Genomic DNA, 72,089 nt, shown 5'->3' on the forward strand with positions numbered 1-72,089 from the left:
GGTTTTCATTTGCCATCAGCTTAATATTCTAAGATTAACAGTATTTAACAAACACAACTTTCCACGTAAAAAAGAAAAAAAAACGGATTAAGAGGACAGAAAAGAACAGAAGCACTCAAAAAGAAGTATAAAGTAATATACTGAGGCAAATAGTTTGTCAAAACCATTGTACAATGAAGTGAAGCGATTGGGGGGAGGGGGGCCATAAAATCTGTACAAACAACATTTTACTGAGAGTAACAAGCTGTCATATTCAATAAATTAGAATAATATGGCTTAGTTCATTATTTAATTTACTCAGTTCACTAAGGGAAACACATTACATAGATTAGCATGCTTTAAAGTCTTTATTTCTGTCAATTGTGATTTTTTTGAGCACCCCCAGCTACAACATTTAAAATTAGAACATTGACCAATAAAAATTACCTTTTCATGCAGAAATAGTGGTTCAATGAAAAGTATGTTTACTACTGGCTTTAAGGTTGTTTTTCAAAATGTACTTTCAATCTGACAAATAATCCTATACAGACAAATTTTATAGAATTTGACTATATTTACCGCTTTCTACAGTCTTTGTGAACTGAGGGAAATGCTCCCTGATTTAAGCCGCATGATCCTTTAAAGATGTATGTAAATGTTACTGAAAACGACATGTATCACACACCCTCAACAGCAGCCAGAGAAGTATCTGTTGTAGTAGTCTGTACAAGCAGGCTGGAAATGCAGCCTCCTTTTAGCTACTTTCTTACACCTTTAACTTCTTCCTGCAGTAACAACTTCCGCACAGAAGAGTGTTGTGGTTTTCTTAACATGCATCTGCATGGGATGGGTTCGCTGATCACAAAAGATTGGATGTTTGAACTTCAAACCAGCCAGTCACCTCTCAGGGCCCTTTAGGCTAAAAACTGGACCCTTCTGTTCACCTGCCACTTTTTTGTTGCATCTGTAATTTTCAGAAACTGGTGCACAAGGAGTTTAAACAAATATTGATATATTTTGCTTTGCTACAATGTTTGCAATTACCCGAATTTGATCAAATAAGCAGTGGCATTTTAAGGCAAAAATCAATCAATTAATCAGTATATCTATCTATCTATCTATCTATCTATCTATCTATCTATCTATCTATCTATCTATCTATCTATCTATCTATCTATCTATCTATCTATATCTATAGATCTAGATCTAGATCTAGATCTATAGATATAGATATAGATATAGATAGATAGATATAGATAGAAGTATATACAGTATAAGTATATATAAAATCTGGAAGAATACATTCAGATTAGCGCCACCTGGACCACACAAAACAATAACTGTGCATAGCATTCCCGTCTAAACAGATGTGTTTCTAGCTGTGATCTTAAAACTCATAGCTCAGTAATGGATCACAATTGGCAAGGAGTTCCAGAGCTTAGCAACTGCAAGGGAACAATCTGCCTATTTTTAAAATATATTTTTCTCGGGACTTTGTCAGACCATATAACCAAGGTTATATGGTCTGATGAGCCCTGACATGGTGGTGAGCAGTTAAAAGCTTAGTCAAGCAGGTTGGAGACAGGCTGTTGATGGTCTTGAAAACAAACAGCAGAACATTAAACATCTATTCTAAATTCAATGGTGGTATTGGAAAAGAAAAAAAAATACGACAATGTGGGGTCTGTGATTTTGCGTAATTATATTTAGTTAATTCTTGCATTCTGAATAATTTTTGGCTTTTAGAAATATCCTGTTGAAATCCCATTTTCATGTTGTCTGCTGAAGCTCCTGAACTCCGCACACCCAGACAAAATCATGTGAAGGAACCTAGTGTGAGCGTCATTGGTTTGAAAGGATCTCTTTCAAAAGTGGAAGAACGGGCCTTTCACAGTGCAGACGGTTTATTTGGAACATTGACTTTTCTCCAAACTCAGTAACTGTGCCCACAAGGTTCTGCTGAAGTTTCTTAGAAAAAAATGTATTGAGAAGTTAGAAGTTGCTACAAAGAAAATAAAAACAAACACAGTCAACTAATTTGTAAAATCACTCTTAATTTCATTGATTTATGTTTTTTTTATCCAATGACGTTGTGCAAATAAATATTTTAATTGTTAAAAGATGGGCTTTGTGCATAACTATATTAAATAAATACTAAAAAAAGGCTATTATGGCATTTTTCTTACTAAATTTGATTACATTTTTATTTTTGCCAATAAGGGCTATTTTTATTTTAATATCCTCTGTTACGATTGATGGTAGTGTCCACAAATTGAGCCATTATTTAGACTTCAGTCATAGGTTTCACATTAGTGGCAATTTTTTTTTGATCTATTACTTTTCCAAGAAAATAATACAGTAGATTTACTTTCTTCCTAGAATTTGCTTCAGCGATGGAACCAGCGTCAGAGTTACAATAAACCTCTGCAGAGAGTGATTCATCGCAATATCAGTGTGAACAATACTGGCAACCTGAAGCTCTGTTTGAAATGCACAATTTATTGGATAATGTAAAACAGCTGCCTTAAGTTTATGCTTTGCAACCAAATTTACTATTTAATTTACCGGATGTACCGTAATAAATTAGTACACCAGTCATGGAATAGAGGGCCCAAGAAGTTAAACTGAGTGTTACAAGCACACATTTGAAAGAGAAGAATGCGGAAAAAATATGGATTTATCACAGCTGATAAATGTCATCCTGTCGGCGGTTACTGATAATGTTGCTACTGCATGATTTTCTGATGTTTTGAAGTCCTCTTTAATACTTTAATCTTTGCAAGGTTGTGGCACATCCAGATTTTGGCAGGTGGAGCTTTTGGTTTTGCTCCTTGAAGATGTTTCTTTATTCAGGCTGTACCTCAGAGCTTTCTGTGATTTTAAACCTTCTGTTGGTGACCTGATAAAATACCTGCAAGTCCACACTGCTTATTTAAGACTGAACAGACTTTTGAGAAGAAGTCCTAACAACCAAAAATGTGCAAAAGTCAGCACTTGCACCTTCGCAAGTGCTGACTGGTAGATTTGGTCTTGTGGAACAGAGCAGGTTTGTATTTTTATACCAAAGTCTAATGAAAGCTGGGAAAACATGTTGTATTGCAATGATTAAAAGTCTAAAGAAAAATATGCAATCATTGTTTATTATTTTAACTTCTAAGAAATACAAGTACTATCTATCATAGTTTCTGTTTTGTTTACTAGAATAACTATTTCAAGCTGAGACTTTCAGGTTAAACTCTATCCAGATCATTCTGGTTCTGTTGTTTATTGGTTAAAATATCATTATCTTTACTTAGACTGATAACTGATAAGTAAAGTACTTTTTAGGATGATTAGACAGCACTCCCATTCACTAACTTCAAAGCCTTTTGTAAATGAGGCAGCCTGAGAGTAAATTGGTCTTCTGTAATGTCCTTTGGCTGAATTTATGACTGGAAACTTCTGTGTTTCCTGCAGAGGGACATTGTCAATGATGGCATTTCCAGAAATGCAAATGTTCATGTCAAACTGCATCCTAGAGAGCATGATGTGCTTGGAGAAAATCAACAGATAAACTGGCAAAATTTCAGCTTTTGAAAAGCTTGAAAAGCTTGAAGGAAGTGGGCAAACTTGTCAAGACATGCTGCATCTGGGGATCTCTGGGGGGTTAATGGACCTGGAGGAGCTCTAAGTGCACCTTTGTTTGATACTTATTTATGCGGCATCAAAGATAGAAACACTGAGTTGATCATAACAATTGTTCAGAGGGAGATGGTTCCATGAAAATAGCTTTTGAAAATGTTCCTTTAATTATGTGCTCAGCCAGTGCACGCCGTGCTTTATTCTTGTTCCAGTTTTCCTGCAGTGTAACGATGTATATTGTTTCAGATTTTGTTATTTATTGATGGAACTTCCGTTATAATATTCCTTCAATTTGTTAATCAATTTTTCAGTACATTTTTCTTTTGATTGGTTCTTTTTCACTTTTGATATGATCTTCATTTCAAATCCTAATATTATTCCTTTTATTTTGCATTTTATCGTTAACTAAATGAAACGTTGGGTTTTTTGTTACAGTTGGGGTTTTAGAGTTTCAATGTTTTAACCATGTTTCAATCTGTCTCTGGTGTTCGGTTCTAAAGTTTGAAATTTCTGGAAAAAAATCACCTTATAATAACTACTGTTTTGTTTTATTTTTGTCAGGCTGTTTGTTAGTGAGACGCTTTGTTCAGGCAACACTTAAGAAAGGTTTAAACGGGCTATTGACACAAAGAAGAGTTAAACGTCCCTCCAGGTTTGGGAACCTGTTCCAGGACGGCACTGAGGAGGTGAGGTAGGTGGTTATTGGGATCAAAGTGTTCTGGATATTTCCGTAATGAGGGCGGAGACGAAGCTGGTGTCTTACTGCTATCAGAGATTGAGTTTTCCAAGAGGGTGATGAGTTTATCCACAGAAACTGAGGTCGACATATTGTGGTGTGTCGTGAATTGTCGCACGCATACACACACAAATCTGCACACAATCCCGTGGATGTGACAGCGTTGGGGTGTATGACGACTGCTCTATACTGTAAATAAAACTGATAGATTGAGAAAATCAAATGTATTCCTAAAAATTCTTAAACAAGCCACTGTAAAGCTTCAACAATCACGATGACCCTCGTGTAAAAAAAACCTGCGACTTTGAAGTTTAAGCTAAAAATAAATCCTGTTATAACAGGTCTGGGAACTACAATCAGCCGTTCTTGTGACGGACACACAATTAGAAAATTAACTTTGTCCGAAACACGTGAGACTTGAAAAAAAGTTTCTGTTTAAAGGTCTATAGAAAAAAATGACACTACCTTCAACGACCCCTATCCATGTGAAATGGTGGGCTAAAGGAAATGCACTAAGTCTAATTTTACAAGTATACATCTGATGAATAAGTAAAAGGGTGAAAAAAGTCAATATTTTCATGCAACTTTACTTCGCGTATAGTCTGGACATGCTTGACACATTACATATTTGCAAAACATATTTCAAATGGTAAAGTTTTTGTTACGGAGCAGAGCTACAGCTCTACTGTTGTCATGCTTTAAATAAAGATCCTTAGTAAAGCGATTAGTTTTTGCACAAACCACTGTGACATCAATGAGAGTAGTTTTAGCATTCTGGAAATCGGCTTTTGATCTTGGTCTCCCTCTGACAGGATGTTAGCTGAAAACATAACCTTTTTCCCTTCAAAGTGATCACACAAAGATAGTTACATACTTCTGGTAGTATATTGACCGCTCGTAACTTCCTAACAGGAGCCTCACTTCAGTAAATCTGCACTCTCTCTTTAAGAATTGCACTTAAAATAACTAGCATACACTGTTTGATTTTGTTTAATTTTTCTAACAAAATAAGTTGTATGTAGTGTTATGAAAGTTTTGATTTGGTTTTGTTCTAATATCTATATAGTAGTTTTTGTTGCATTATCTTTTTGAAATATGAAGTTTAGATGAACGGCCTGGTTGATACCTGTGCCATCTTGACCAGAGGTGCCTGGGACAGGACATGTTCCTTCTGAATTAGATAAATAAAAGCAAAAACCAAAGGCATGAGCCGTAATATCAGGCAAAAATCATGGTCACAGTTACGGTTATCATCTCTCCTAAACAGCTCATTACTTAACAGTCAACTAAATGCCTGCTATGTAGTTTTAAGCTATATGCTTATAAATAAAGTAGTAACTTAAGAGTGTGTTAATTCTTAAAGATATATTTCTGAATCAGATAAATACATCATATCCATGTGGATCGTATGCGCACCTTTTCATCATGCGCATAATCTACATTTCACGAGATTCACATTTCACCAGGGGGGGGGTCCAGAAGGCAGAGAATAGCGGGCATAGCACAGGAGCCGCTGGTTCATCGCATACATCATCACCTCCAGTCAGGTGGACTTAAGGACAGGCGCCTTTCTGCCAAGATAAACATCCAGCTTCATCAGTGCTGTAACTATAACTGAGCTTCGCTGAAGGCCTCTCAGCAAGTAGTCCCTCAGTGGGGCCGCAGTGTGCACCTGGTGAGAATACGACGGCTGTGGATCTAAAACGGAGGACCTCCCAGTTATAGCAGCAGCAGCAGCAGATATGGTGCTGAAATGAGTTCCTCGGCCTTGACGATTTAGTCGAGCTCACCTTAAGGCTTGAGAAAGCCGAGCCATTCCAATAACCGCTCGTTTTTTTCAGTGCAGCTTTGCCGACACTGTTTACCGCTGACGGTCTTACGCAATGGTGCCTAATGAGGTTTCTGGTAAACTCAATTAAACTCGGCCACCGAATGGAAAGATGCTAACTTTGAGTCTGGTCGACGCGGCGCTCAGCTCTTTCCAATTACCAGTCAGCTGTCTGAAGGCTGGTTTCATGGGAAATGTGTCACTTCAGCTGGCCAGCACGTGCATGTAGTTATCCTGCTGAGCTGACCCTGGGGGGTGAAAAAACAATGATAGCAGTAATTAAAAGAAGGAGTTTAAAGCTTGTTTGTAAAACACACACAGTTTGGCTAGTTATTCCACATCCAGGCACCATGGTAACAACCTGGTGAGGGCTGGTATGGGCGAGACACACTGAGACCTGTCTGCTGGGACGCTCTGCCCCCTTGTGATAGAAAAAAACACCAGGAACCAAGTGACAGTAATGCCAATAATGCGGCAGTTTTTTCTCACAGTAAAGCAAGGCCAGACGAGTTTATTTATATAACAATAGCCATGCGCAAAGCAATCTGTGGTGCGAACAGGACCTTTTAGAACTAGCTTTAAAGACAGCTTCATTTGTTTAATCAATCAAAGGGTCGCACAGAAGAAACGCATTAAGAAAATACCGATTTAAAAGACAAGATGATATCCAAATTGAAATTGAAATGTACTACTTGAATTCTAAACTTAAATCCAAATCCTATCTTCTATCTGACGCTTCAAACAGGAGAGCAGTTTATTAGTCTGAGTCTTTTCTCATTAGCTGCTGGAAACAACGACGTTTTCGGTCCTGATATAAAGGAGCCAACAGTTCCTGCACGTCTCAGGTTTTCAGTGAGTTTGTTCCAGAGCTGCAACTAAATTAATTCAAGAAATCTGTTCATTGTTTCTATGCTGCTGGATATAACTTTAGATCAGCCCTGCCCATGAAAGTAAGTGGGAGGGGCCTAATGTGGCTCTGGTCGTTGTGATTGGTCTGGAGTGGAGCGTTTGTGCAGCTTAACCAATCAAAGGTATGTCTACAGGTATGTTTATAGCACTATAATGGATAAAATTATCGATGGTGCCATTAAATGCAGGAGCAATGGTTTGAAGAAAAAAATGAATAGTGTTTTATTTATACATGCCACAGTGGCCCCTTCGGCCCCATGGAGAACAGTACTTTTGGAGAGACTGCAGATGCAAACTATCATCTCACTCTGACATTAACCCAGATTAGTACCACCATGTAGTAAATACTTTGGAATTTGAAGAAGCTTTAAAGAGTATATTAAATCAATATAAATTCCTTGTTCTTGCATTGAGCTATGCTTTTTAAAGTGTGTGTAAATATCTGTTGTTAACTAAAACTGTGTTGTCAATTGTGAAGAAAATGGGGCACTTAAAATAAGCAAGACTGTGAAAACATTTGACAGGTTAGCGTATCTGTAAATCTTTGTTCCTATGCACTGTTAGTTCAATATGTCAGGACAACATACAGACAATTAAAGTCATTAAGAGAAATGAGGTTTTATCTCGCTTTTTCCGTCATAGTTTAAATGTTAAGCAGTATCTGTGTTCGGAGCTGCAGGAGTTTTCATACTGGGCTGGTTTGGAGCATTCAATACAGGTTTGGGTAATAGCTCCTGTTGCTAGCCCTCAATCACAAAGCCATTTCCAAACAACTCGAAGTCCAGCATTCATCGACAATCGCGGAAGCTTTGTCATAAGTGGAAAGCATTTGAAAACAATTTCCTGTCTTCCCAAGAGAGGACATCCCAGAATATGCACCCTCACGTCGGCTCGGAGAACTTACAGTAAGCCCAAGAGCAACATCTCAAAGTCAACAGACCTCGTTCGGAATGCTAAATGCTACATTTTAGGAAAAAAATACATAGTGGCTTGCAAAAGTATTCATCCCCCTTGAACTGTTCTACATTTCCTCACATCATAACCTCAAAAATAAATTTAATTCATTGGAATCTGGTGTGAAAGGCCAACACAGGGGTATACAATTGTGAAGTAGAAAGAAAATTATACATGATTTACAACATTTTTAACAAATAAAAAACTGAAAACTGCGGTGTGCAAAAGTATTCAGCCCCCTTTTCTCTGAGCGCAACCAGCTGTATTGAGAAGTTGCCTGATGATTGCTAAGGACTGAATAGAGCCCACTGTGTGTAATCTAGTCTCAGTACAAGTACAGCTGCTCTGTGACGGCCTCAGAAGTTGGTTAGGAGAATATTGGGACGCAAACAGAATCATGAAATCCAAGGAACACACCAAGACAGGTCAGGGATAAAGTTGTGGATAAGTTTAAAGCATGCTTGAGCTGTACAAAAGATTTCCCAAGCTGTGAACATCTAGCAGAGCGCTGTTCAATCCATCATCCAGAAAAGGAAAGAGTATGGCACAACTGTAAACCAGTTAATCCAGAGGCCCGTGGTGACTCTGGATGAACTGCAGAGATCCACAACTCAGGTGGGGGAATCTGTCCACAGGACAACTATTAGTCGTGCACTGCATAAATGTGTTTTTCTGGAAGAATGGCAAGAAGAAAGCCATTGTTGAAAGAAAACCATAAGAGGTCCCATTTGCAGTTTGCCAGAAGCCATATTGGGGACCATGTGAACATGTGGAAGAAGGTGCTTTGGTCAGACAAGACCAAAAGTGAACTTTTTGGCCACAACACTATGTGTGGTGGAGAACTAGCACTGCACATCACTCTGAACAAACCACCCCCACTGTCAAGTATGGTGATGGCAGCATCATGCTCTTGGGGTGCTTCTCTTCAGCAGAGACAAGGAAGACGGTTGTAGCCAAATACAGGGCAATCTTGGAAGAAAACCTGTTGGAGTCTGCAAAAGACTTGAAACTTGCAGTAGAACATAAAGCCAGGGCTACAATTGAACAGATTAAAATGAAACATATTTATGTGTTAAAATGGCTCAGTCAAAGTCTAGACCTAAACCCAATTGAGAATCTGTGGCAAGATCTGAAAACTGCTGTTCACAAACGCTCTCCATCTAATCTGACTGAGCTTGAGCTGTTTTGCAAAGAAGAATGGGCAAAGATTTCAGTCATTAGATTTGCAAAGCTGGTAGAAACATACCCTAAAACAGGGGTTCCCAAACTTATCAGCCTGCGACCTCCAAATTAACAGAGCCAGAGGCTGGCTACCCTCCCCTTTTTTTTTTTTTTTTTTTTTTTTTTGGAAATTGAGCGAACAAAGAAGTCATTTTATGAGAACTCCATAAACCGCTGTCTTGCCCCTGTCTTCAAATGAGGAATGTTGAGCATCTTGTGAAGTCATACTTTGGTATCAGTTTCACAAATAAGGAAATCAGCATCAAAATAATATTAGTATGACAACTTGGAAATGATTGTGCAAAAATTCTCGTAATTTACACAAAAAAATAGTTTTACGGCCATTGTTGAATAAAGAAAATAAAGAAATGGCCACAGAGGAATACATTTTCACTAAAGAAATGTAAAAATTATATTAATTTACCATACTTGCGAGAAAATAGTGTGATGTTTTCTGATGAATGGATGTAGAATTTGCACACAAATAATCTACGATTAAAGGCATACATTTGCTACATTAAAACAAGCATATATGACATTGTAAAGTCAGTAATTTGGATCATCATTTGGATCATGTTGCAAGCCCGACTTTGGAAGCCCCTGCCCTAAAAAACTTGCAGCTGTAACTGCAGCAAAAGGTGTCTCCACAAATTATTGACTCAGGAGGGCTGAATACTTTTGCACACGCCATTTCAGATTTTTATTTGTAAAAAATAAATAACTAAAAACTCATGTATATTTTCTTCTACTTCACACTTTTATATCACTTTGTGTTGGTCTTCCACATAAAATTCCAATAAAATATATTGTTTATGGTTCTAATGTGACAATATGTGGAACAGTTCAAGGGGTGTGAAAACTTTTGAAAGCCACTGTATGTCAACTGAACAAAGTGGGTAAATGTTGCCAGGAGAAAAGAAATTACTTTTAAAAAAGAACATAGCAGCACAACTTGAAGAACAGGTAGAGTCCGGCAACAATGACAGCTGGTCGAACGAGATCAATGTCGAGATGTCGGGTCGTCATATCTGGCGAAGCTCAAACGTGGCGTGTCATCACAAACATGTCATGCCCACTGTAACTGTTGCTGTTCTGTCAACTTGTTTTGAAATATGTGCCTTTCTTCTGACATGATAAAACCAGAAGTGATTCTAGTTAGCTCCGTTACCTTGATAACACAGATGAAGAACACCAAGCACCCACAGCACATAATAGTACTGGTTTTTTGTTGTTGTTGTCACTAAATATGCTTGCATGGCTATTTGAATGAGTTCATGTTTAATAATATGGACCGTGAAGATCGCCTCTCAAGAGTAAATGATACCTCTGCCGTTGTATGAGAGTGATAGGCTCGTTTTCTTCAGCTGCTAACCTTAGCTTCAGTGCTAAATGTTGCCATTTTCCTTATTAATGCACACACTGGTGTTTTTGTCTTTGTGCACTTTAGTTCTACAAACATCAGTCTTGCATCTAATCTATGAGAGGCATACTCACTGTCAAGTATGGTGGTGGAAGGGTGATGATTTGGGCCTATTTGACACAAGACCTGGGTAGTTGGCTGTAATTGAATTGACCACAAACCACTCCGTATGTAGACGTATTCCACAGCGAAATGACAGGCCATCGGTCTGACAACTAAAGTTTGTCCAAATCTGGGTAATGCAACTGGACAATAACCCTAGGCATAACAGCAATACAAAACAGGAGGGCCGGAAAAGAAAAGAATCAGCTTGCTGCAGTGGTCCAGTCAAAGTCCTGACCGTAACCTGAGTTTAAAATGCTGCTGTGGGCCCCTAAAAGGTCCCCTCCGTATACTGAAGTGACTTCATTTAAAAAGGCACAACATTCCTCCCTAATGACATTAAAGGCTGATAAAGTCAAACGGAAAACAACTCCTCAGAGCGTTTGTCACTAATGAGTGTACAGGCAATCATGGGACCTTTTGTAATCCACCTACAACTTCTTGAGATTTCTTTCTTGATTCAGTTAGAGTTAAAATAAATGATGTGTATTTTCACACACTCTATACTAAAGTCCACGTTACTTTTTAGCTGTTTGCTAAAGTTATTTCTTAAGCAGGTCAGAGTGTAAACACCGCCATAGTTTAAAGCAAGTATGAGCACATGGGTTTAGAATATGCTTCTTTCAACTAGAGAAGTAGTTTTTGTTCCTGCGTTTGTTGTCGTGACACTTGCAAGAAATAATTACATTTCCGCTGATGACATAAGACGTGTGGGGGGGAGTATTGCTTATAATAAACCCCCAACAGGAAACAGCAGTCCAAGTTTAGTGTCTGAGTAAATACATTTTATTACATGCATTATGACGTGCGCGCTTGTGGTTCGGCATGTCATCTTTATGTGAACTATTCATAAATTTGGTGGTCTTCAAGGCTTGATGTGGTCTTTTTGCAAACTGTCCACATCAATGAGGAATGAAGGGTTTGATGTGTGCGTTAGAAAAAAAAAAAAAAAAGAAAGAAAGAAAAGGGAGACATCGCCTCACTGTCATCGCCAAGGGGCGACATATTCCCCCACAATCTGTCCCTTCTCCTCCGGCGTTGTCCTGTACTAGTCCCGGCGTCAGTAACGTCACCAGTCGGACCCGCCGTAAAGCTGCGGGATAACGGCAAGGTCAAACCGGAAACTAAAGGTATTTCCTTCAGAATAAGAGCTCGTGAATGAACACGGTTAAAAAAATAAAAATAAAGGAGCCGGTAGACACGACGGAATAGGAAGGTATGTTAACAATGAGGGGATGAAAAAGAAAATAGTTCTGGCAGAAAGATTGTTTTGTTGAGATATAATTGAGTTGTCAATAGTCTAAAAGTTTTGCAAAGGAACAACTGACCACATCAGCAGTCCTGATCGATTGACACAGCCCTGCACTTAACTGGACAAATTTATTCAGGGCTGGATGAACAAAAACAACAAAAAATACAATAAACCAGATGTTTCTGAAACACTCAGATCAGCCCACCTGACACCAACAACCAAGCTAGCTCAAAGTCACTTAAATACACTTTCTTCCTCATTCTGATCCTAAGTTTGAACTTCAGCGAGCTGATTTCACGACATCTAGACGCATCAATGCATTGAGTCGCTGCCACCTGATTGCCTCATTTTCTATTTTTGTGGATCACAAGGAATTTAACAGATGTGGCCAGTTGCTGCTTCACCTACGTAGATTAAGCATAACTTTGTGACAATCTGCCTATTAAGGAGTCTCATGGGGTCCATGTGTTGACAGGTCAGGACTGTTTTGACATCAAAAGGGGAACCAACGCGAATCATGCATGTCCTGCTCTGCAGCTAGGCAGTCCCATACATGACAAACTGCAATACAGTGTGTTACGCACTAGCCTTATCTTTTCCAGATAGCTTGTCTTTTGGATTACACAGGTCAAATGTTGTTTCCCAGTTGAACCAATAAACCTTAGCAGGAACTTGTTGTCATTTCAATGACGTTCCTTGTTTGGACCCCTTTTCATAGATACCGATCCCTGCAAACCAGGATCACCTACAGTGGTCAAGCTTTAGATACCCTCTGGCCCAGCTGTCACGCCCCCACAATTTTGTATTTGTCAAACCTTCTCCAACCACGCATGCCCATTTTCTGCTTTAACATGAAAACTTTGAAGACAACGTTCAGTTGCAGCCTAACCCCACCTGTGCCAAAATGAAGAGGCACTCAGCTTTATTCAATGTACCTCTCATGGCTTACGATGTGACATCTGCTTGGTGGATCTCCTCTTATCCCAGCAAGTATGAAACATTATGATAGGTAAGACATACTCATCATTAACTTCCCTTGTTTAATTGCACTCATTTTCTTTGGATAACAAAATTCTATCTCCTGATAATAAAGTTGTGTTTGCATCAAACTCTGAAGATGATGGTTCATGTTTGGCTGCCAAACTGCTCATATGTCTTCTGCCTCAGCTCCATCCGAATACCTCTATTGGGTAAGGACTCTTTAGCTAATGTGGAAGTGCGAAATAGGAGTAATTGTTTAATTTTTATGGGGGGTAATGAAAGTTGCTTTGCCATGACAGTGGGATAATTATCTCTTTATATTCTGATTGTAAAAGTTGGTGTTGCGATGTACAATTTCCGTGAAATTGTACATTTTATCTTCAAGGAATTTAATTGGATTTCCTTGTTTACTGTAAAATCTTGTCGAACAAACGTAACTTTATCCTGGAACGGTCCTGCAAAGTTACTTTTTTACCCTGCAAAGTTACTTTACTATCATGCAAAGTTACTTTATTTCCTGCAAAGTTACTTTGTTTTCCTGCAAAATTACTTTTTTATCCTGCAAAGTTACTTTACTATCCTGCAAAGTTACTTTATATCCTGCAAAGTTACTTTACTATCCTGCAAAGTTACTTTATTTATCCTGCAAAGTTACTTCATTTATCCTGCAAAGTTATTTTATTATCCTGCAAAGTTACTTTATTTTCCTGCAAACTTTATTCTGAAATCCACTGCAATTCTCTGAAATTCTGAAGCTGTATGCAAACGCAATTTCGTTCTGTACGCACTCTGTGCATACAAAATGACAATAAAGTTTGTCTAAGTCTAAACTCTCCCTCCGTGTTTTATTGTGAAACGACCGGGCGGAAGTGCGAGCTGCTCACGCCGGCTGGCTTGAAAGAAGCGATCGAGGTGGAGGCAGCCAGTCATCCTCCTCCGACGGAAAAAACAAGCGAGGACAGGTCGGGCGCTGCATGCCCGGTCCGTGTTTTAAAAGAAGTGGGGGAAGAAAAAAAAAATCTGTGAAAGTCGAGGATATGCGGATGTGAGTGGGATTTTCTGTCACTTTCCGGCGGGCTCAGTTACTTATTGTGTGGCCGTGGGGCTGCGGCGTGTTGAGCGTGTCGCTGTTTGCCCATTTCTCATTGGACTGAACACTAAGGTAAGAGCCTACAAACCGCAGAAGGAGCTCTGTTAAGTTGGCACCGCGGAACCGGCGGCTACTTTCTTCGCCTGTGTGCCTTCGTGCTTCGGTTGGAGCTACCCCTCGCAGAGGAGGCGGAAAACTAGAGAAAGTTGGGACAAAGAGGGCAGTTCGCTGGTGTCACTTTCACGCTTTGACGCCTGCTCTTTGTCCACTCAGATGTGGCTTAACTACACATCGAGCTCCAGCCCCACATTCTTTTTCTTTTAATCTGTAGTTTATTTATTTATTTGTCTCTCCTGTTGTTAAAAACAAAAAAAAAATAATAAGAAAAAAATAACAAAAGGATTACGTTTATCTGAACAATTCCCCCCCATCTTTGTGTTCGGGGTCCACTTAATAAAGGCCTGCATGCGAGGGCTGCGATCCGCAAACAGGTCTTGAGAAATCTCTGTGCAGTGAGACATCTGCTCTTTATTGCCAGCGCTCCGCACATTAATTGTCCGTCTTTGGATCAGACTGACGTTTTCTCATTCATTCAATCCCCAATGCGTGCTGGAGCTCCCGTGGAAGAAAGCCGCACCAGCTTTACACAATGACCCACACAGTGGCCAAAACACTGGAGAGAGGCGACTGGTGCCACATGCTGCCTGGCTTTGCATTTGTCAGCCGGTCTAGCGGCTTTCGTTGGGAACTGCACCATGCAACCCCCTCTAATTAGTAATTACGCAGACGATGGCAGGAGTTGTACTTCAAAACGCACGAGTTGATCGAAACTGGCGATAAAATAACTTCCGATTGGTGTCAATATCGTGGGTATAGGGTTGAGAATGAATGCAGTGTGCATTGTGATGCAACATTACAGAATATATGCCCAATTTAATAGTAAAAAATGTATATTGCCTTGAAACCCTTTTTATTGGTTATAGAGTAAATGTTGGTTAATTTACTTGTCATGGCCCAAAAGGTCACGTTTTTTTTTACCATTAAAAACAGCCAAAGAGAAGGTGCCATTTTTTTTAGGCTCAGATTCTACATTATTTTTGAAATTAAGTAAAAAAAAAAAAAAAAAATCCAGTTTTCAATAGAAGTTGGTGAAAAAAAACAAGCAAGTGCTTACACTTCAAATCAGTTGATTGTGGAAATAACAGTAAAAGTAAAACAGCCCCAGAAGGGCCTCAAATTCCGCATCCAATAGTTTGTTGGAGCACATATAAAACAGTTGGACAGATTACCAGTTTCTCAGCCTTTATGACGGGTTGTATTGTTGAACCTGTGGCACTCAAAATCTATTTTTGAGCATGAACCTTTTTAAAACAAATGCTGGGATGCTTTATTAATTAACTACAGAAAAAGGTGCATTTAAAAGAATCTAATTAATTGCCTCTTTCTCGGTTTCCTCATTTCTGGCCATCAGTAAAAGCGATGCGTAAAACCGAAGCCCGGGTGGGGGGTGTTAATGTGCCCAAACGACGCTCAGGATGTAATGGAAGCAGCGTTGCTGTCACCTCTGTGCCAGACGTGTGTCCGCAAGCGTATGCTGACGCTAGAGACGATTGTCCTGGTTCAGGTTCAGGGCAAAAATAAGGAACTCTATGCCCGATTGGGACTGTTTTTAAGTTTGTTTGTCTGTTTATTGGTACAGCTGTCAACCCAAAATGTATCATAAATGAAAAAGATTGTTGTTGTGTGAAGTATTTGTATCAATTTCAAATCCTCTAGTTGATTTTTTTCCAAGTGCACCACGATGCTGGTTTGAACGCATCAAACAAAGAAACGCGAACATCTTGTTTTGGGACAGTTTGTCAATTTAAAGATCTTAACATGGGCGTGGCTTCAGCTCCCGGTTCCCGTTGAACACGGCATAAGAACGGCATGTTTCCAGCAGTAATGGTCAAAGCGAGAGATAAACGGTGACGTCAGAACCAGCCAATTCTCATTCTTTTGGATATTTCTGGGTCAGTTCACTTTCATCAGCAAGGATTTTTAGAACCGGCAACCCCAAGCGGGTCATAAATATTTAAGCGAACCCTGTCATCGTGTGAGCGGTCGATGCAAAAATGGCACCCGGAGACTTGCTGATGGCTAAATACCTGCTCTCTGTAGATTATAGGATGCATCGCCGTAATCGACATTGATTCATCAGCGTTTGTCTGAATCTGAAGTCATACCCCAGGTTTGCTGCGTTATTGCCTGGGTTACAGGTGCGAGAAAGCACAATGTTGCTATATTGAGTTACACTTCCATGGTACACCCGTTCTGTAGGCACACCCTCTGAGTGCACTGCGTTATTATTTAGAGACTAAGACAAGGTTCACTCAGCCGTGACGGGCATGGGAAAGGCACCAGCAGGCACTGGACTCCTAGACCTGAATTACAGAAACTGCTATTTCATCATGGCAAGCAAAGAGACTTTGATCTCGAATGCTTAACATTGTCATCATTTCAGAGAGCTGAGTAAAGGTGCAAAGGCTGCTCCTGACTAACGCAGGTCCACTAACAGGAAGAGTAACCTGTTTATGTACTTTGCCAGGCCTCTGAAAACATCCCTTCTTTTTAAACTAGCACTTCAGATTTTGAATTGGGGTGGGAAAAAAGAGATATAATAACAATAAGTGTATTAGAAATATTTTTCTTGCTTTCCCACCATGAACAGCCGTTACGCTGAAATCTTGCCTGTAACTTGCTAGTTGGAGTTGCTAGCTTGTTATGCTAATTTACTCCATTTAACCCTCCAAGTATGTTCCATGTTATTCAGCCTGTTGTAGATGCAATTGTGTAATTGAATAAGTTGCCTTACCAGATTAAATGTCAGTTTTTGGTCTTGAAGTTTGTGCAATAAATTTCTAAATAAATGCGTCATATAGTCTGTTATGAATGTTTTTTTTTTTCTCTTTATGATGCATCTTTTGACAGAATACTCCGGAGCAACTCCAGAGTTAAAAAAAAAAAACACGATGCTGTATTATTGTATAAGTAAACACATCATGAGCATTGTGCAATTCACATACCTGGCAAAAGCTGATTCAGATTCCGAATGTTTTTTTAAATGGCGGTATTTATTATGCCTGAATTTAAATGAGCTGTTTACCTTTTTGATGAATGCGTAATTGTTTTTCAATTGTCTGGTGATGTTGCACTAAGAAAAAAAAAAAACAAGGAGAGTGTAACCTGGCCATTATGTACACTAGAAATTAGGACTGGCCGATCAAATTTACAATTTATCAAGATTTAACTTCTGGAAAATCTGGGTTTAATTTTGTTAATGCACTCATTGGGATACTATGAAGAGAGCCGCATGCAATGCTGAATGCATGTTTAGCAAAATATATTGTCAAAATATTGCAATTTTTTTTTTTTTTTTTTTACCACAAGACAAGGCACTTTAATTTATTCATTCACTGTTTTACTGTTTAGTTTGAAGCTACACAAGTGAAGCCTGTTCTTAGCTCATTGCGTAATAGCACTAGCCAAAAACATTTAGGTATATTTTCATCGTTTACAACCGCAGGGCCGCCATCTTGTTTCACAAGCCTGTTTCACAGCTCGTATTTAGTTGCGCTTTGAATTATGGTCAGCTCCCGGATGAAATGCTTGAAATAAAATCAAGTTTTTAAAAGTAATTACTTCAATTGATTTTTTTGTGAAATGAGAACGAGGGGAAAAAAATCAATATAATCAGATTTGGTATAATCAAATTTTATTTTTAAGCCCTATCGCCCAACCCTGCTAGAAAGTAAGACTGGGTGATATGTCCCAAAATCAATATCACTATATATTGAGCAGTTCACCACGATAACCATAAATTGGCAATAATACTAACCCTTGCGTGTGCTCCTTCACAGCTAGTTAATATTGATGGTATAACGGTATAATTCACCTGGACAATCGCAGCTAAATTCTCTTCATAGATGCAAATCTACACGTATTTCCCTATAGGTTCTATATAGATTAAAGATTAAGTGCTAATAATAATAATAATAATAATAATAATAATAAAAAGTCACGTGACTACAGACTGTTCACGTAACGCAGCATCTTAAAGGGACATGGCCATAGCCTAACTTTGCATAAAGAAACAACTTTTCCTTTAGAAATACCGACATGGGCAAAATTATGTCAGCTATTGTCGTAAATTTCTGTGTCAGTACATTTTCCACTTTATCACCCAGGCCTACTAGAAAGGTTCTATTTTATTTGAATACAGTTGTGCTTTTTAATGTAAAATAAAATCCAGACTGCAATATTCAAGTGGAACTTGATGCACTCTCTTTTCACTGCAGGGGCAGCTAGAATTGTATTTTTAGCTGCTGATCTAGCCTTTATTTATTTGCATTTTTTCACGTAATTCTATTACTCATAAAATAAGCTTAAAGCCTCAGTAAAATTAACTTGAAGCCCCAGTGTGTAAGATTTACACAGTGGTTCCTATGCTCCACAAACGTGGAACAAACTTTCAGAAAACTGCAAATCAGCCGAAACTCTTGAGTTCCTTTAAAACAAGACCTGTTTAGAGTTGCTTTAGACGCCATACTAGCATGACCATTGACCCATATATTTGACGTGTATTGATGTTTTTATGTTTCCATTAAGTAAAGCCCTTTGAACCGCCTTTGCTGCCAGTGTTGCCAGATTAGGTGTTTTTTTTCTTTTCTTTTTTGTTTAGCAGGTATAATTTGCTTTGGGCGGGTGGACATAATTTGGGCTGATTTGGAGCCAGTTCAGTGGTTTTTGAGTTAACTTATTAACGTCATCATTTCACCATTAGTCATTGGTTCGTTTGACCCAACCATGTACCGGTCACAAATCACAATGGATTGTATAGTTCAGAGGAGTAAATTCAGTGTTCAGATGTTCAGCCTTTCAGCCAACAGTGGATTTTGCAGTAAAGGTAAGACATTATAACGACCAGAGTAAATTTAATTTCTTTAAATGTTGTGTAGAATTAAGCTTTGCATATTTATGTGTGCACATTTTGATCATAGATTGTGTCTTTCGAATGTGAAAGGAATGTTGTTTTCAAGCCTAATCTGTTCTGCAAACATGTTAGAGGGGAGGATGTGTCACGTTACGTTTCACTGGATCTGTTGCTGTGTCATGTGGTCTTTAGGAAAAGAACTCTGGCCGGGTTTTGTTGGATTGCAGCTTTTGAAAACGCATATTATTGATGTGCATTCAGGCGCACCCTTACAGTAAATATAACATTATTTGAATGGGTGTTTTTTTTGTGTGCATTGTGTCAGTTTTTAACAGATTTTTGGGCTGGAAAACCGTGACTCTATCTGGCAACACCGCTTCCTGCTAAAATGTGCTATACAAATAAACTTGACTAGTTGTGTGCTAAATTATAAGCGACTTTGGGCTTTTTTTTTTAAGTCGCTTGTAATCTCTGTATCGCATTTTCTTTTTGGCTTATTTCTGAAAGCAAAGTTGCTTATTTGAGCTCTAAAATAATCTACTATAAACATGTGTTACAGAGAGACCCGCTCGCGCTGCTGACCAGCTGAAATATCACTCTGTCCCTCTGCGTACACACATACTCCCTGAGAGTGAGAGGGAAACGAATAAACTGGCTGTTTCTGCTGGGACCACAGAGTAGTTACTACAGTGTCCTGATTCTAACATAACAGCAAAATAAACTTTACTGTAATATTGGATTAATTTACCTGTCCAGCAAAAAGCTTGCAACCCCCCCCCCCCCCCCCCCCCCCATCCATCATGAATTGTCTCCACTCCACTTGGTAATAATAGCTACGCCAATATAGACTCTTGTTTCACCTGATTATTACTTATTTGTCTTTTCTTGGTTACTTTCTCTTCCCTTTTGCTGGGCAAAGAGTATGGATGGTCCTCCATTTCAAAAGAAAGCAGCAATTAGGTTGAGCTAGGGTCGTCTGCTTGTTTTATAATCCTCCTCTACTGACAGCACGTCTCCTTATAGAAGAGAGATAGGGAAACGTGTAAGGCTGACAAGTTTGTCCCCTTGGACTACTGTAATCAGAAATGGCGAGCCAAGATGGCGTCTCCCACATACGTACTTATAAACTATTAATTCTAAGCTATGAGAACACTTAAATTTTTGATGTGATATTGGTAGACTTTGCCAGAATATGTATAAAGCAATACTTGATTTTTGCTAATTAAAATCCAAATTAGTTACGCACCGTCCGCTTTAAGTAATCAAGTGGAAAAAATCTGCAGAATGTGGCAATTTATTTTAACACGATCACTCGATTAATCATCAGAATAACTCTGTCCTGTGATGCCCTTTGGACCCAGTGCAGACCTGGGAGAAGGACTGTAAGGAAAATCCCATCACTGATGGACAATGTCTCCCACCCCATGCATGGAGCTGGAGAGCTCTTTTTAGTGACTGACTGCTGCATCCCAGATGCTCTAAGGAGTGTTTCTGCAGGTCGTTCCTCCTAGCTGCTGTTAGACTTTATAATCTTGGCTGCTCCCAACAGACATAACTGTGCACATCATGCTAATCGTTGCACAGGTTCTGATCCAGTCATTCATTTTTTACACTGTTCCCAAATGCTATGGTAACTTGCACACGCCTTAGCTGGGGATGCTGCTGCACTATGTATATTACATTTTGCATTATTGTACGTTATGTAAGTATTGCATATTGTATTATTGTGTGTTATATAAATATCTAGAGTTTTTTTCCCACTGTCAAATTTTTTTTTTCCTTTGTTCAATATTTACTCTGGTATTTACTCTTAAATTCTACTGTTGACTTCTACTGGTGTTTCTTTAGAGCTAACTTTAGATAAGACCAGTTTGCTCTTTTTTTCCTTCTCCCTTTTTCTTATCATTGCTAGTAATTGTGTGTAACTCTGTTTGCCACTGTCACACCTGAATTTCCCCATTGCGCGACAATAAAGGAATTCTTATCTTATATTTGATAGAATACTCAATTACTAAAATGATCGTTATTGAGAGCCCCAATAATTAGGCTTATTTATTTTTCTATTTGTTTTTTCAACACCTCTGTAACTGCTCGAACTTCAGTTTAATGTTGCCTATGTGGTAATTGTTTGGGCAAGTGACTGCGATGCAGGGAAGTCATGTCAGCGCTGTTTCTTTTGTTATTTTTTTCACGGTGTCGAGGTGGAAAAAATGTATATAAACCTATTTAGCAGGGTTCTCTGTACAAACGTAGTGGTCTGTTGAGAAACCTCTCGACAGATGACGTCTTAATCTCCATTTTCTTGTAGGCGCAGCTATGAGGTCAGACTAGTTGCTCATCTTCCTCTCCTGGTTAATGTGCTTGAAATGTCCTGAGTCACTGCTGGTGATTAGACGTCTGCTCACCTTCATCCCATGCTTTCCATTAGTAGTTTGAAGGCAGTTATTTATTTTGCGTGTGATGGCTTTTTGTGTGTATGTTTAAAAAAAAAATCCTGAAAACGGCAGTAGCATGACCTGTATCTTGTGACTTGCTTATTTGATAGTAAACAGAATATTTTTTCATGCGCTTTTTAAAATGCAGTTTCTGATTTTCATACAGCCTCTTTCCCTGAAGTGGCGTGTTTCTTCCATGTACTGTTGGCTTGCTTAACAAAATACAATACCTTTTTATTTTGTGTTTTTTCTATGTTGCAGAGATGGGAAACCATATTTAGGAAGTGGAGATCTTTTATGACATGTTATTTTTTTGCTCCAGGGAGAGCATTATGTTTGTTTCCCCTTCGGGAGCTCTGTAGCAGAGAGAGAGAGAGAGAGAGAGGAATTAATAAGCGTAGGAACAGATGGGCGGTCAGGAATATTACTCATGAAGATCATCATGTTGATAGCAAAATAAAGGCCTTTGTCACAGCGGGCATAAGTAGATGGTTTTTAAACTGAGAGTACGAGCAGTCATGACAGTTCAACCCGTTCCTATGACCCCCTGATCTAGCCGAGGGAAGGCTTATTTTTTGCTGCTAACGATTGCGCTGAGTGTTCGTCTGTAGGGATGTCAGCAAAACACGTTCTGTGCTTACGTTTTAAAATTTAAAGAGGACTTTTTTCTTTTCTTTTCTTTTTTTTTGGCCGTTGGGGTTTCTTAAAAATGTTAATCACTGGTTGTTGGTGTCACCGCAGGTTTTGGGTCTCACATATTTCCTGTATATGAAACCTATATGAGATGGATTGCTGTAGGGATTACCGTAGTTGTATTTGAAATCAGGTTTTACGAAAAGTTTGCGCTTTTTTTAATTATTAGACGGATTTAAAGGATTCCACGCTTGATATTGTGCTTGAAAACTGCAGTCTACACAAATTATGAGAGAGAGAGAGAGAAAGAAACTTTATTTTTAATGCATTTTTAGTTTTCGATATGTTTATATTCTAATTTCCATTTGCAGTGCGGTATTTGTGTCCTACTTTATTCCAAGTAGTTGAATTCCCTATTTGGATGCAAATGGAATATTCATTCTAGTGGGTTTTTGAGTCTCACTGCAGTAGATGCTCACATCTGACACAGATGGAGGTGCCTGAGATGCTAATAGTCATGGAGGAAGCATCGTTATGACAGATGAGAAGGAGAGGGGATGAGGAAATTGCAGATTTATTGCAACCAAATTAGTCATTTCAACATTAATATTGCAATGATTTCCTGATGGGCGTCTCGAATTAGAATGAATGTAATGTGAAGACAGTAAAAATTGTCTGGCGCCAACAGCTGAAGGGGACGTGGTGATACACAAGGTAACAATGTGCTAAAACTTACCAGTTTAATTTCTTTCTCTTTTACTACATCAAAAAGAAATGAATGCAATATTGTTTATTTTGGGACTAGGGCAAACTTTTCAACAATGAACAATAAACGGGAACAGGTTTAAACTGTGTTAACTGCAGTTGTGCTTAGTGAACCGGCGCAACACAGAGTACTATAATAATAATATGTTGAAGTTAAATGCTGTGAAACAAAAGTTATGACGGTTGTTATTAAGAGTAACAGTGAATGCCCACAGTACAGGCTAATCAAACATCTTGGCACCTTAACAAATTATTACAGCCAGTCAATAATTACAGCCTGTCTTTAGACTTCACCGGGGGCCTTTGCAGGGATCCTCCGACTGACATCAATTAAGGGAAACATATGATTTGGTGTTTCGGACAGTTTGAAACACAACCATTGATCATTTTTAAAGCCTTTTTGTTTTTTCCAAAGACTTATGTTCTGATCCCAGGTTAAACTTGTTTGTCTTAATTTTAAATTTAGGTATTAATTAATTTGGACAGTATTTACTACAGCCTTATACTCTCAAAGACCTTTTCTGGTTCTTGACGGCAGTCTTCTCTTTTCTGATCTGCTTCTTTGTTCCTTCTGTTCATCCATCCTCTTCTTCTTGACCTTCGTCTTGGACACCATCCCAGTTCCCTAACTACCAGACCTGACTTTCCAATTCATACCAAGCAAGTGGCCTCAGTCTGTTGGCCTCAGTGTCCCCGTTTCACCACTGGGCACCATTGGTTGGGGATGGCAAGAAAGGCCACTAGTCCGGGAGGAGGGGGGAGATTGTGGGTGAATAAATCTGGATATAGTGCTGGGGTAAAACCACAGTTTTCATCCTGTCTTCAGAGTCTGAACAGAAGGGAAAGTTTTTGTTAATGGTGTGTGTGATAAAACCCGAGAAAGCTTCAAACCGAAGTAGCAGAAGCTGGAGAAATCCTAAAATAATGACTTTTTTTTTTTTTTTCCGTTTACTGATTTGATTTGTTGCTCATGGCTGTAACTCAGTAGAAAACAGTAGATGCCCCTAACTCGAAACATTCGTAGAGGAGGGGAAAAACATCTGCTGTGGACATCAACAGGATGGAAATGGAGAACGCTCTCCTCCTGGAATGACTCATCTCTGGGGATCTGTGGGATATAATATCCGGGAATATACCCTGCTGTCATGGGACGGTATTCTCAGACCAGGAACAACTGTGAAGAAATTCATGCAATTCTCCATCGCATCAATTCTCCTTTGCCACATCCCCCTGCCTCTTTTAAACCAAGACTTTCAAACTTGAAGAACCACCTAAAGCTATTATTTGAGCTGAATGAGATTTGCCCCTTTCTTTGCCCTTATTCACGTCTTACCAAATGCAAATCAAAAAGGGAACAAGAAAACCAGCGGATGACGGATTACAGTGAAGCGCTTTTCCAGACAGCTGTGAAATTAAACTCCTTTTTTGGGGGGTGGGGGCTTGGAAGAAAATCTCCTTTCTCACATCTAGATGATCTTGCAGATTGCTGCTTCATCTTCTCCTTACTCATGAGAAAGTGACAGTAAATGCATAAACATGCAGAGATCTTCTTATAAAATTATGATCAGGATTTAACAGAATCTCTTTGGATTGCTTCATTGTATGAAATTTCCACTGGGGCTAAAAAGAGAGATACAGTGAGAGTAAAACCTAGCACGTCCTAAAAGTGGGATGAAAGATCACAACTTTAAGTACTTCCTTACAAAAATTAAACAACCAGGAAAGGAGGGTCAACATTTTAAAACAACAAAGATACTATTGATGATTAGATTAGTTTACCGAAGAAAGGGAATAAAAAGTTACACTTTCAAATATTAACATCTTTTTCTTCAATTTCTTGGAATATGGTAAGCATTTATTGCTGAAGTGGTGTTGTGATCCCATCAGCCTGGATTTGAACTGTCCTTATAAAGGCTTGGGGGAGGAGGTTGTGGCTATTTTTTTCTAATAAAGAGAGTTCAGCTTTTGTTTTAGAGTTATAGTTTGATTCAGTTGTTCTCTGCAGAGGCTTCGACAGGCCCTTCACGCTCTAATTGATTTAATTAAGTGGACGTCCCCCCCCTCCCCTTTGGCTGTTCTAATGCACAGGCTGACAGCATGCAGACGTGCACCATGTTATCTCGAACTCAACAGCATGAGCTTTGGTTATCTGTATTTCGCAGAATGATCCAAGTTTCCCTCCAAAGCATCCCGGCCCACGTTGCATCAATCCATCTGTGGTTCAACCTCATTGACGGACTTGGACCATCCGTGTCGATGCTACAGAAGGCACTAGCGTGCTAATAACTAATAACATATATTGGATTTTCTTCCTCTTTGTGTGAGTAAATAGAACCAGTGGAGAATAAAGACCAAGGATAATTTAAAGATCATAAAAATAAACATTTGATCACTGGATGAGTTTGATTTGATTGCAGGAATGATCCAGTTGCTGTTTTGAGTGCATGCACCTGCAGCATCTGAAGCCACAGGTTAAGCTATTGCAGCTGCAGCAGTGCGACAATAGGCTAGTCTGCAGGTGTGTGACTATTGTAACTAAAAAAAACAGAAATCTAAATACAGGTTGCTACATACGATTTGGATTACAAGACTATTTGCTTTAATGCATCTGCTGCTATCATGCCGGAAGTAGCTAAGATAGTGAGTCCTAATGTAGCAACATCAGGAAGTATAAGGCCATAAAGTTAACACCAGTCATATTTACATCATTTTGGATGTTGTGGTTTAAAACTAGCAACATAGCATGTAGATATGTACAATATTTTATTTACTTTGCACCTTGAGTTTAAAGTGTTTTACAGATGAATGAAAATCTGAATATTCATCAATATTATAATATATTTATTATGCTCTAAAAGTAGGAGGCTTTAAAGTTTATAAAACAAGTCAATTTTTTTGCTTTCAGATTTACAGCATTTTAAACATACAAAATGCCATATAGCTGTCTATCAAACATTGCTGAGTCAGAAAAATGCTTCGCTGGGCAGACATGCTTAACTCCACCCCCACAAGGTCGCCATCATTGGAAACTTGAGAGTCCTACCTTTTAAACAAGATGTAGCTCGTCTTTATCCCGTGTGTTCTGGTGAAGTAAGATCTCTGCGTAACAGAGCTTACAAAACGGCCAGTCACTGCAGCTGTGTGCACAGGAATAAACAGGGACTTTCCCAGAGCTGCAGCTGTGAGTAATGAAAAGTGTAACTTTCTGCAGTGCTGTTTCTTTCCTCTATTAATATCTATCACCATAGCAATGTAGAGGACTAGAGTGACAGCTCTAGATCCTTTGTAAGAAGATAGGAGTCATGATTTATGCGTTTTCTCTTAATTTATTGATTCATGCTGTGAACAATGGCATGTGTTGATGAAACACAGGGTAAATTTTATTAACAAAGGCTTTGTCATGTGCAAAAGGAGTCCTACAATGCAACTCAGCACTTTAATGTTTTAACATGAAAATATTCATGTTATGTTTTATGGTTTACAACTTTGCTAATGCACGTGAGCTTAATTTGCTCTGAAACAGCCAGGTCGTACAGTTATCTTAGCAAGTAGCACCGTTACGCTCATGGTCTAATTTAGGTGTAATTTTGACAACTTTTAGCGTAACGGGTCATGCTGAAATGTGCTGGATAAAACCTTGCTGGTTGGAATTTCTAATTTACCCAATTCATCCTCCCAGGTATGTTCCATGTGTGGTTGTGGATGCAGTTGTGTAATTTAACAAATTGGATTACCAGATTAAATTTAGTCTTGGATTGTGTGAAATACATGTCAAAATAAATGCGTATTGTGTGGTACGACTTATATTATTTTTCCTCTTTGACGCATTTTTTGACTGATGCGACGTATATATCGGAGCGATTTATAGTCCGAAAACTACGGTACTAAAAGTTTACATTTACACTTTATAACTGTGGAGCTGTATTTATATCAGGTATGTAATTTCAGGTGGATATTGCTCCTAAATCCTTCTGAGCTTAAGGGGTTAAAAGATCATTGAGGAATCCCTTTGTAGACTCTGGGTGCTAAGGGAAGTACCCGGAGTGTACACAGAAAAAAAAAAAACAGAAAGTGAGTGTGTACAAATAGTGCGCGCTGGTGCTGAGGCATGAATTATGTGAGGGAGTGTGGATGGAATTTGACTCCAGTGCAAACCTGCCGCCAGCCCAGCAGCCTCCTCAGCAAGGCCAAACAGAGTTACAGGAATTACACAATGGCAGAGTCAAGACACAACAGTAACCAGCCATCTGCTTGTTGCTGCTTTGTTGGAAGTATGCAAAGAACTCTGACCTACCAGCTTGTCTGTTTCTTCTGACTATTAATACTCCTTTTACACCTTATTCAGGCCAGTGCGGTAATTCAGGATATTGTGAAATCCTGCTGTCTTTGTTTTTGCTGTGCGATCAACTCTTTGATGCCTATTCAAAATGATGCTATAAAGCTAATAAATCTAAACAAACACTTGTAACACTAAACACTAAGGAGCAGGATGATTAAAAAGATGGCTATTAGAATATAAATATAATTTATATTGTTTACAAGGTTCACAAGGTTTTATGCAAAAAATCCTTTCATACAAACCTTTTTCACAACAAACCCTCATTAATTTATAAGCTTTGCTTTAACAGTTCAGATGAGATATTGAGAGAAGTTGCACAAAACTGCTTAATAATTTAAGTCAAACAAAGCAAAAAAAACTTTGCCTATAGTGACATTTAAAAAAATCTAATTTTAACAATTTGCCAACAAGCACAGTAGCACCACTAGTGTCCCATAACATCAACCTCCCTGTGTACTAGATAAATTTAGTAGATCCAATAAATAAAAAGTAAAATTTCCTGCCTATGGGTTCTAGCACTCAGTCAACAACACAAAAATAATTTAGGCTTTGTAACAGTGGTAGAATGAATAACCCATCAGTATGTCTCAACTTCAGCAGGCGTACAGACACACACACATCCACATGGCTGCAGGTGAAGTGAGTCCTGCTTTATTTATGAGGTGCATAGCTGAGAGCGTCACATGATTCTCCAGGGGATTCACGTTTGCGTGCTCTGTGTTTGGCTCGTAAGCGTCCCCTCCTGGCTCTCTCTTCCTCGATATCATATACACTTGCTACAAAGCATCTGTTTACACTTTGTGCAGGTTTAGCTTGGCAGGACTACAGTTGTTTGAACGCGACCTTGGCAGTTTACAGGGAGCTGCCGGCAGACATTTGCTGACTCCGGCGCTTCCCAGCTTTCTGTGAAAGGAGTGATATCATCTGCGTGTCACACAGGCAGACATGCGTTTGTATGTTCGGGCCACAGCAAAAGTCACCGCAGCCAGCAGTGAAAAATGTCAAGCCGTAGAACCCGGCCCTGCAGAAACCATCTTGGGAGCAGGAGGGCTTAAATGGATTGAGTTATCAGTCGGAGGGGTGGACAGAGAGGAGGATGCATTAATGGGATGGCAGGAAATTGTTTATAAATGAAGGTTATGGGAAGAATCCACGTTTGTTCAAATACGGGAGGTTTCAGTCAAATCTCATTTCCACCTAAGGCACAATTTTGATTTTGGACTAGAAAATATGAAATGTCTGTCGAATATAAATTGGGTGTAATCAATATCTTCCCAATAGGTTTCACACTGATTACATTGCTCTGTATAATTCATATTGTTTGACTATAATTGTGCTTGGATGGATGCATGGATCAGGTTTTTCTTGGCCAATACTGATTTCCACTTTCTCTAAGGTCTGACTTAATTTTTTTAATGTATTTCACTCCGAGTAGCATAAGGAATAAAAATGCACACTTTGAACCTAACACAAAAGGAAAAATTCTCCCCTTTTATTCATTTGTCCTCAATCTTTTTGATTCTTATTAAACTAAAAAGGGCACATTCTTCTAGGGCTGGGTGTTGAATCTATTTTATTGAATAATTCAAAGTTGCAACTCCTGAAGATTTAATTTTGGAAAATCGAGATTTTTTTTCTTATTATTTTGCCAATGCATTCTCCTCGGCTTCCTTGAAACTTTGCACTATATCAGTCCCAAAAAGGGAAAATTGTTTAGGTAAATATATGCTTAGAAAAATATATTGTCAAAATACTACAAAGAGAAAACCTTTTTACCCTAATAGAAGGGACTTTAATTAAGTCCCACTGCTCACTGCTGCACTTTATCCGAAAGTTAAATTGAAAGTTATCCTGTATTTGACTGTGATTTACCACTGCATTTTTCTTATCCTGTACTGTAAATTCACTGCAAGGTATCCTGTAGAGTTACTGCAATCTTTCTGAGCTGTATGAAAAAACGAAATTTCGTTCTGTATGCACTCTGTGCTACAAAATGACAATAAAGAAAGTCTAAGTCTAAGTCTAAGTCTAATTAATTGACTTATTTTTTAAGTTTGTGTGAAGTTACACAAGTGAACCCTGTCCTTAGCTGTGTAATACAACTAGCAGCAAACATTACGGGTGATATTTTCATTATTTATTATTATTATTTATAATTATTATTATTATTATTATTATTATTATTATTATTATTATTATTATTATTATTATCTATTTTCATAAGCATGTTTTAAAGCTCATAATAAGTTACACTTTGAATACAGGTCAGTTCCCAGATGAGATTGTTGAATTAAAATTGTTTTTAAAAATAATTTCAGCAATAGTTTTCTGAAGCAAACTGATCAGATTCTGTAAAAAGAATATAAGCCATATTATCCAGCCCTACATTCTAATATACTTTTAATTTTTTTCCCATTTCTGTTAACACATCTTCATGATGTTTTAATTGCGATCTAGTGCACGACACACTAGCGAGAACGTTAAAAACTGTGTAATTTCCCTGTCAAACCACTAGTTGATGGTATATTCTGTGAAACTCAGCAACATGCCCCCACTAAGTCATTCATAAGAGGGCTTCTCCATACAGGCTGATTTCATTTTGGAACTCATCTGGAATACGTTTTCATATCATGTCATTTTGAGAGAAAAAACACATCATTGCCGTGAACATGGACAGCAGAAACAAAACCTTTCCATTTCCACAAAAAAATAAAAAATATATTTAAATGGCGCCTGAACATCAAATGAGAATGGTCTGGAATCTCATCACCCAGTTTGAAATCTATCTGACAAGCCTACAAGGCTACACCTATAGCTATAACACTGATGCAAAATCATTAGCTGGTGTTCGTTTTTTTTTTTTTTTTTTTTTAGCTCTTGAGAATAACATTCAATGTGTTTGGATTGATACAGCTGCTGGTATTATTATTGCATTTTATTAATTTTGCATTGAGGCAGGTTTTTATGTTATACTTAAAACAGCCTGACAAAGGTGAGCCTTTGTTGCCGTTTAAATTACATTAAAGATGCATCATCTTTGCATTTCCTATAACAGAACGTAGCCTTTACGTGCTGTCATGTTTTCACCGTGCTTCTGGAGTGTCCCCTGTGCCTCGCAGATCAAAATTAGATTGCACAACAAAGGTAAATAAACATGAGCAGGATAGCAGCAACAGCTCCCTGCTCAGATTCCCTCCGAGAAAGTTCCCATGTGTATCAGAAAACCTGGTTAAATATAGATTGTTTTTCAATCGCGCTGGTCGCGGAGCATTTCTTGCATGGAAAAATACAATGGTAAAAATTTCATTAAAAAATCCATTTAAAAAAAAAAAAAAAAAACTTTTAAAATAAGTAAAAATTCCACCTTTTCTGTAATTGTCATTAGTAAATGTCAGAGATAATCTTGTAGGCACAGTTCTATCATTGAATGATGCCTTTCTTTTAGTTATTTTTATTTTATTTTTGCCTATATTGCAAGTAATTGTTCTCTTGAGTTTATGTTTGCTGGGTATTACAGATGTAAATATTTGCTGGCCTTATAATTAAATTCTTATTGAAGCGTTTAATAAATCTAAAGGGGAAACCTTTGACGAGCCTTAATGAACTGCACTGTCAAATTATTGGAAAGCCACTTAGTAATTTAAGCCCACTATGACGCTAACCGCAGTTTAATGAAACACACGAGGCTACCTGGGCAACTTCATTATTCCCACTGAGGCCAGGAAGTCACCAGGTAAGCATCTTAAGTTTAAATTTTGTAAATGCTGAAAACCCATTGCCCAGATGCAAGAACTTAAAAAATCCTGCCCAGTTTTCTGGAGGGGGGGGGGGGGGCTTGTCGCACATTTCGCTTCCTAATTGCACTAATGGGATTAATGCAGGGCTGTTTACGCAGACACCACATAAATAAATCTTAATCCCAGTCTAGGTTAAACACCAATGTTTAACCTAGACGACACAAAACCAACGTGTATCGGTGCTGCCACATACAAACATATCCATGCATCAGTTTGTGTAACCTCCGCTTTTGGTGTCCAACAGGTCTGCATCACTTCAGTGCTCCTCTAGCACTTTATGAATACATAGGACTGTTCTCTCGTGGGAGCCTGAAGGTAAAATCTGATCAAAGAGAATAATTCAGGTGTATAGCCGAGGGAGGAGTAGGGAGAGAACCACTGGAGCGGAGGGTACAAAGAGAAGGTAAATCTCAACCCAGGATTTTAGTCAGCTGTGGATTGTGTTGCACAAGAGAAGGTAAGAATTTCAGAGGAGGAAGGGTGTCTGCATTGTTTTCTTGTTTCCAAATTAGTTGACTTGAATGTTTTCGTTTGTCTGTCAAAATTATGTAGTGTTCAACTAGATTAACATTACCTTATTGAAGTATTTGTGATATTTCCTGCACATTGATGACCCATAAGAAAACCATACTAATAATGCATCCTTCTGATATGGCTGGTTTGGTTCATCTACCTCATTAACAGAAATCCCTGCATGTTTGGTACTTGTGGGAAATCTGAAGGATGCATATAAATGTGTATTATTCCCTTCATCTCACTGTGTGTTTACATCATTGTGACTTTCTCTAAATTGTCTCCCAATATTCCCTATCCCGCTAACGAGGTTAGTTATATCCGCTGTAACTGGGTCATTGTTTCTCATATTGCTTTTGTGACACTGAAGTTGTTCTGGTTTCATTTTTCACCACAACAAAACTTGGAATCTGCCATCTCCACTGCTTTGTCCTGCTGGTGGCAAAAAAAATAACAGGGAGGGATTATTACAAGACGTGGCCTAGATATGCTGCCAAACGTTTGTTTATGGGAATTTTTGACCGTTCTTCCATAAACACGTTTGTGAGGTCAGACACTGATGTTGGACGGGACGGCCTGGCTCTGTCTGACAGTTGCGTGGTGCAGCTCTAAGGGGGAAGCTCAGCCTCAGATCCACAGGACCCGTTAATTGAGCTGTCCGTGCATGTTGCCACAGCAAAGAAGGGATTCCTTACAAAATTTGTCTGGCAATTTAAATAAAGCTGCAATTCATTGAAACTAATAACCAATAATCTATTTTGGCTTTTGGATGGACTTCCACTGTCATTTTTGCCCACACCTGATATTGGTGAGAAGGATCATAGCTCTCCGGGATAGTGGTGGGGAACATTGTGATAATGGAAACGAGTCTGGGTCGGTTGCAATCGATATAATCGTTGCAACATTTAGAAATAAAGTCACAATGTCAGGATTTGTAACAGTCTCTAATTCATTCTAGTTCTTGTACGGAAAACCATTTATAATTATTGCCCATATAGCACGTGTCTTTTACAGAAGTTAAAACTAAAAATCATATTCCACATTGTGATTGAGCATCAACTAAAATCCCCCAGTAAAAATAATAAGGAAATGCTCTCACTTTCTGACACTGAAGAATTTTTATAGTTATTTCTATGCTGTTATAAAGTAGGGGGGTAGCCGTATCTAGCCATTGACATTCCCAGCACCACTGTTTCCCCTATCATGTTACAAGGGGGTCACCCAACTCCACCAACAAAATCGTCTGCCCCCCAAGACGGACATGGCATGTAGTAAAATATTATACGTCTGTAGATGTTTGTGGTTAATTTTATTGAAATAAGTCTTTTTAATTGGTGCCAAATCTCATCCCGAGCTATTTCTGTCTCTGGGATCCCACAAGGCAGAAAGGAGTCCGCAGACAGCTACACTCAGTTTTTACGGGTGTGTCGCACCATAAACTGCTCGGTAGGAAGAAGTCTTCACATCGAACTCAGGGTTTCCCCCAGAAAATCCAGTAATCCTGGCGGTATGCGTCGTGGTGGTTTGCGGGATGGGGGTGTTCGAAGCACGAGGAGCGTTGCATGACGCAGCTCGAAGGGGCGCAGCCCATTAATACAGAAGAGTGCGTCAAGCTACTATCAGCTGGCGCTAGCTTATTTTGACCGGGAGATTTTCTCCCTGACGGGAACCTCACTGACAGTTTTGTGTTGCGCTGAGACACCGAGGAGTTTAAAATAAACAAACAGCTCTTAGCCTGGCGGGGGTACGAGTAAAGCATCGTGGGCGCCCGCTGTGGGAAATACAAGTATTTGTCACAAGAAAGTAAGCTAAAAAGTGTGCTCTATCAAGGGTAAAACGTCCGCGTAGAGTCGGCACGGCTCACATTTTGCACACCCAGGTGTGTACTGTACGCTCAGTCACCCGGATTCACACGCAGGTAAACTCACAGTCCTGTCTGGAGAGAGAACGCTGAGTCACAACATATTTTTTACCCGCCTTGGTAAACATATGTGTTTTTAACAGATATATAACAGATTTTTAACAGATATACATACAAAGACATAAGGAGGGGAAATTAAAATGATGTGGTTATATCATTGCATTGTTAACCCGCTTGTATTTTACAAGTGAACTGTAAAAGTTAAGAACATAAAGGAAATGTTACATATGTTTTGTATGTTTGGATCTGGAGGGTATAAGTTAACCAAAGTATCTAAAGGAAGGCTTCAACCTTTGATTACGTTCATAAACTTAGTAGGAAAACTGGTGATGGCTACTATGCTAACAATTAAGGACATCCTCATTGGTACACTCAACGATGAGCTTCTAATTTGACTTTTGACTGTTACATTTCTACTTGTCCTTGCAAAATGTGACCAAAGTCAAAAAATAGTCTTTTTCTTATGACTCATGTGGTCGGGAATCCAAATAAAAAGATACAAGGCAATTTATGCTGGTGATCCTGCCAGGGAGAGAGGTTGTGTACAAGAAAAACAGATTATTACGTTTCCTGAGAACATGTTCCTCTAGAGAGGCGCCGCGTTATGTATTTAGAGTGCAGGGAGGGGAACAAAGGGATCGATCTCTGTGCTTTTAAGGAAGGACTCAAATGTAATGTTAAGGAGGAGAGAAAGCATCCCTAAGTTTTAAGTTGTAGTTAGGCCCATAAACAAGAAGATTAACTGGGATTTACTGAGATCTCAGAGCTTTAAGGCTCGTGCTTTTATCAACTTTCAATCCAACCACAATGGTGGAAAATTAAATCACATTTGTATGCTGCAAAATGATCTTGTTCTTATTTTAGCTGCACAGTCATCGAGTCGTGCTCTTTGTCACAATATTAGTGTTAGCAATTGCAAAGAGCTGCCTCATTGCAGTATTTGTTTGTGTCTCTTATTTCCAGTGCTGTGCCTTCACGCTCTGCTTGCTGATAATGTTTGACCAGATGGGTAGACTCTGCCTATGAGCACACTGTATGGATATTTTTAAAATCTGGGATCCTAAAGTTCACCAGAAATAGTGAGGAAGTGGTAATGATAAAAAAAAAAATAGTCAGGAAAACGTGGGTTACTCGTAATAAATATCATTGTCGCAAAATTTAGCGTACATTTTTGCTGGTTTGAGTTTTTCTCATATCTTGGAGCCTTAATTGGGGACGTTATGAAAAATTCATTGAAATATGACGGCAAACCCTGGTCCCCTGTGGGGACGTACCAACTTTAAATCCTATAAAATGCTTCATCAAAAATTTGAGCAGATGCACCCAGAGGGAATGATCGGATTTTAATGTAATTTGGGCCACATGAAAGCCGGTGATGAGCATGTAAATGATTTGATTTGCAAAAAGCTTAGCCGTCTCGAAACTGCACCAGAGCACATAAGTGGTGGCACCAGGAGTTGAGTGATCCATTACATCTACAGGCTCCTGTACTGTCAGTTTTTGTCCGACACGAGGGACACACTCTTCACAACACGGCAAAGGCTGACGCTTCATGTGTCGGCGTCTCATGTATCACCGGCGTCGCTCTTTAAAACGTCTTTATGCCCAACAATTGCATGATCCGACAAGCTGAGCTCATTCAAACCCGCAAAGCGTCGCCTGTCAAACTCTGTAAAGACATGGTAATGTCGTCCAGTGCGCGAGTAAGATTTCCTCTGATCGTCACTCCCTGCTTTGACTGACTGTCAGATTGTGCAGCAACTACCTCTGGCTTGTAGCTCATCTGATGACGCTCCCATTTATTGTCTCTGGTGTCCGTTCTAGAAGAGAGCTCCTTGCAAATCAGATCATTTGCATACCGATCCCTGGCCTGCATGTGAGTTTAATGTTTACCAAATCACACCATGTTTTCTGGGTGCTAAACTTGGCACTTAATTTCGTTTTCAGTGAGGTTTTCTCAGGGCTGTTATATTACATATTGATCTTATCTGTTTTAAACATTACCTGACTTACTTTTTTTGGACATACCATTACATTCTTTTGACATAAAACTGTTGAAACAGACAAAAAAGAATCCCCTTTAAAAAAATCTGTTCCTTAAATTAGAATTTGTAATCTTGCATCAATAATCTGAACTCATTATGCAGCAACCCTTGGTGCTTAACGCACTCCAAAAAGCTCAGCATTTTTGTTTAATCGTGTGACACATTTGGCAGGCGGTGCAGGTAATTTAAATATTTTAAACGATCATTCGGTCAGTTGTAGATTAATCAGATGTCAGTACTGTCTGGCTCATTCTTTTCACCTTTCCCCTTCACATTGTGATTTGCCTTTGAGATTTTGCTTGTTAAAAAGGAAGTACCTAGAACTGAAGAGTCAAGGAATGAATCTGAAATTCATAAGGGAACCACAATGCATCTGAAAAATGAATTATCAATTTTTTGCCTTTGAGACTGACTGAAGAATCTGAATTTCTCGTCTTGAGAGAAATACAGAAGTGGTCACTGGAAATTAAAGTGGAATTGCTCTCATCAAGAGCAAGGAAACATTGAAATTGCTGGTTATCTTTTTTTTTTTTTTAAAATAGCTTTTAAGTGACATTTTCTTTGGATGAATTTATGACAAAATCATGAGCCAATACTGCTTACCTAAAGAGAAGTTGTGTAATCATTCTCCCCTTTAGAGCTGAGGGGCCCACCACTAAATAAGAACTGCAATACAGCTATATGTTGAACATTGTTTAACTTTCTAGTGTTGCGTCGCAAGCCCGCGTGTGCACATTCACGTTTACGAGCTAAAAATTTCATACATACGAATTTCGCACGTTGCTTAGCTGGAGGAGTGCAAGTGATTGTCGCCTCATTGCATAAGCTACATAGGAAGTGAATGGAGAGGTAGCGCTGTCGCTCCCTGTGTGTCGAGTCCAAAGTGCTGCGTTCAGACTGAATGCCTTAACTTGGATGTGTGTGTAGAGTGTTCTGACGCTCAGAGCAAAGTGTAGACAGACTGGTTTGACACGTGTAGGGTGTAGTTACCCTATTGTTTTCCTCAAATGCGTGGAAATATTTACCTTGGTAAAAGTTTTGATAACTTGCCCAAGATCCGGAGTTCCTCGCTAATCTTCCTCCAGGCTCCTTCTATTACTGTCCCTGTAGGGACAGCTCGACTGATCATAGATGGGCACAAACGGTGACAATGAGTTTGTTTGCCATTGTTGACTTCCTGGCTTTTCATGGCCCCTCCGACGCTTTGGAAAATGCGCCACTACGTCACATAGCGGAGCCTCTTTGATTGGTTGATGTTCCATGTCCAGCCGCTAAAGTACAGACACCTGCTACTTTGGACACTCAGACGCTAGAAATCTCAAAAGCGGCACAGCCAACGGGTGAAACGTGCCACAGAGCTTCTTGACCCTCCTAGCTGCACGTTCACCATAGACTTTGCATTGAAACCACACAAAACTGACGCTCAAATCGCATTCGTTCTGACCGCAGCGTAACAAGTCTAGTACATCAAGAGTAAACATTTTAAACTCTCTTTAGTCTATGAGAAAAACACAAAAGCGTTGTTTAGAGATACTTTCTCTATTAGGCAGATGGACAGGAACAAACCCAAATACTGAATGAAGCTACATGCTAGGTGCGCTAACTCTACAAGCTAGCGCTATGACACTGATCTTTGAGAGCAACGTAAAAACGCTCATGATAGCTCCTGTATGTGCAGCAGGGAAGTACCGGTAGTAAGCTTCACAGACACGGACAGCCCAATGATGATGTTCTGTCAGTGGAGATGTGCTTCCCTAGTGTGCAGCTCTGCACCACGCAATGCTTCGGTTCTACTGTGGTACAAATGAAAGCAGGAAAATCAGGTTAATCGGCTTAAATTATTAATCCCACTTTTTTTCTTATCTAGTTAAAACCTAAAATAAGAATTTTCCATGGCACTGAAAAATGTGTGTTTTTCTCAGTATCTGCATTGAGTTTGAAATGAGTAATTGCGACAACCCTGCTAAAAATCCATAATTTCTACTTTATTTAAGAACTCGCATAAACAAAAGCTATGTTATTTAAATAGTGTTTATGCTACCACCCTTTCTACCTTCAGATTTGTTCAAGTAACTGCTTGTTCTTTCTGCATTGTCGCTTTCTTTTCCATACTCTCATCACATACACTGAAAGGCTTTAGGGTAAGCTGACATTTTCAATATGTCTGAAGTTCCTTCTCCTCAGAGTTAGCATTCTTTGTGAACTTTAGCCTCTCTGCCACTACAAATATACATCAAGCGTGGACATTAAGGGGAGGGAAAGTCCAAATATATTATTGTCATGCTGACTTTGTGTGCATGGTACTTGAAATATGATATCCTATAAAATATTGCATCCAAGCACCCCTTTGCTTGTAAGATAGTTTCATAAATCTGGGGCTCTAAACTGCATACTTTGAGCATTCAGGTGAATTGAAGCTATTGGATCACACATTTGAGGCAAATTGTGTTAATAGAGGAAGTTTTTTTTTTTTCTATATTTCACAATTAATCTTGTTGAAGGGCAGAACTACTTTCTGAAATATTCTCTTTATATTTCATTATTTTTGGTCTAGATTTGCTGTAAAAACCTTGAAAAATGCCTTTTTCCTGTTGATATAATGTCATTTTTGTGTACAGCTACAGCACCTGTTTTTGTCCTCTAAAACTGAAGAGGACTGAAAAAACAATCACATCATGGTATATATATCATGTGTTCCTCATACGCCCCCGTCACCCCCTGTTTAAGGGTATTTTTTAAATGGACTTCTAATATGCGAGTTACAGACTGAAAACTGTTTTGAGGTGTAAAATCCACCTTCTATGTTTTTGGTTCATAAAGTGCAAAGAAACGTAGCAGCAGCCAGCAAAACATATGGATAACATCTTCATCGTTAAGTGCATGTGAAAGGTATCCAACTCTGCCTCGGTCTGCTTTTGTTGTCGGAGAGGAATCATTCCCGCGAGGACGAGCATTAAGAGATCTTTAAATCACAAAAAGCCTTGTACGGGATGGCTCCTACTTCAAATCTGTCTTTCTCTTCTTTCAGCGTGTTCGGCTCGCTCTAAATGTTTCCGACACTGATTGCCAGTAGGGAGTAAAGCGGTCCTCCTCCTTCCTGTGAGAGGCAGCTACTGCAAACATTGTAGAGTGGAAAGGGGGGGTGGAAATAATCTCCTATTGGTTGAAATTTGGCAGCCTTTGACCTGAATGCCAAACAGAGAAAGCTCTGCCAAACGTTTTTTTTTCTTTTTTTTTTTGTATCTTTACACATTCCCTCTTTTTTTTATAATCCTCTTTTATTTTCTCTCTTCCTCTTTTGTGAGCTGTTGAAAGAGCCTTTGAACGCCCCCCCCCCCCCCTCCTTCAGTGAGGGGAGCTGTGAAGTGTTGTCAAACCCCAGCTCAGCAGTCTGTTGCTCATCTTTCTCTCCTAAAATCTCCTTGTAGAGGAACACTGGGTCATGAGGAGTTTCAGCTATAAATCCTGCGTCTTTCTTTTTGTTTCTTTAACCCGCTACGTCCAAATTTGTTTGTTGGCGTACATTCAACGAGGAAAAAACGCTTTTCTTTACCACCCTTCTGTTAATTACGAATGGTTAGACTTTTAAAAAAAAAGGGGGGCAAATTAAATCAAAACAGCCAGGTCTGTTTGTCTTAATGGGAGTCGGTCAAATTGCACAACCTGGAAAGTCGAGCAGTTAAAATTGTAGCGAACTTGGCTCCAACTCTTCACTCTTACACAACTCCCCTCCTCTCCTTCCCTCGGCTGTCCCTGTCCCGGCCTGCGAGGCGAGAGCCAGTTTGACGGCTTTTAGCGACGGCAAGCACAGGCACATTTTCTGTTGCACTTGAGCTGCAGTTTGAGACCAGAGCGGTACGAATGTCGTCCGTCATCTCTCGCTCTGCAGTTGGAGCCTAATTGAAAGCGAGATAAACCTGTGTGGTTAAGCAAAAAAAAGAGCCCCGGTTAGTGTCTATTAATAAGTAATCTACACAGGAGATATGAATCATTCCACCGGTAATGAAATATTTCTATATGGTCGAACTCTTAACCGTGGTCCCGTTTGTGCCATTTAGCCTTGCTCTCATTAACGGATGAAATGTAGACGATTGATTTAAAAAAAAAAAAAAAAAGGTTCTCCTTGAGTCTTTAATGCAAGCTCATTTTCTTTTTCCCTTCTTTTTCCCTTCTGTCTAGACTGTGTAAAACTGTGTTTTTTCACATGCACCGAACATGCACGGGTGATCTCACCCACGTGTTTCTTTATACACTCAAATCAATGTTGTTTTCCATTTTAACCTCAGCAGGGGTTTCTGTTTGAATCAGTTAATGACTGAACATTTCAACATGGTAGAGAGAAGAAAAAAAAAAGAAAACTCAATACGCATCTATTATTCCCTTCATGTGGAAGTCTATTTTGGCTGCTGTTTAGAGGTTGTTTGCGGCTACTATCTAATGTCTCGATGGCGAATCGCTGCCTTTCTATGGATTCGGTTTCAGCTTATTATTCTGGAAAGAACAGTTGCTTAAGAAACGGTTCTCTCATTCATTAAGTCGTTGTAAATCTTCAACGGTAAAACATTGACAGAGGAAGTGATTGTCGTTCCGATCATTCCTTTACAAATTCGTTACAAGTGATCTAATCAATCAGGAGACAATGCGATGTTCTTGTTTTCACTCTCCCGACTTGAAGGTGAGCTAAATATAAACTGGTTGGATCAGATCCTTTTCATACCATGACGTTGCATTTTTAACTAAAGGTTTTCCCAGACCACAAGTCTACTTCGAGCGTTCCTGATGCCTACTTGCGTAAACTCGGGACTGCAGTTCCTGAACAGTAAGGTGGTCTGGCTGACCCGTGTTAAATGACCTTACCCAGAGCCTGGTGAAATAGAGCGTGTAATCGCTCACTGCCTGTTTTTTTTTTTTTTTTAAAGAAAAAACCCCAACAACCAATAGGCAAGGTGTTTGTGCACAAGTGAGGGTGCATAAATTGATTTGTGTGTGTTTGCACTGCTCTTTGCCAAAATAACCCTTTTGGAAATGCTTCGGTGCCTGTAGAGCTGTAGTTCCTGTCATTAAACTTCATCCTTTCAGCAAACGGCGTTACTCGGCATCTTCTGACACAGCTGAGCCGAAGTGCTGGCCGTGTATGAAATTCTGACACAATTTCCATTAAAGGAATTATAGGTCCAATGCCGGTCCATGCTCAAAATATTACCGTGAACATTTATCTTGGTTATATAATGGACAGGAAACCTTTCCTGGGTTTATCCGGACTAATACCCAGCGTGAGCGGAGATAAGCACTTAAGCGATTCTACATGGGGATGAATGTGGATCATTTTTTTTAATGACTTCTTACTGGTGACAGCAGCGCTGAGCCCCACAAACGCAGCTCACAGGGCAAAAATATTCACATATTGAACCTGTTCACATTTAATCACGTCACAACCACAAAGCTTGGTAACCGGATTTAATGCGTCGGGATTTGGTGTGGATAACCAAGATAAAGTCATAAATAGGCCTGTACCGTATAGGGTACAGAAATCATATTGATGATTATCAATACATGTATTTTAAGTGCACCCCTGGCCATTTTATGCTGTTGCGTAATAACCTATTTTTAGATTAAAAAACCCACAAACCCACATCAAAGAGAGACCAATTAACCTAAACGTCATGGTTTTGAACCGTGGGAGGGAGCCATGATGCTGCCGCCACCATGTTTCCTGCAAATCAGCGGTAAAATGAGATTAAATTACTCACAAGTGGACCAGTAGGGTGGCCACTGAAGAGTGTTGGCTGTGAGTGGTTTTAGTTATGGGTATCAAAGAAAAAAGAATAAGCATTTCACGCTGTAGGTTGTTATCTGTAAAAGTATCTGTAAGTCCATGAATCAGTTTAGTAATGCACTACTTTGAGTTTATAATCGCATAAAATCCCAATAAACACGTTGAAGTAGATGTTTGCAACGTGAAAGAATGCAGTAGACTGCTTCCCGTGTTTGAACGAGGGGTTGGCTCGTTGATAAAGCTGAAAACCAGTTTGGTTTGTCCATTCAGGCCGACGGTACACATACGCAGGTCAACAGGCCGATCTTTCAGCACAGCCACCACAGAAGTGTGTTTTATAAAGAAAGCATAGTGATCCTATCAGTACGGACTCATTGAAATGCAGACATTTTATAACTGGTTAATTATTAACTCGATCCCGGGCCCATTATAAGCCTTTGTTTTGCTGTGCCATGAGGAAAAGGCAAGGCAAGTTTATTTGCGTAGCACATTTCAGTAGCAAGACGATTCAAAGTGCTGTGTATGAACAGAGTGTTCTGCTGGGTTTCCTTACATGGGAAACGTTTTCACCAATCGGTCTGGATGATTTGATTGAATTTGACTTCGTAAAGTGCCTTGGGATGGCACCTGGTGTGACTTGCCGCTATATAAATAAAACTGAATTGAAAATTGAACAGAACATAGGAAAACATTACAGAGGAAAGTACACAGCAGTGGAATGGTAGCAGCAGGTCAAGAGAAGTTGGACTACAAACTTAATCTAATGATGCTTCAGTGAACTACAACAGTTTAAATTGAACATTAACAATTGAAGGCAACTTTAAACAAATAGGTTTTTAATTCAATAAAATAAAATTCAATTAAAATTGAATTTTATTTATATAGCGCCAATTCATGAAACATGTCATCTCAAGGCACTTTACAAAGTCAAATTCAATCATATTATACAGATTGGTCAAAAATGTCCTATATAAGGGAACCTGTTCATTGCATCAAAGTCCCGACAAGCAGCATTCACTCCTGGAGAAGCGTAGAGCTACAGGGAGAGTCGTCTGCATTGTCCATGGCTTTGCAGCAATCCCTCATACTGAGCAAGCATGAAGCGACAGTGGAAAGAAATCCTCCCCATTAACGGGTTACCTGTCTTCCCCGGATGATGTCACAGCTAACAAAATGTCAGACCAGGTGTACCTGCTATGAAGAAAAGAGAGAGAGAACAAAAAGTTAAAAGCTGAAATTAAAACAGTCATTTAAATGCAATGCAAAAATGGAGAACAGTAAAACTCAGTAGAGTGAGAAAAATACATTTTAAACCTTGATTTAAAGAAACTCTGGGTCTCAGCACTTTTTACAGTGGGAGTTTGTTCCAAATTATAGGAGCATAAGAACTAAATTCTGCTTCTCCGTGTTCTGGTTCTGGAAATGCAGAGTAGATTTTAACCAGAGGACCTGAGTGGTCTGAAGGGTCGGCACACTGAAAGGTCCTGCTCCTCTGACTGTGTTTACATTTACAGATTGCCCAGCAATATGCCTTTGTCGTCGATTTGTGACTCACTCCGCATCTCCCCGCCCCCTCCTCCTTTTTCTTCTTCTCCCCAGGAGGACTCCATGAAAGATGACAGAGGAGGTGATTGTTGTAGCCAAGTGGGACTACATGGCCCAGCAGGACCAGGAACTTGACATCCGTAAAAATGAGCGCCTCTACCTCCTCGACGACTCCAAGACGTGGTGGCGCGTCCGCAACGCCTCCAACCAGACGGGATACGTGCCGTCGAACTACGTGGAGCGCAAGAACAGCCTGAAGAAAGGCTCGCTGGTGAAGAACATCAAAGACACGCTGGGTAAGAGGGATTCGGCTCCCCGCTGCTGCGGAGCACAAGGCCCCCAGAGTGCGTGGATCACATAGAGACGCTCTTCATCAAAAGCATCAAATCTGCATCCCGCAAAGAATAACGGGAGATGCCGGGTTTCCGTGCGCTCTGCGGGTTTGTTTTTCTCCTGGATTTTCATAAAGAGTAAAACGGTTCTCTCACTGCGTCTCTGTCCTGGCTGGAAGCTGTCACCGAGCTCTCCGGGGAGCCTGTTGACTTGGCCACTGCTCTCAGCTGTCAGCACTCTGTCGCTCAGCGTCCCCAGCCATGACTGGAATATATTAGTCTCCCTGTGTGGCTCTCGCTTTCAGCTTAGGGGAGTTAAAGTGGTTTCTATAGTGTAAGTGAAAGGAAGTCTCCACTTTTCTCAGATTAAGTACGAGGGAAATGGAAGGCCTGCTTCCATTGACTGGCAATGAAAGTAATGAAATACAACAGATTATTCAGAGACTTCCGCTTTGTGCAACAAATATTTCTTCACTTTGCAATTCAGGCGCACAGCGGACACCAGTTATCCGTCTGTATCTAGCGGTGTATTTACCATCCCGTTATTAATGGCCACGTCTGAATCTAAGGGGTAAAATAACAAAGATGGAAAAAAGACCAGACCTTAAATCTCTCCCACAGGAAAAAAAAAAAAAAACGCGCTCTGGAGGCTTTGGAAATTATGCGTTATGAGGGGTAGCTTAGGGGGAAAATACCAAACTTAACATTTTAAATCAACATTTAGTGGATCTGTGTGTTTTTGTTTGAAACGAGTTAAATGCGTGAAATGGTCCGAGAAAAAAATCTTATCTAATCCATTCAAGCATCTGCCCCTCCGTCCGTCTGTCTGTCCGTCCGTCACTCCGTGATATTTAATGTGACAGTGGACCCTCTGGCTACATTGTTTACCATCAAACTTTCTCGAGTCTAAAATTAGTTTGGTTTATTTTTGACGTATTGCAAGAGAAATGATTGTCAGGCCTTTTAGGTAGATTTTGACCTGGTTTACTTTTTCCAGGTTTTTGATTGCTGGCATGAAATGATTTGGGACAATGGCACTCTGAACACCCACTCAGATGTTTTCCTTCTGAAGTGAGCAGATGTCACAGACGTCACCCCCAGCATATATATATATATATATATATAGATATATAGATATATATATATATATATATCTATATCTATATATAGCTCTATATACGTCAAGTCAAGGAAGCTATATATATTAGCAACAAAAAAAAGCATTTACGTTCTCTTTCAATCTAGAAATGGGGAGCAAAGCCACCGCTGAAATTGATTTGTTTTGACAGTTTCTCAGCGAGACACCCGTTCTCCCGTCAGAGCGGCCGGGAACGAGACGGAGCGGGGCAGGAAATGGAAACGTCTGGTGGAAAGTCCAGTTTAGCGGAGATCACGAGGTCTCAACGTAAAAGAAGTGTTAAGTGAGTGGTTTGTGAAGGCAGCCGCGGTTGGAGGTGACAGAAGGAGGTCGGCTGAGGTCAGCTTTAATGCATGCACCTCTCCTGGCCCTGACACAGACCCTCGGGCGATTGGGGGGGGGGGGATCAGCAGCTGCACGTCGGCCACCGTGGCTCAGCCTGACGCGGTCGGTCACCTTAACCAAAGTTCACAGGGTGCAGAGATGAGTCCCTCCTCCCTCCGTTCCCTACTCCCACGCCATTTTCATCAGCTCCCTTCTGTCACGGCGGCCCTTTTTCTTTTTTTTTGGCCTTTCTCTTATCAGTAGGGCATACTGTAGGAACAAATCAGGCACCTAATGGCTGTATCGGAATGATGGATCACCTCCCCGTTCTCTGACTGAGTTAACTATCGACTACAACATTATGGCCCCGTTCCCTTCCAGTCAGGAGGGGAGGGGGGGGGGGCGGCATCCTTCCTGCCTGCCAGGAGCGCTCTCCTGTTAAAAGCCTGTGAAAATCCGATAGGCGAGAGCGCTTTCACGACGAGGCGATGAGGAATAGGTGAGGGTCAGGTGCTAATGGAAACTACTCGCACACTTCAGCGGGCAATTTGATTGGCTGAGAGCTTGATTGCTTCATCCGATATGTTTTTTTTTTTCTTTCCATAGTTTTAATCCCCTTCACACTGCGGTTATTTGAGCGTTTTGATACCCTCTCATGACTGCTATCTCCAGCTCTTTCCTCTCCTTGTATGCAGCTTTTTTTTTTTTAAATACAGCAGTTGTATCATCAGCACCCATCTGAACAGAGTCTTAACTATAAATGGCTGCCTGCTGCTCGCTGCCCCACTTTCTTCTCCCTGGAAATCTAAAATAAAAAAAAAAAAAACATAACGGCGATGGGTAAAGGAAATAAGCACGGGCGAAACTGGGTCAGTACTCACCTTTACAACTAATGAGAACATTACATTTGTGTCCATCTGAGATTTTTAAAGAGTACGGCCCACTTGGTCCCATTCTTTCAAGGCGGTGCGAGGGAGTATGAAGCCGAGTGGACTAAATATCCCAGTTTCAGACAGAGCGCTTTTTGGTAAGGGGTATTTTACGGCAGTATTATTAACACGTCATTATTATTGTCGCTCCTTTTTGTGCGCATTACACCTGCGTTCTGTGGCGTTTAAAAAAAATAGCTCATCAGTATTTTGAAAGCGTTGGTTTCTCACTAGTACAAGTGAGAAACCAACAAATCTATCAGAAGGAAACAAAAATGTTAACGTCGTCGTAACCTTACAGTATTACCTCGCCGAGCCACGTTTTGATTGAATTTCAGCGCTGAATCATTTCTTTATGGTAGACGAGTAAAGGTTTGGGTCAAAGCCGACTGGTGGAGAACTAGTTTTTATTTCATGTACCTTGGCTAAAACGTTGCATTAGAGGGAAAGTGACCCTACAGCATGATGCTGCCACCACCATGTGTCTCCATGGTCATGGTGTTTTAATTTCGCTGATTGGCTGTTTTTATGCTAATTATTGTGTTGCTGTAGTTGTTGTATGGGGGGAGGGAAAATGTTTTGGTCTCATCAGACCACAACACGTTGGAAGAATAGGGTCCTGTCCCGACATCCGGACGGTTCACAGGATGTCCAGAACACAGCCCGTTGTTGTTGGACAGTCCTGCGGCTCTGCTCGTCTTGCTGCCGGCCTCGCCGACCCATTTGATCCTCCTCTGTTTGGCAGCTTTGGAGAAATGTTCGGTTACGGCGTTGTTGTTCCTGGCCCAGACTGTCACACTGCAAAAACAGAACTAAAAATAAGTCAAATCATCTTGAAATGAGTGCATTTGTCCTTGATTTGAGCAGGTAAATAAGATTATTTGCCAATGGAATAAGATCTTTTAACTTAAAATTGGAACAATTCATCTCCATCATCTTATTTCAAGTGCAGGATGTCTAATTTTTTTTATTTTAGGGGCAAAGATACTCATTCCATTGGCAGATAATCTTGTTTATTGGCTCAAACCAAGGATGAATTGACTAACTTTAAGAGCATTTTACTTGTTTTTAGATCCGTTTTTGCAGTGCAGGGTGAAGGGAGAGGTGGCCTTGCTGGAGGCTTGGGTTATCTGAAGAGTTTCTTCCCTCTCTTTTGTTGCAGGTTAATCTCTTTTTTTTTTATTAAACCCAGCAAACCTTTTGACAACTTTACTCACTTTATGCACAGTATGCCATTAAGACCTCTTGGCACTTTGATTAAAAACAGAGCCACGCTGCTGGTTGGGGAGGAGTAATTTAAAAAAAAAAAGCAAATCCTCATAGCTCACCTGTGATTCACTCTCAAAGAGCTCTTAAATCCCGGCCCCTGCTGTTTGCTAACCCGCACTCCACCGCGGGGTCGTGTTGAGCTTTTTGATTGCGGACACATGCGTCTGGTGGGTGGCAGAGGGGTTTTTTTTTTTTTTTTTTTTTTTTGCGAGGACTCGCTTAATGCACTTTACATCCCCGCCGCCTTTCAGGGAAAGTAGGAGTGAAGCAATATGCTGCAAGTTTGAGTCTTTCATCAGCTCCCTTCCCCCCCTCTGGGCTCCAAAATCACGTCTCCTTTAACGAGATGAAGCGGCAGATGAAGGTACAGAGCGAAGGGGAGAAGGTGTCACGCTGCCGCTCTAACCGGCAGGCCAGTGCCTTGAAGTGGAAATGAGTGCAGGAGGAGAGAGGTGTGTGTGTGCGGAGATCCACGGGTGAAGCATCTCTCAACCTCGTTGCAGTGGTAGTTTAGTTCCTTCTCTTTTCTCTCCTCCTGACCTCCTCAAGCTGTCCCAGATGTCAGCCCCGCTCCTCACTCCTAAATACGCTCAGCGATTGGGATTTGCGGGACGCACAGGGCACAAAAGCGCTCTGCTTGTTATTCCCATCCCGTCCGCCTCCTTTGCATTTTTGTCAGCTGTGGGCTCTGATGTGTTCGGTCTCCAGCATGTGTGAGAAGCAGCTGCCAAGAGACCCCCTGTCTTTCTCCACTCCTCCTCCTCCTCCTCCTCCTCCTCTCGCTCTCCCTGCCAGAGTTTCATGCTACTCTGCGTGAACCCTGCAGTTTTCAAACAACGTAAACGCTCTGTTCAGCAATGACATTTCCGCGGCGCAGTCTGGGAAAGGCTGCTGTCAAGGCTTCCTCCTCTCTTCTCCGTCATTAGCGGCGCACGGGAGCTCGTACCGACGCCCGCTCCGGCTGTCAAACGAGCGCTCTAGATGCTGTCAGCCGCGCCGCGTGCGATTTACTGTTTAAACGTCCACGCGAGGAGCGAGGAGGGGGACCTCCTCGGTTATGTGCAGTTGAGCTTGAGAGAATTAAAAAAAAAAAAAAAAAAAACGGAAGTGTTGAAACATGTTTTAAAGACTCGTGTTTGAAGGTAGACGGCTGCCGGAGTCAGAGGCAGGTAAGACAGGGCCCGGCTTTGATCCCGGATGGGCCTGTCGTCGTTAGGCCCAGGGTGCCTGCTCCACTTTTCATTCCCTCTGTGCTCCGTCTCTTTTCAACCTTCGGGTTTCCGTGGAGGTGTGCGCGTCTTGTGTTAGACGGTTTCAGCTGAATGCCAAGTAAGGAGAAGCCCGAGCTTCAGCCTGGGGGGAGTTGAGGCGAGGCGTGCCGGACATTTCTACTGCCGGGCAACAGCCTTAGCAGTTTCTCGCTTTTCCTCACTCTTCGGACACGCGCCCTAAATTCTAACAAGAGCAAAGTCTTCCTCATAGTGCAAACAATTACTATCCCTATCAGGGTTTTTTATTTATTTTTTGGACCCATATATTTTAAGATTGGCCTTTGGACAATACCAAGTCCCAGTTCAATACTAATTAGAATAAGGGAACTAGCATTAAAACGTTTAACTTTAAGAGCATCTGTATTATAGATGCATCTGGCTTTACCCATACAGTTATGTCTTCGGTTCATCTGCGTTTTCCTCCAGCTGACGGCGCTTTTCCCCGTGATCAGTCCGCTGGTCAGCTCCTGGGTCAATGTTAGAATGACTGCCCTCTGTTTTGGTCTGATTCACTCATAACTGGACTGGCTCTGTTTTCCCAGCTAAGCGCGTGGGGAAAACGGCTTCCAGAAAGGCTTGTTCTGGAGGCGCTGTCGGTTTGAACGTTGTAAAGTTTATCCGCTTGTGTTTCAGCTACTCTCTGCTCAGCTCTGTCCTAAATCCGAAGCGACTGGGGTGACATATTTAACATACGGTGGCTCTGAGGGGGTCAAACAAGTCCTAAAAAGTTACATAAAAACATTTAAATGCAGATATTAATAGCTGCTTTGTAAAACGATACGGCGCTGCAATTGTTTTTCTCTGACACAATATTTTGATAACAAAACATGAAAGGACTTCCTGGTTGCAAGAAAAAGTTGCCTTGGTTACAAAACAAGTAGGAAACCTGTTCTTAATGCATTATTACACACATTTCCAGAAAAAGGATTAAGTAAACCACAATTGAATCGATTTTATTCATGAAGCATTGTGCGTTTAGGAGATTACATTAAAGTAACGGCTACAATCGTACGCACCGTTTTCCAAATTCATGCATTTGTCAGCAGACGGTGTCAAGAAGGCAGTCATTGCTACTGTGTCATAATTTTTTTTTTCTTTTTGTGATCTTGCACAGGTTTGGGAAAGGGCAAGAGGAAGACGAGCGCCCGCGATCCCTCCCCTACGCCGAGCTCGGACGCGGAGTACCCTTCCAATGGCAGCGGGGGAGGCGGCGTGGTAGGAGCCGCGGAGAGGATCTACGACCTCAACATCCCCGCTGTGGTCAAGTTCGCGTACACGGCGGAGAGAAAGGACGAGCTGACTCTGCTCAAAGGCACCAGGGTGATGGTCATGGAGAAGTGCAGCGACGGCTGGTGGCGCGGCAGCCAGGCCGGCCACGTCGGCTGGTTCCCCTCCAATTACGTCCAGGAGGAGCACGCCGACGAGAGAGAGGGAGACCCCCCGCGGGGTTACCTGGGAGGACCCCCGGGGACTCTGCTGGCCAACGGCCGGGCCGGCGGCCAGGGCGTCGTCCTCCACCTGGTTCAGACGCTCTACCCCTTCAGCTCCGTGACGGAGGAGGAGCTAAACTTTGAAAAGGGAGAAATCATGGAGGTGATCGAGAAGCCGGAGAACGACCCAGAGTGGTGGAGGTGTAAGAACTCTCGCGGCATCGTGGGCCTGGTGCCTAAGAACTATGTGATGGTGCTGGACGAGCGGCCGGGCCTGCTGCCCCCCGCCACGTCGGGCTCCCCGCAGAACCGCTTCGTGGCGGCGGCGCGCTCGGGGAGGTTCGCCGGCAGGGACTGGTACTACGGCGACATCACCAGGAACCAGGCCGAGAGCATACTCAACGAGCGAGGAGAGGAGGGCGACTTCCTCATACGAGACAGCGAGTCATCGGTGAGTCATTTAGGGCGAGGTCACGACCGGCCGGGGAAACACGGAGAGACGTTTCGTCCAAGAAAATAAGAAATCCCTATCAAATCCACGACCCGTATTTAAAAAAAACAAATGTGAGTTAAAAGAGCTGAGCGAGCGGTGAAAAGGTTTTACTGCAGGCGTAGCTGTCCTCCCTCTGACTCAATCAGCGACTTTAAGGAGCCAGATGCTCAGGAATCACATGACAATGCAGCTGAGGTGTACAAATTTAACTTACGTCTGGTGTAAACAGTGTTTTACTTTCACATCGTTAAGGAGATTGTTTACACGCAATTATGGCTGTAGATCAAGCCGTTAGGTTTGCACATTTTCCAAACTAATTTCCCGTTAATCAAGCCTCATAAAACAGAAAGCTTGGCTTCATCAGGCTGATGAACAGGTTCTAGACGTGTATTCCTGCCTTTGTGCTCTGTGCATTCAAAAGTCACCTCTTATGCAAATAGAAAATAGTTTTTGTTTTTTGCTTCTGCTTAAATTTTCTGTTTGTGTAATTCCACTCATAATCAGCAAATTGGAAGTCTTAACCAATGAACTTCAAGAGGCCTCACTCAACTCACTTTAGAGCCAAACTTTAAGGAATCAGGACACTTTTGTATAGATTTCCTATTTTAAAGTTGTAAAACTGCAGTAAAGGCGAATAACTCGACATTAGTTTGGGGTTTTAAACTCTTGCAACAAGGTATCAGTTTGAGTGCAGATATTTATTATAAGGACAATGCTGCCCCCTGCTGGTCGGTCTCTGTCCGCCCTTTTTAATCATGACTTCTTCTTTGTCTCCCCGTTTCTTGTTTGTCCTTTAGCCCAGTGATTTCTCCGTGTCTCTGAAGGCGGCGGGGAAAAACAAGCACTTTAAAGTGCAGCTGTCAGACGGGGCGTACTGCATCGGCCAGCGCAGGTTCAGCTCCATGGACGAACTGGTGGAGCATTACAAGAAGGCCCCCATCTTCACCAGCGACCACGGAGAGAAGCTGTACCTGGTGAAGGCGCTGCTGTGACCGACACGTCTACACTGGATCCTCCCACACACACTTTCCACACACCCATGGTCCCTAACTTGTCTTAACCCAAGCCTTAGCTCTGGACCCTCCCTCCGTGGCGTCTGTCCCACATCCACATCCTCAGGTCTCATGGATTTTCCAGTCGAAAACCGGACGAGCCTTTTTTTTTTTTTTTTTTTTTTCTAGCTCTTCGCCGTTGTTTTTGCAGCCGTCGCCGAGCCACTTAGAGAACACAGTGTGTACCGAGCCTCTATTATCTTGGATGTGCTAACATGCAGTGACCACATTTGCTGCTAACAGAACGCCTTAGACCTTGCCGGCGGTGGTGGTGGTGGGGCGGGGGGGTTGAGCTCTCCCTCTGATGTCATACGTAATGTCTACTTACTAGCACGCACATCGTAAGTTACACCATTGCTCTTAATTCACCCAGGAGAACAGACGTTTACCAGTTGAAAGAGGGACGCAGACCTCAGTGGGACCTAACTCTGTCACGTCTAATTGCAGGTCGTGTTTTATTTCAGTTTTTTTTTTTTTTTTTTTTAAAGAACCGCTTGTTAGCAAGTTCACTTTTTTTTTTTAAAAGGTTATTTAAAATCTTCGTTGAAGTTTTGTTTAGTTACTTTTTCACAAAGTGACCATAATCACTCTCTTGCCTTTTTTTTTTTTCCTTCTTCTTCTTCTTCTGATTCCTCCACCCATTCGTCGCTTTATTCCACCCTTTTTCTGTTTCTGCCGAGCGATATCGTTGCTAGTGAGACCTTTAAATGTGGACGACAACACTCACTGTAGTTTTTCTACCAGGCGGTGCAATAGAGGAAACCTCAAGAGTTTCCCGTAGAGTTTGAATGTTGATGCGTGCAGCCAAAACGTGCCGGCCCGTTCCTACCGGCACCAGGACCGCACTGCACTCTGACTAACCCGCAGCTCAGTGCTCACGCTTTATGTTGTGTCCCATTTGAAACGTGTTGCTGTTCTGTTCTCCACTACGTGTCTGTAGCTACATGAGGAAGAACAATAAAAACATAATTTTTGTTTTCGGTTGGCTTTGGCAACGCTTCCTGAGTAACCACACTACACACGTTCCGTTTCTGTGATGTGATGCAGTTCAGAGAAAAGGGGGGGGGGGGGGGGGGGTACGTCTTCTGATCCTATCTTTGTGATTACAGAGAACTTAGCAGGAAATGTATGTGCAAGACTAATCAGTAATTAAATGAGACAGCAGTTTAAAGCAATGATCTATGTAGGGATTTGTATTTTGAAGCTCTATCTTTCTAAATCGGACTGATTTCATAGATTAGCGACTCAAAAGAGCAGCTTGTTTATCCCAGTAGTTCCTTCCCCGAATCATTCACCCCTGGTTAGCAGCGAGAACAGCTCCGCTACGCCTGAACACTTAAAACTAGTAACGCGAGTTGCTGGATTTAGACTTCCTGGACCGTCCGCGCCTACTGGCTCTGGTGCTAATGATGTGTAAAAAGGTGAGAAAACCGTTTTCCGACGGACGCAGCTGTCGCGTTAAAAAAAACAAACTATTTTTACTGCTCTGAGGTATGGTCACATTAAGGTGAGTCGTTTTTATTTATATATATATATATATATATATATATATATATATATATATATATATATATATATATATATATATATATATATATATATATATATATATTTCATGACTTATCCAATCAACATACATCTTCCTTAATTATATGTTTTGTTGTCTTTCCCATTTTGAAGTGGGGCAAAGTAAGAGAAAGGGTCTCCTCACCTCATTAATGCCCAACGGACACATATATCCTGACATTTGTTATTAAAAGTTCCTCAACGCTTAGATTGGGTTAGGAGAACTATACTACACTAAAGCTAGCTTTATTTAATGAGAAATGTTGGAGCTGATTTTGGTACTGGTGATTTAAAGGAACGTACCTCATCCGCAGAATGAGTTACAGTTCAGATATTTTCTTTCCCATCTAAAAGAGTGGTGAAGAGAAATAAGCCTCAGCATCATATTTTACACCCGACAGACAATCTCCTGCTCAGATCAATAAAAAAATAAAGCGAGCGTTAAAAAGTTCAGATTGTTCCTGCGACCGAACAGAAGTACTCTTTCTGGCTTTTTACACATCTTTAACATGGAGGGAACCATAGGTACGGCCTAGCTTTTGCATTTTACGGGCGAATCGTAGTAGCTGACAAAACCTCGACTTAGATTGTTCTCAGTCTGGAAGAAGTCATCCTTCATAGTCAAGAAACCAAATACGCCACCGTCAGATTTATGACTAGAAACCTATAAACACCGAACATTTATCTGTTTGTGTTCATCTGTTTACCAATAGAAGTATTGATCACGGGGTTCCTCAGCTTTTATAAATCTGAATGTTATTGAGCACTGTTATTTAATTCTTGTTTCCACTGTATGTATATATTCAAATGAGAGGTGCGTATATGAATCATTAAGATCCAACCCTATGGTACTGTATCACCGACAACGTGATGAGAATTGAGGTACTTTTGTTCAATAAAACTTTTTGACAAACACTAGTGACTGGTTAATGCGGCGCTGACGGTTCTGAGTTTGTATCCAAACCTCCGTTTTAGTCCAAAGTGAAACATTTTTCTACTTCTTTGGGTTGTTTTATTTCCTTACCAATAAAGTTCATCCTTGTAGAGTTTGGCCTCGGTTACGGCTCTGATTTCTTCCCATCTTTCTTATCGACGGTCACTTTAAGATTGGAGACATACATTTTGAGGAAATATCAGTTTTATTTCTGGCAGAAAATCCCTTAATCATTAACTTCTTTAAAGCAAAGTCAACTTTTAAACTATAGTGGAAAACTGGTCAAAGAGCTACCGTCCATCTGTTTGTTTGTTTTTTTTATTATTATTTTTTAGGTTTTTTTTTGGCGTCTCTGTGGTTCAGAGGGTTATTGCAGCTGATTAAAGTTGATAAAAGCCAGCGAGTGGGTGGATCCACTGGACACATCACCATCTAAGGAATAAGCCTAGCTTTTTAAGTTCAGCGATGTCTCGCTTCCTGTTTCTGACATTCATTTGATGTGTTGTGTTGAATATTCCAGTAACGAGGGACTTTTCTTTCCTTTAAATGCTTCTAAATGTGAATCTCTTTAACACTGGCTCGCTCTGGATGCTGGTTGGTCTGCTGTGTGAAGTAATGAAGCTCAACTTATTAGCTAGTTCAGCAGTCCTGACCATTATACTGTAAGCAGGGAATCTCTGCAGTTTATTTTGCTCTTGAATTTTAAATGAGTAATTACCAAGAATTTCCTGATCCCAGCCCGAAGTATCCGATCATGACCCAGATCAAGACATTTTTAAACAAGTCAGGGACTCGGTGACTAAACTCAGTTCCTGTTTCACACTACGCTTATTTTGATGTAACTTTCCTCTGGCTGGGTCCATTTTTAATCAGGTTATTCTCTGGATATAACAATTCTAGGTAAGAATCTTAAGTGTGTCAGCCCTTTGCAGTGATAAATGAGTGAGACTGTACTGACCGCTGCAGCTCCCTTCGTCTCTGTGCATGTGTCCTGTTAGGAGCATCAATAGTTACATTTTACCTTTAAGGCTAACAGCTAAGTTTATGAAGCAGAAGGAAGTTTTTTTTTTTTCCAGAAGTTTGATCAATTAATCAGAACTGCTCTGAAATACCAGATAAAACCAAATGTTTATGTTCACTCTATAAGAAGAAACAATCCTTTTATTTTTCTCTGAGAAAAAATCATACCAAACATTTACTAATAAGGACAATTAAAGCTAATATATTTTGTTAAATACCAGAATAATGAAAAACAGCTATTTTTATACATATTTTCTACAACTTTCTTCAAATTCAAAGGACTGAATGACGAACAGGCACTCAGACTTAAGACCTCTGATGTCCTGATCCTCAATGTTAACAAAACCAAAGAGATAATTGTTCTCATCAACGCCGCCGCAGTGGAGCCAGTCAGCAGCAGCGTCAGACTACTGGTGGCTGCAGATCATACTCACCTGGTCCCTCCACACCTTTGCTCTTGGGAACAGAGCACAGCAGCGTCTGCGCTTTCTGAGTCTGATGACGGACTCCACGTTCTACAGAGGGTCAACAGAGGGCGTACTGACCAGCTGCATCTCTGTCTGGTTTGGGTCCTGCAAGGCTTCAGACGTCACTAGTGGTGAGGACAGAGGAGAGAATCATTGGGACGTCACTTCCCACCATCCATGACGCTGCCTGACCAGGGCTCAGACAACCATAGGACCCCCTCCCTCCTCCATCATGGACTGTTCACCCTGTTGCCGTCTGGCAAGAGGTTCAGCAGCTTCAAACGCAAAACTACCACAGTACACAAAAGCTTCAATCCATAGGAACGCTAAACTCCCAATAACCCACTTACGTACAAAATTAGTCACTTTACATGGACACTGTGAACTCTATTGTTCTGTGTAACTGTCCTGTTTGTACACCATCATGTGGTCTGTTGTTGCAAAACATCCTGCTGCTACAACTTTGAAAAAAATGATCAGATTGGTTTTCAATTATTAGTCATTTATTATTTGCAAAAAGTCCTATTCAACAGATCCTTAGTAACTAACAAAGACAAAACTTCAATAAAATGGCTCGAATCATCCCATCACTATCAGACCTGAAATTAAGTCCTGAATTATTTATTATTCATCAGATTTCGATGTAAAATGTTTTCACTCAGCATGATACAGACCTCTTTTAAATGACAATGAAACATTGTAAAAGTGTCAGAATAGAAATAATTAATTTGTTTTATGTACATTTTATTTCTAAAAAAAAAAAAAAAAACTTATGGTAAATTATACCATTCTAAGTCATTTTTTGTGCCATTACAGCAATCAAACCCTTGCACGTTCCCCCTGCTAATCCTACTTTAAACCATCAATATTACTCCTAGTCAAAAGAAACCTGTTAGTAAAATGAAAATATGACTTGCAAAAATATTTTTGGCTTTCTCTGTGAAAGTGAGTCTTCTTGTAGTGGGTTTGTGGGCCTTACTTTGTTGCATACTTTGTTTATGTCTCCTGCACTTATTTTCCGTACACTTGACAGGTTCAAGCTTTTATCACCTGAAAGCTGCAGGCGTGACTCTAAACTGGCAACAGACTGCAGACGGAGAAAGCTGTGAACCACGCACATCACTTCAGTAGGCGAAGGAATCTCTCAAAACCTTTGATGTAAAATAAAATAAAGAGGGGATCTGCATGCCGCCTATTACAGCATTGCATTGAGTTTATATTGTATGAAAGGTTTTCGCATTTTGTTGCGAATACTCCAAGTGGATTTGCTGTGGCTCCTTCAAAGAAAAAGGAAAAAAGCTGAAATCAGAGGTGTTGCCTGTCTGAGAACGGCGGATTCTTGTCAGACAGGTTCTTGTAGTTACTGAGGTGGAACCAAAGAGCTGCTGATGAAGGAGCACACCTAACAGGGAGGTGTTCAGCCGCCTCGGCCCATCTTTCCAACAGGCTCACCTGCTGCCCTGCCGTCTCCCCACTTGGAACGAGTTCTCCAAGGAGTCCTAGTTTGGTTATGGATGTATTCTGAAACATTGTTACAGCTCAAATGAGATTATGAAGATTACAATACATACAAGCTGGTTTTAGAAGCAGTTGTTGCCTTGCGTTAGGTTCTCCACATGGGGGCAGTATTGATCTTCATCTTTTATCTATCTGCTAAGGAAAAAAAATATTAAAAGGAAAACTGATAAATGTCTTGGATGAACTTTTAAAATGTTCCCCGATTAGATTTTTTTTTTCTCTAGCAGATTGTACCCAGAGACTATTGCGCTGTGCTCTTCAAACAATCCCTCAGCGAGAGGAAAAGCTTTAACTGCATTGTAAGCTTCTTGAAAAGTTGTTTGAATTGTCAAATATTACTTGAGCTCAAAATAATCAATCACAGAGAGAAAAACACGAACTGAGAGGTTTTTCACAGAAGCAGGGTGAAGTTAAAACGTGTTTTGTCAAAGTGCATCTCTAGTAACTTTTCAATTTAGTTTTTTTTTCTGGGCGCTATCATGGCACTCCACTGCAATTTTGCATGGATAAGTGGGTCTGGATAATGGATGGATGTTTACAGTTTGCCATGACATTTCAACCAATGGAAAAATAATAACAATAATAATAATAATTAAAAATCTCCACAAATTTTTTTGAAAATGCTCTAAAACAAAAGGCATTTCTAAACATTCTTACATTAGATTTATTTACATATTTTAAAAAGATTAAAAATAAATTATCCTCAGTAGATTTTTGTTTTATATATGGGGCTTCTTGGCTGCTGATGACTATAACAGTGCATCACTGTTTTAATCAAAAACATTGTTTTAGTGCAAAAAAAAAAAAATCAACTTTAAACTTTCGTGGCAAAATCTTAAAGTTAGACAATGAAGTGTTTAAATGAACACCGAGTAAATTCAGTAATGAAGAGTTATAAGTAGCACTGCAGCACAGCTTATTACCAGAGGAAGTTAGAAAAGCAGTGGTTTAAAACTCTCAGGAGACACTGAGGGATTGTTTCTGAACTTTGTATTATTATTCTTGTTCAGCAATCATAGACTTTTATTTCAGGACAAGACCAAATGATGCCACCAATTCCTAAACTTTCAGAAGTGTTTTCAATCTGTCATCAGACAGATGCAGATGAGAAAATTAAATTAAAATGATTGATAACTTCTCTCCACAACTTATATTCATAATACATTTAAAGGGAAAAATTTTACCGCCATGCTTAGAGTTCAAGACACCGGTGCCAAACCCATGTCCAGCCTCCAGCGAATGTGCCTGTTAGCATAGCTTCCCATAAAACTTCAATGCAACATTTTTCACACTCCTGGCAGATTTAGGCTTAACGTTGTCTTTTAATTTGACCAACTCTTTTCTTTTGATTGGAAGTAATGTCAATATTTTGGAGCAGCCCAGCCTTGAATCTAACATGAGCTAAAGATTAGGGCGATGGCAAGGAGGCCTTCCAACCCCAGAGAATTGGAGCTCGTCGACTTGGTAAATTGTCCAAAAACCAGGGGAAAGATGCGCAAAGCTGGTCAGCAATTAAAAGAAGGGTTTGATGGCTGTAATACAATAAATATTTTCCTATCAAGAAGAAATCATTTTCGTCATTCCATTTTTAGATCTATTTTGAACAAACATTTTAAGAAAAGCAGTTTTAAAAAAAAGATTGATACTCCTGTTGCATTGCTGTATTATCTTTAGATATTTCTTTTAGACTGTGCTTTCCCATGAATCTTGTGTAGTCTTTTTGATTATAAAATGTGGAGCATAACTTAAGATGTAGTCAGCGGTCGTTGTTTAAGTCGCTGGTTTGTGTTTTTCCACATTAACAGGCCTACACACGACATGCTTTTTGCAACTTCAACCAGAAAAAGTTTACCTTGTGTCTTCAGCAGGTGGATCCTCCCAAAGTGAAAGGAGAATATTCCCACCATCACTGGATCATTTCTCTCAGGTCCGTTTTTACACATGCTTGTGTTTGTTCACTGGCACACGATTAATAAAGCAATGTTGTTTTTTGTATCTGATGTTCATGTTCATGTATCTGATCATTAGGAATGGGAATTTTAATCCAGGATTTCTTTCGGTGAACCCAAAAATTTGAAAGCTTAAAAAATAAAAAATCTCCCACTATACAGAGGCTAAAACATCTTCGGGAACACACAGGGCAGTAGTTTGAAGTCGCTTGAATCAAAAATGCTTCTACAGATGGCATTAAAAAGACTTAAGAGGTGAACTTCACTCCAACATGGTGCCTCAGGAGGAAGATCGTCTCTCCACGGAGGAAAGTCCTGACCTCCACAACGGCCCTGGTGTACTTGGCAGCCTGTGAATGTGTGCGGAAAAGAAAAGTGTGTCATGATAAAGAAAAAGATCAATGTCTCTAGTATTTTAAAGTGCTCTACACAACGGCGAAAAGCATTCCTCCCTTACAGAATTCTTCTGCATTTGTTTTTTTTAAAAACTTAAACGTTTCAGATCATAAAATAAAAAAAGGTTATATCAGACAAAGAAAACCTCATTAAATACCAAAAGCTCGTTGTTGAATGATAATTTAACTTACTAAGGCAGTGGTCTACACGTAGTCCTGGGCTCAGGTGTGTTGAAGAAGATACATTTAAAGGTTGCAGGACTCAGACCCTCGAAGGTTGGAGTCGGTGGTTAAGAGCTCTGGTATCGGAGGGAAAAATAATGGTTCTCTCGGTAAGTGAATTAATTAACCTAAATAGTAGATCAACTAGATAGAACCTGTCTGACACCAGGAAGTAGAACTCACTGACACCTATCGGTCAGTGAGTTCGGTCTGGTTACAAAGCCCAAAGTTTTGGGTCTCCAACAACAAAATTACTCCAACAGGATACTGATAAACCATCTGAGAGACAGAGAGGCAAAAATGGTTCCACTGCTGACCAAACAGAACATAAAGACACGTCTCACATCTGCCGCCAAACATCTTTGTGACCCTCAAGACTTTTGGGAAAATATTCAGAGGACTGAGAAAGTAGAAGTGGAAACTTTTGCAAGGTGTGTGTCGTATTATATCAGTTTTACAACTAACAGCACATCAACAAAAGGCCGTCAGGCTGACAGTCAACCTCGGTAGGGACGGTCCGACACTGCTTGGCTGCTTCGGGGACCAATGACTTGTTGCAATGGATGGAAGCATAAATTCTGCTCTCTATCAAAGAATCCTGAAGGTCTCTGGGGTTATGCAGCTGGATGATGAGCTGAAACAAACCACCAAGTCCATCTCTGGATGGCTCCAATCAATTGAAGGTTTTGAGGTGGCCAAGTCAAAGTCCTGCCTAAGGTCTGGTTGAGATGCTGTGTGGTGACTTTAATCAGGCTCTTGATGCTAAAAAGGCCTCCAGTGTGGCCGAGGTGACAACAGCTTTTCAAACAGTTTTTCAAAGTCGAATAAAGCAGAATTCCTCCACAGCCATTTAAAAGACTCATCACCACTTCTCACTGAAGCTGTTTGTCAGTAATCACCTCCAATGGTGTTATTAACATTAGAGGCTGGTAATCAAGCCAAGAGCTTGGCTTGATTCATTTAAAAAGTGAAATCATCATCTGTAAGTATTTTTTTATTTACTAAGGTTATCTGTGAGACTGAATTTTGTTTAATAATCTGAGATATTTAAATGTGCAAAAAACAAACATCAACAAAGAACAGAATAAATCTGGAAAATATTTCTCCTGCGACACTTCAGATGCAGCCTGCTTTCCCTTCACTCTCGTCTCTGTAAATCATTTAACACTCTTTATCTCAGCACCCAAAAACTTGTAGAGGCGCTACACATGTGCAGCCCATGAAAGAGTAACGAGTAAATTTAGATTTTAGTGAACATGGATGAAAAAAAAAAGAGATTCAAGATAATTTCCAAGTGTTGGTGCTTACGGTACCCTTTAAAGGGTTTCTATGTTAGCAGAAAACACAGGATCTAAAACACTGCGAAAATGGATCTAAAAAAAAAAAAGGAAAATCTTCTTAAAGTTAGTGTATTTGTCCTTGATTTGAGCAGGTAAATAAGATTACTTGCCAATGGAATGAGTATTTTGACCCCTTAAATAAGATAATTAGACATCCTGCACTTGAAATAAGATGAGTTGTTCCTATTTTAAATGCAAAAATCTTATTCCACTGGCAAATCATCTTATTTACCTGCTCAAATCAAGGACAAATACACAAATTTTAACAACATTTTACTTATTTTAAGTTCCGTTTTTGCAATGAAAACCCCCGATTCAGGCCAAAATTACAACAAAGGTGATCCATTTTCCCTTATCAGAGGGGCATGTTTCAAACTGTTTGATTCCAGACACACCACCATTCATCAACGACCCCCCCGCTCCAGCTCCGGCCCAGAAACGGGACAATGAGTCACACTGAGGTGGGTTGGGGCGGCCAAGGTAAGGTAAGGTGTTTAAACTTGCATGAGACAAAGTCTGATGTGCTCAGAATAGTTATGTACAAGAGAAGGACTCCTTGAGGGGAAGAAGTTTTGTATACTTTTAGAAAAGAGCTCACAGGTAAGAAAAAAGGAAACAATGAATCCACACAACACTGGCCGTTACCTGAAATTCAGTAAAGAAACGAGAAGAGTTGTCAAAGATGATACCTGCAGGAGAGGATTTGGTTTTTGAAGCGTTAAGATAATCGTTGTGTCTTGTTGCTTTCAGTTTCTTGCTTCGTTTCACTTTCCCAACAGTTGAGAAGACATGAACGGCTTCACCTTTTTACTGCAAGTATGCTTTGAATCTCAGCAACATTTTTGTTGGAAGGACTGAAAACGGAAGCAGCAAATAAAAAGTCATTTCTTCCTGCTGCTCGCGGCATTTTGAAAACCCCGTTGGATGCGATTCTTTTGAAGCAAATTATGTGTTGATTAGTATGATGCTTATTTCTGGCTGTGCAGGAAATTGCCCGTTGGGCATAATAAGAATTAAACCGACAGAGGAAAGGTGGAAATATTCGGCGATGCATGCTGGTGTCTTCAGTATATATGAGAACCTGCGGATTACAGTAGTACACATCACTTTGACAATGTTGCTGCAGAAGGCTCAATGTTTGGTGGAATGATTTTTTAGCAGCAGTTCCAGCTGCAGCACTTTTGGCTTATGTCTCTGCCAGCTTGTTACATCCAGAGAATGATCCTCCCTCGCCTATTCTCTTTTGCAAAACGCCTCAAACTCAGTCAGACTGCATAGAGCGGGTTTGTGGGCGTACAATGTTTATTCTTTATTCTTGCAACAGTTTATTAGTTGAGTTTAGATCTGGACTTTGACTGGGCCGTTCTCACCCATGAATGTGCTTTGGTCTAAACACGTCGTTCCATCTGCACAGTCTGAAGAACGCTGTTCTTCTAGTAATGGTATTTAAATCTATCCATCTCCCTATCAGCTCAAACAACATCTCTGTCACCGCTAAAGAAAAAGCCTCTCCACAGCATAATGCTGCCACCACTATGTTCCGCTGTAGGGATGATGGAGTGTTGGTCTCTCCAAAACTTTTTAACGTAGCTCACCTTTGTTCTCATCTGACCACAGCAGCTTCTTCATTTTTGCTTTGTCCTCTAAACCCCCCCCCCCCCCAACCCAAAGGGGTTGTGAGACACCATGTGGGGTTTGCAACATGATCCAAATGATCCAAATGCCTGACTTTACAATGTCAGAGACATACTTGTTTTAATTTAGCAAATGTCTGCCTTTAATCGTGGAAAAATCTTCACTGCATAATTTACGACCATTGAATATCAGAAAACATCCTGTTTTTTTCACGCAAATATGTTAAAAGAATCTAAATGTTTTTGTTTCTTTTGTGGAAAGTTATTCCTCCGTGGCTATTTCTTTATTTTCTTTAACAAACAATGGCTGTAAAGCCTTTTTTTTGGTAAATTACGAGAATAAAGTCACAGAGTCTTTTTCACAATCATTTCAAACTCGTCATACTAATATTAAATTGATGCTGATTTGCTAAAAAGATTAGGTATTTCCTTATCTGTGAAACCAATACCAAAATATAACTTTATTTTGTTATTTTGGGGGTCGCAGGCTAATAAGGTTGGGAACCCCTGCTTTAGATCAGTGGCTCCTAACCTTGGTCCTCAGATTCCTCTGTCCTGCATGCTTTAGGTGTCTTCTTGCTGCCAATATACCTGACCTGAATGAATAGATGATTAAGAGCACTTCTGCAGCAGCTGATTGCATGCAGAGGAGCTTATGCAATCATTTGAATCAGGCGAGCTGGTACAGAGACGCGTCTGAAACATGCAGGACAGCGGTACTTGAGAACCAACTCCTCTGCATCACTTAAATAAAGCAAACAGGATTTCTATTGGCCATCTTGTCTCTCCTCTATAAAGACAGGATTTGTGGAGCTCATAACTAATGGTTCTCCCGTTAACACATCCACCCACCTGAGCTGTGGCTCTCTGCAGCTCCTCCAGGGTTATCGGGAGCCTCTCGGTCGGTTCTCAGACGGACATGTTCTTCTGGGACTGACGTCTCTGAGCAACATTGATGAGGGTAAATAGACCTCCCCACTTAAAGCTGAAGGCTTCTGCTGTACAGCTGATTCTTCTAGAACTGTCTGCTATCTGGACTGATCAGTGTGACCCGACAAAAGTCAAGACTGGTGGCTTCATGAGGTCATCTTTATTACTCCCAAATAACATGATGGCTGTGTCAAAGGAGCTGCAGGCAGGTGGCTTCTGCCTTTTTTTTTTAAATCATTGACTTCCCAGTTAACGCTGTGTAGCAAACTAACAAGTATATCTAACCCTTTGACCAACAGAGACACGGCTGAAGGATCTCACAGGAGCTGCTCAACAGATTAAGGCTGATGCGATCCTGTAATCGCTCCTTGATTGCAGTGACCTCGTCTGTCAGGACACACTGCAGCTGAACACACTGCAGGCACTGCTTGGAAGAGGCGCGGTAAATAGCCCTAAGGCATTTATCTGGCTCTCTATCTCCCCAGATCACACTCTGATTAAGTATCTGCAGTACGGGCCAAAAACCGAGCATGCGCGCAGGGCAGGCCCCCGTCCTGCAGAACACTGGGCAGAAAGAATCCGCCGCCGGCATCCTGAGCGTCGACCCTGCAGGTCCTGCATTCATCTGACCGTGATTTGGTTTTCTTTTCGACAACAGGATGAAGTTAAAATAATAAAGAGTAGAACTTTGATTTCATTTCTTTGAGAACATTTTCTGTTTTGTGATTAACTTAAAAATATTGAGAATAAATTGGGGATAATATCTTGAAGAAAAGGCATAGCTGTCATTTTCTTTTTAAGCAGGTTTTCACGATGACCTCTGCGTTTACTAAGAATGTGTATCCCCAGGATGCTTATTCTCTAAAAGAGAAATAGTTCATATATTATTATAATCTATTCTGAAATATTAGGTTTCTAACTTTTTTTTTACACACAGCATGACGGTCGCAGGTCTTCGCCAAAGTTCTGTTTAATGGTTACATTTTTATCTCGATGTAACAACTTTATTGTCAACATTCTGACATTATTGCGTAAATGCTTTACTGCTTTTTTCCACATCATTTTGACTTTGATCTTAAAAGCAACAAACAAAACCTGCCTCCTCAATTTTTTCCCCCTCCAAGGGACCTTGATTCTCCATCAAACAGCAGTCATATCAACACAAGGAGGAATTTATGCAAGGTCTGACTGCTGTCCTTATCACTTCCTTTTCCATTATGCCTCCATTAATTCCTGTTCTTGTTTGCTCCAAATGTGTGCAATAAACACTTTACCAATTCTTTCCCTGAACTGCATAATTGAAAATGTTTCCTTTATTCTTTTTTTGCTCTTAAAGCACCATCTTCAAAGGCCATACATCAATATTCTTGATTTTTAAGTGTTACCCGAGGAAAAGCAGAGACTTCTTGTTATTCCTCCATGTTCCTCGTTGATGCGGAGGATTTTCTCAACAACACTTCATAATTCAAACAGTTCTTCCCCAGCCCTACAAAGCCTTGCAAAAGCATTCCCTGCCCACTGAAGTTTACAACCTCAAGTGTCAATGTACCGATGGCCGATAGACAAACCAGCACAATGTAGTGCATTAAGTGGAAGGAATATGTTGCATGATTTTCTTTGTTTTCACCCTCCACCGCATTGGTAAAACCACTAATCACCTCTACCGGCCTGCTAAATAATAGATGGACTCCAACTATGAGTAATTTCTTCTCAAACCTGTCAGTCATTGGCTATTCAGCTGTAATGACCAGCAGCGCAACAGGAGTATTAATCAGAGAAGCAGCCAAGATGCCCATGGTAACTCTAGAGGAGCTGCATAGCTCAGGTGAGAGAATCTATCAACAGAGCAAATATTAGTCTTGCAAGCCACAAATGTGGCCTTTGAGGATGGGTGGAGAAGCCATTAGGAGCTCAGATTTGCAGTTCATGTAAGCCATGCCTGTAGGGGACAAGGGGAAATGCATGGCAGAAGATTCTCTGCCCAGATAAGACTAAAATGTATGTTTCTGGCCCACATATAAAATGTTGTGTAGCTAAACATTGACTCTATGTCACACTAAACACGCTACACTATCCCCCTTATAAAACATAGTGGTGGCAGCGTCATGCTGTGGGCAGGCTGTTCTGCGGGCAAAAGGGGGGAAGTTTGGCTGAATTAATGAGAGAGTGGATGTATGCAGTAAGAAAAGCTGTGAGAGGATGCAAAAGAAAAGTGAGGCATTGAGGTTCCAGCAGAATAGCCCTCACGACCAGATCACAATGCTTTTAAAAATCTACGGCAAGACCATAAAACCGATTGTCACAGATTCTCTCCATCCGATCTTACTGAATTTGAGCATTTATGCAAAAAAAAAAAAAATTAAAAAAAATGGCCCAAACGTTCGGTGTCTAGATCAGAAGGGGATTTCACAAAGTATTGACTCAGTCGGGATTCATGCAACTGCATGACACACGTTTAAGTAGTGAGACAATGTATAATATAAAAAAATCAGGTATAATTTTCCATCCAGGTCACTATTTATACACCACATGCTCAATCAAAGAAAATACAACCGAAATGCATCAAAGTTTGCGATAGTAACGTGACAAAATGTCAGTTAGTTCATTGGGTCTAAATACTTTTGCAAGGTGCTGCATCTGTGGCTTCCTTCCCTTCTGCTTCGTCGTCAGAGAAAGCTTTCGGTCCACTCCAGGTCCTCCTAAATGAATCGGAGCGTAACAGTCCTCCCTGATTTCATCAACAGAGCACCGCAGACATTAAGGAGCTGAGAACCTAATCCCCTCTGCAGCTGAACGCAGCGGTCACACCTATTCCCCACCACCTCACTCTAAGCAGCTCTATACATTTCTAGTGCCACTTTCATTCGCTTGTCTGGCCGCCCAAATTTGCCTGTTTTCTACCATAATAACTCTCAAAAGACACGGAAAAACACTCAGAGCAAATATCCCATCTGCGGCGCCCCTTCAGAAACTAGGTTGTTAAAGAGTGCTTGACAAAGACTGTGATCGTGTCGTCTTAAGGACATATGTTCAAGTGGGCGAGTGCTCTGCCAGACAACACAAAGGGTCTGCTGGAGGAAAGGGTAAAACTCGAATGTTTTCATTGATTTGGTTTTTCAGAAGAGCCAAGATGGATGGAAAGCCAACACTTTTTTTTGTTTTTTTAACAGCAAAGCGCGTGTCGTGTAGTGGCAAGAAGCCTATAAAAAAGACGAGCCAGAGCCAAAGCGGGCAAGCACTGTGCTTTTAGTGGCAGCTTCACTGTAAACACTTTAAAAATCTGTCCAAATCTCAATAATACCCAAGCATGGATGTGAATATACTGTACCCGGCCAAGTGACACACAAACAACAACTTTGCTCGTCTGTCTGTGCCACTTAAGACTGCTGCAAAAATCCCATTGAAAGGAGTTTTTTTTTTTTTATTCCAAACAAAACCTGTCTCCTCTCTTTGCTCCTTCATTCGAGTATGCTCCACTTCCTTTTATTTCCAGTCAAAGAAATACACAGCACTGTCTGCAAATGTGTGAAGAGATGAGCTTCAGAGCCAGCTTTGAAATCACCTGTTGCAGCAGAACTTGATTAAATAATGTCATAACACACATCAGAACCAGAAATGACTGACATATTACATTAGATATGAATGGAGGGTAAAACCAAGAGGGAATGTCGGTCCCCAACATTTACAGCTGCACTGACAACATAATGGCTACTCTATCTTGTTCTCTTTCATTCTCCTCCGGAGCATCTTTATTTTCTGTCCCTTTTTAACTGTCTCTTCTTGCAAAGACTTGTTAAAAGCTCCTCGCCGCTGCCAACTCTCCTTCTCCTGACTGGATCTCGTACTAATGGAAATGCTTTTAACCTGTATTCATCCTCGTGGTTTCAGGCTGTTTTTGCTCAAATCCAGGTGGCTTTGCTTTTTAATGATGAGGTTAGAAAAGGCCTTATTTAGGATAAATATACATTTATACAAACATAAATGAGTTTATTTGACACATGAATTCCAGTTTTATTGAACTGTCCACATGTATTAATGTGTTTTTTAGCAAATTTTTACAGTATTGAATAACGACACTTTTGGACTCCCATACATTACATGCTGGGTGGATGAAGTCGGTCATATTTAAGGCTACTGCTTGTGTCACATGTTTAGATTTGACCTCTAAGTGCTATGGGCTGTCTTTAAACTAAAGTGTAGTTTCTCTGTGTAGAGCAGGATCCAGCAGTGGGTAGAGACTGGTAAATATGCAGCCTGTATGTGTCCCTCTTTTCTGGGTCAGGGAGCTTCTCATTCACTTTGGACTTAATAAAACATAACTTCCTCCTCCTCTCAGACACCTCAACCGTCAAAATTCTTAAAGGTAGAGTCTTTGAACAAGTTTGCATGTGCAAGACCGTCTTTCCTCATTCTTCTGTTCGTCAGGGGGATTGTGTGAAAGAAATGTCCCAAATCCACTCTGGTCTTATTCCTTCTTCTTCTTCTCATAAACATGAACAAGGTTCACTTCTTGCGACTCTCAGCCATGTTCAAAGTATAGTGTGAGCGCAGCAGAGCTACGATGAACGGCTAACACAGAAGCTAACCGCTAAGCTAACTGGATACGTAAACACTAGAAGTGTGCAACCAGCAAGCGGAAACTAACAAAGAACGAGAACGCACACTGGCGTTACGTGAGCGCGTCAGAATGATTGGCATGTGGAAAAAAAAGCAGAGATTGGTCAGTTTTTACAGACCTGCAGCTCCTATAGAAATCGATTCTTTTAAACCTCCTTTTTCTGAATACATAATGTATTTACTACTTTCAGGATGGAAGGACCATTTCACCCTGTAAAACCAAAAGTGTGTCTCAACAGGATTACCAACTATAGCTTTAAAAGGGGTTAATTAACTTAAGTATTATGCCTATGTTGTTTTCACAAACAGATATATTTAGAAAAGAAAATATTGATTATAATTTGATGGCGCTGCCCCCAATCTACCTTGGGTTGAGTCCCAGCCCCTCCAAAAAACACACGCCTAAAGGAAAGTTTGCAGATAAGAACATCGTGGTTTGGGCTGTTTTACTGCCTATGGTACTGGCAGATAATATTTCTAGAAGATCACATCCACAAGGAGGCATTTGGGGCGGCAACAGGTCAGAGATACAGGCTGGAGCTTAACCAAAAGCGAAGACTGAGATTTTTAAATCAGTTCTGAAACAAACCAGTAGCCGGTGTAAAGAGAACTGAACAAGAGTCAAATATTGACTCTTACAGGTGCCAGTTAAATGGAATTTACAATTGACATTTTTTTATTAAAATGTTAGCCATTTTTGAGTTGATTTCAAAGTCTGAAGAGTATCCCTACTTTTATCTTTACTATGGCAGGGATCTGCTTTTCGAACAGAACGTTTTTGCCCTTTAGCTTGATTCCGGGAAGCTTTGAGACTGATTGATTTACGTTGATTTAATTCCTGCGTCACTTTACTACAACCTCATAGAAATTTATTGTAGGCAGTTAAGAACCATCCCTAAACAACAGGAAACATGAAAGCAAGATTCTAGTTCCTTAAGAGATTGCCTTGCAACCATGAAACTGCTGGTTAACAATTTCAGATCAATTTGCTGTAGAAAACGTCTTCCCCTGTTGTCTTAAATAACAGCATGCAGCCTTTCATCGTTTCCTACAGCAGAAGGTACACAAACTATTTCCTGCCACTGGCGTAACCTTTAGATTACTGCAATTTCAATATAGTACACCTCGGACCTTTACGACAGACCGTAAATCTCTTTATTTATGGCCGTGCGCATCATGTGTGAAGCGCTGCCAGATACGTTACCCTTCAGTCTGTGGACATAACCTTGGACTGGAGTTCCCCAGGCACGGCGAGGTGGGCGAGTGTTTGTATTCTGGCACCCTCCGCCCTGTTTTTGTCTATCCTCCCTTTATATTGTCCCAATCAGTCACACTTGTGTCTAATTATTTCCCTCTCCTCTGCCAGAGTAGTCTGTGTTCTGTGTCATTTCTCCTGTGCTACTTTATCTTCATTCTCTGTGACAAGCAGAGCAGATCTCCTCTTCCCTGCTGCTTCCCTAACCTCCACTTTGGTTTTGGCCATTGCCTTAGCTTTGTGATTTGCACACCTCCCTCTAATTCAACTCTTCTTTACCAATCTAGTCTGATTACTGTCTTTGAATAAGCCCTAGCTTGAGTCGCACATCTGGGTTAACATCAAGTGGGTCGACGTTACACAGAGGGAGTACAGAAATGTCCAGGGAGATTTTAATACGTTCGCAGGATTCACCAACAGTGACACATTTAAACCTGCTAGTCTTGGAAATACTTTATGCACTTTAATGAGTTTTTTTTTCTCAGTCAGCGTGCGGTTTTCCCTTTGCTCAGCAGCTTGGCCTCATAGCTTTGCTTCTTTTGTAGATCATCTTCTCTGCCAGTATCCCGGGGAAAAAGGGAAAACCAACACATAATCTAAGCAGATGGCAAAAATATAGACCGCAAAGCTTTGAACTGAATTTATGGTGGTTGAATGTAGGACGTTTGGTCTGGATAGCAGATGTGAAACCTGTCTGGATCATCCCTTAATGGGTTTGACAGTAAAGTTTAACAGTGGAAAAATGTACATGGGTCCTGAATCAGGGAGACAGGTCGGATAAAAGTGTGAATATTTTTGTTTCATCTTGTCCACATTTTGGTAACACATCGGGAACTAAGCATTATTTTACATCTCGATAACGATATGATTTCTTCATATTCGTTTTTATCACCAAAAAAATTGTAATATCAAAAATAAACTGGATAAATTCAAAGAATGGAGTCTTCAATTTCAGTCTACACAGTCCTGTGTCCTGCAGCTTTTAGATGTGCCCCTGGTCCAGCATACTTGAATCAAACGGCTGAAATAGCTCCTCAGCATGTAGTCAAAGGCTTTACCTGAATACATTTAATAATAGCTTCTAGCTCATGTTCTTTGACCTTCCATGGGGTCAGATCTCTATCGTGGATAGGAAAGGAGCTTCGGACTGCTGTACCGAATTCGGACAGCCTTTTAACTCCGACATCATTACGTGACGGAAACACTCATGGTTGATGCGAGTCAAATCTGGGCCTACAGCCTTCTGAAGATAAACTACAAAATGGGAGTGGGTTGTGGGATACCGTAAGGGTTCTTAGCACCCTTATTAGGCTAAGAACCCTTCCTTACTGACAGCACTATTCGGACAGCATTTATCGTGGCGACCACTGATGCTCTTCCGCTTTTGCTAAAGAGTCCTTAGTCTATGGATTGAGCCATGTTCTCCAGAGTCCTGCTAATGATCTGATTATTTGACTAAGGTGTGTTATATCAGGGACACATCTAAAAACTGCAGGACACCGGACCTCAGGGACTGGAATTGAACATCCCTGCGACTTAAAGAGAACATTTTAACATGAAGTGGGCCCAAAGAAGGTGCCAAGAACAGATGAGAAAGGCAATTACTCCAGAAAGGCATACAAACTTTGGAAAATAGAGACGAAATAAGACGTAATGTGGGCAAAACTATCCTCTCTTATGGCAGAGACACACCGCTTGCATCCAAGCCGCCACGCTCTGGCTGCGTTGAGGCTCCCTCTAAGGACCACCAGACAAGAGTATGTACTGCCAGCATAAACAAGCCGGGCAGTAAACATAAAGCTACAGTTGCTGCTCGAACAAGCTCAAAGGAGATTGCTGTCCCGTATTTTTATCTGCTTTCTATACTACTGGGCTCCTACTATGGGTAAGTATTGAGCTGCGTGTTTCTAGACGAACCTGGCCAGGAATTGCTTACAGTTTACCTTGCAGGTCTGACATTTTATTTTAGATTTTCCCCAAAATGAATTTGTTTTACTTTGCTTATGTGTTTCTCTTCCTGTCTGACTCGTGACTTTCATGTCAAACTGCTGCATAGTTCTGAAGAAGATAGACCAGTGGTCTGCACAACACCAGTCCCATTCACTTCAACCAGATGTCCTTGCTATGACTTCATACGGTCTGTTTTTCTGTCGGATCGGAAATTAATTTGGATCTGGTGTGTCTCGTGCTTTAGGGAGTTCCAAGAGGAAAGTCACCCCAGACCAAAAAGACGATAACAGCTCATTTCACATTTGACAAAAAGAAAAACATATCAATGACCCATAAGGCCTACGGGATAATAATTTGTATACCGATAAATCAAAAGTTTTTGTAAGATGTTTGTCCTGCTACATCTAGCATAAAACTAACAGAGAACAATTAAAACTTCTACAGATGGTAAAACAGCGTGGTGAAGAGTGATGATGTCGTGCTGCTTTGCTGCTTCAAGACATGGACTTGCCATAATTGAATCATGCAACCTCTTTGCTAGAAAACCCTGAAAGAGAATCTCCAATAGTCAGTTTATGGCCTTAAGCGCGAGTGCACTTTGGTTATGCAGAAGGACAAGGATGCAAAGCACTCTTACAAGTCTGCCTTCAATCCAATTGAGATGCCATGGTTTAGCCTTATGCGTGATGTTTATGCTTGAAAACCCTCCGGAATTTAAAACATATTTCAAAGAAGAGCCACAATTCCTGTACTGCGATGTAAAAGCTTTATTACTGTCTTTCAGGGAGCAGGCCTGTTTTTCTCATGGACACAGTGACTGTTTGAGCTTTTACTGCGGCTGACCATATGCGCTCTCTTTCATTCTCTAAAGTTAAAACCTGGTTCAGAGCTAATCTGCTTGGTTGTTTTCCTCTCCTAGATGAAGGCATGAAAGGAGCTGCCACTACCATTAACTTTCCCCTTTTCTTTCACATTGGAAGTACTTCTGGATCAGAGCTTCTAGGTTCTTTCTGTGTTTTTTCTCTGTCTTCTCAAATGCCCTGTCGGTCGTTGCAGATGGTCGTTCACACTGGACCTGGTTCCCTGGTTTTGCTGGAGGTTACTTCCTGTTAAAGGGGAGTTTTCCTCTCCACTGTCGCCACATGCATGCTCGGTATGAGGGATTGCTGCAAAGTCAACAACACAACACAAGCAACTGTCCACTGCCACTGCAAGTTCAT

At 40.6% G+C, this 72,089-nt stretch overlaps 1 protein-coding gene across 2 annotated transcripts; it reads left to right on the forward strand.

Moving 5' to 3' along the window:
- Positions 1–13,891: 13,891 nt before the first annotated feature.
- Positions 13,892–52,050, forward strand: nck2a (NCK adaptor protein 2a). 2 transcript variants are annotated; one of them, XM_012864412.3, is made up of 4 exons: positions 13,892–14,165; positions 42,889–43,130; positions 49,212–49,978; positions 50,818–52,050. In XM_012864412.3, exons 2-4 carry the CDS (start codon positions 42,905–42,907, stop codon positions 51,010–51,012), a joined length of 1,188 nt encoding a protein of 395 aa, XP_012719866.2. In that variant the 5' UTR covers positions 13,892–14,165; positions 42,889–42,904; the 3' UTR covers positions 51,013–52,050. The 2 variants fall into 2 exon arrangements, with proteins under 2 accessions (XP_012719866.2, XP_021173111.2); XM_021317436.2 differs by having other exon boundaries at positions 13,892–14,048.
- The last annotated feature ends 20,039 nt before the right edge of the window (positions 52,051–72,089 follow it).

The sequence above is a fragment of the Fundulus heteroclitus genome, chromosome 7, assembly GCF_011125445.2.
Source record: "Fundulus heteroclitus isolate FHET01 chromosome 7, MU-UCD_Fhet_4.1, whole genome shotgun sequence".
In the NCBI taxonomy this organism is placed as follows: Eukaryota; Metazoa; Chordata; class Actinopteri; order Cyprinodontiformes; family Fundulidae; genus Fundulus; species Fundulus heteroclitus.

Bases quoted from the DNA above. Each gene is read 5' to 3' on its own strand.
- nck2a (XM_012864412.3), top strand. From the start codon at position 42,905: ATGACAGAGGAGGTGATTGTTGTAGCCAAGTGGGACTACATGGCCCAG. The intron at 43,131-49,211 runs GTAAGAGGGATT...GATCTTGCACAG, and splicing joins GAACATCAAAGACACGCTGG to GTTTGGGAAAGGGCAAGAGG. The intron at 49,979-50,817 runs GTGAGTCATTTA...TTTGTCCTTTAG, and splicing joins TACGAGACAGCGAGTCATCG to CCCAGTGATTTCTCCGTGTC.